This window comes from Malania oleifera, chromosome 12 (genome assembly GCF_029873635.1).
Source record: "Malania oleifera isolate guangnan ecotype guangnan chromosome 12, ASM2987363v1, whole genome shotgun sequence".
In the NCBI taxonomy this organism is placed as follows: Eukaryota; Viridiplantae; Streptophyta; class Magnoliopsida; order Santalales; family Ximeniaceae; genus Malania; species Malania oleifera.
In genome coordinates this window covers 10675455-10747543 of record NC_080428.1, presented here as the reverse complement: position 1 = coordinate 10747543, position 72089 = coordinate 10675455, and the positions used below count along the sequence as shown (strand labels likewise).

Here is a 72089-nt window from a genome sequence, read left to right as displayed (position 1 = left end):
TAAACACAAAATAACTCCTAAGTCTTCATGTCGTATAGGCTTCAATAATTATCCGAGCTTTAATCAACTTTTCAATAGGCTTCATATTTCTCATGACTTGTAGCTTTAAGTTTAAGCTCAATTCAAACTTCTTAAAGTTGGATCACTTGACTTCATAAATCACTTGAGTCCTGAAACTTAACTTGAAGCATACTTAGTAACCTTGATTTGTTATCATCAAAAAGAGATTTAAGCCTTATTAAGCCAACATCTCTATGCACTGTTGGGTAACACAATTGTAGGTGGAGCTGCATCTGAAAGTTTTGAGTCAGATAATACCGTTTTGTATAAAACAACCACACACAAAATGGAGGGTATTTTTAACTACATTATTTTGGATGTTTGGGAACCGGTGAGGGCAACATCATGAGTTGGACATAGATACTTCGTGAGTTTATCACGAAAGGTCTGGAGGTACTTCATGTGGCATAAGTTGGAGATGTTTACTAGGTTTAACTTGATATTGACGTGGAATACCAGACCGGGAGAAAGTTCCTCAAGTAAGACATTAGAGTTGAGTATGTTGGTGTTTAAGGAGTTTTGTAAGCATGGCAAGTTGTTTGCAGGGCTTGAAGGGAACTACATGGTAAAGTACATGAGTACGACATGTTTCTCAATTAATCGATCGCCAAAGGTATCACTAGATGGGAGAGTTGCAAGAGAGGTTTAAACAGGTTATGCAGTAGGCTTCTCTTGTAAGCTCTCAAAACTTGAAGTAACTTCTCTTCTTCATGACCTGTCAAAGATGAAGAAATTATTACAAGTAAAGAAAAGTCATGAAAATATGCATATTTAGGATGAGAAGGAAGAGGTTTTATTTCTAAATATGGGGCCACAATAATGGATGGCTTTTGTGGAATAGTGCTTTGGCCCAATGTTATGTTTTACGACTTCCCTTTAGGCAAGTAAGGCAAAGAAGCTTCCAAGCCGTGTGCATAATTTCTTATCTTGGAATTCTCATAATCAGTAGTATCGGATTGAACAACACATGCCTCTTGTGGTTCCTTAGAATAACTCTCTTCAAAAGTGTATACCACAAGTTCATCAATCACATCTATGTTGGAGCATATACTTGATTGTTGACGTACATTTTATTGCCTCAAACACATTAAATGTAACTTGTTCATCTTGCACCCATAGTATTAGTTTCCCTTGTTGCTCATTTATGAGAGTTCTTCCCATAGCTAAGAACGATCGACCAAGAATAAGTGGGATTTCTTGATCTTCATCCATATCTAAAACAATAAAATTTGCAGGGAAAATAAACTTGTCAACTTTAACAAGAACATCCTCTACTATACCTTTTGGTTGTTTAATGGATCAGTCTACCAATTAAAGTGAAACGGTAAAGGCATTGAGCTCTTCTACCCCCAATTGCCTGAAAATATAAAAGAGCATCATATTTATGCTAGCACCTAAATTACACAAAGCTTTTTCAAAATAAAAGTTTCCAGTGGCGCAAGGAATAGTAAAGCTCCCTAAATTTTTAAGCTTTGGTGGCAGCTTATTTTGAAAAATAGTGGAGCACTCTTTGGTCAACATCACGGTCTCATAATCTCCTAATTTCCTATTGTTTGATAGAATCTCCTTCATGAACTTCACATAGCTAGGCATTTGTTCCAAGGCAACTGCAAAATGAATGTTAATATGTAAATTTTAAAAAACATCAAGGAACTTAGAAAATTGTTTATCTAGCTTATTTTTCTTAAGTCCTTGAGGAAAAGGTAAAGGAGGAACATAAGGAGAAGTATGAGAAGAATAAATGGGAGGATTTCCCGAGTTTTCCACTGTTTAGCTTGGGACAAGGGTGGGTGTCGCAGCCTTGGATGTGGGTATTACGAGTCTCACGGTATGCTCCTCTTTTTCAGAATTTTTCTCTTTCTCTTGTAAATTAAGCTCTATTCCACTTCTTAAAGTAATAGCCTTCACTTGCTCTTTCAGGTTGCTTTTCGTGGTGCTTGGAAGTGATCCTTAAGGTCTTTCAAACATTAATTTTTCCAATTGACCAATTGTCCTTTCAATGCTCCGCATAGTGTTCTCGTTGTTCTTTAAATCAAAGTCATGACCTTTAAATCTAGCATCCACTTTGGCCATAAATTGTGTCATTGCCTCCTCCATATTCGACTTCTTCTCTTGTTGTTGATTTTGGAAACCTGGGGGAGGCTTGGAAACATTTTGGGAGTTGCTCCATAAAAAATTTTGGTGGTTTCGCCACCTTGGATTATAAGTATTGGAATAAGGATTGTTTTGTTGTTGGTAATTCCACACAAAGTTTTCTTGCTCCGAACTATTGTTGGCGATTGGATTGTTGGCCTAATAAGGCTTAATCTTGATTTTGATAATGACAAGCAAATAACTCTAATTGTGCGTTCAAGTAAAGTTTCGGGTATTATATTTTTATAAGCACAATGGTTTTCATTTAAGTTCAAAATCCATGAAAAAAATAAGTTAAATGAAGATTGGTCAAAACTTGGAAGAAGTTAAAGCTTCAAGACATGAGGACTAAGAATTTATTTCTTGTTAAATGTATTAGAAGTCTCATGTAAGTACTTTTCAATTTTAAGTTTGTTTATGAAGATCATAGGATTAATTGGGTTTAAAGACCTATTTTAATAAATTGAAAAATGTTCTTTCAAAGTCCAAACATCTTTTCAAATGAAGACAAATGAATTTTGAAATCAAAAATAAAAGGAAAACTGAATTTCATAAAGTTCGGGCGACCGAGGCTCTACCTCAGTCAACCGAATGCAGTTAACTGAATTAATTGTTCTAGCAACAGTGAGTTTGGGCAATCGAACACTTGGTTCAATTGATCGAAAGTGTACTGCCAATGTTAAAAGCCAAGACAGTGTTGGTTTGAGCGACCGAACTAAAAGTTCAATTAACCGAACATGTTCAGGCAACCGAAGTTAAAGTTTGGGTGACCAAAGTTCGCGATTTAAGTTGTGGACAACGCAATTTCTTTTCATTTTCAGAATATATTATTTCCAAACCTTGGGCAAATGGTAGATTTCAAAACTCATTTATTTAAGGGTAACCCTAAACATGTTAGGGCAACCAATCGCAAAAAGCACTCTTTGATTTCAACCTTCATACACTGTTGTGCACGTTCTTCACTACTGAAATTCTTTTTCTAGTTTTTACTCTTGTTTTCATGTCTTTCAAACTAGAAAACCCTAGAAAAATTGTTGAGCTTCATAGAATCTTATTGTTGAGAGTATACTAGTGATTTTACTTGCACAAATCTGCTTTTCTAAGAGAGTTTTATCTTGTATAAAACTCTATTGCTATAAATCTTTTACAAACGATCGATTCGGGGACAGAATCGATTTAGTAAAAGGGGTGTTCTTACTAGAGAGGGATCTCCACCTATTGAATGTAGAGAGGTGCTGCACCTATTTAAAGGAGAGAAGAAACTCCACCTATTGAACGTAGAGAGTAAAGGAAATTCTCACAGCAGATTGCTTGAGGCAAGGACGTAGGCAAGCTGCCGAACCTTGTAAAAAATCTTGGTGTTCTTCTTTCTCATAATCTCATTACTTTCTTGCATTTACATATATTGATAAATATTTACTTGAATGATTTATTGATTTAGGAATGGTATGAATGCTTAAGTTGATTTGTGGATATCTTTAATGATTTAAATGCATATTGAGATCAAACGTTGTTGCAAGTTGAATATATAGACTTGGCTTAATCTGCTGAAATTGATTGATCTTGATTAGTAAATTATTCAAATAAAAAGATAATATTTGTATAGTTAAATATCTTGTTGCCAATATAAATTTTCTGGAAAAATAACATACCTTGTGGTGATTGAAATAGTGAGGGCACATGGTAATTAAGTTTTAAAATTAATCAAGCTTCAACTCATTAAAATAAACTACCCAATTCACCCCCTCTTAGGATTACACCATTACTTTTAATTGGTATCAGAGCATAGGTCATAAAATATCCTAATAGGTAGTTGCAAAAGGATCACATAGGTCAACCTAGGTGTGTCCCCATTCGATGAAGGACAATCCTCCACTAGACCCCCAACCTTTTGCGGTGTAAATTACACCTTTTGGAAACAAAGAATGAGAATATTCTTACAAACGATGGATTGGAGAGTTTGGAGAGTCATAGTCCAAGGAAACTATGTTCTTTCTAAAGTCATTGAAAACAAGGAAATTCCTAACATACCTTGTGGTTTGATTATATATTTAGGATTGCTTATTGGTATAGTTGTTCGCTATTTAGTCTTTCTTGGTGATTGAAATAGTGAGGGCATGTTGTAATTAAGTTTTAAAATTAATCAAGCTTCTGCTCATTAAAATTTTAAACTAGCCAATTCACCTCCTCTTAGGACTACACCATTACTTTCAATTGGTATCAAAGCATAAGTTGTAAGATATCCTAATAGGTAGTTGCACAAAGATCACAGAGGCCAACCTAGGTGTGTCCCCATTTGGTGAAGGACAATCCTCCACTAGACCCCCAATCTTTTGTGGTGTAAATTACACCTTTTGGAAACAAAGAATGAGAATATTCTTATAGATGATGGATTGGAGTTTGGAGAGTCATAGTCCAGGGAAACTATGTTCTTTCTAAAGTCATTGAAGACAAGGAAATTCCTAAGGAAGAAAACTAAATGAATGAGGCTGACATGAAACAAATGCAGATAAACTCTAGTGCAATAAATGTCCTGTATTGTGCGCTAGATGCAGACGCAAATGAGTTTAATAGGATAATAGGCTACAAGATTGCCAAACAAATTTGGAAAAAGCTAAAAATAACCTATAAGGGAACCGTAGATGTTAGGGATAGCAGAATAGACATGCACACTAGTGAGTATGAAGCCTTCAGGATAATCCCAGAAGAATCTATATCAAGGATGTATACTAGGTTCACCCATATTATAAACTCCCTAAATGCACTTGGGAAAAACTACTCAACATACGAAATGATTAGGAAAATCCATAGAAAACTTCTGTCTGTTTAAAAACTCAAGGCCATAGCTATAAAGGAAGGTAGGAACCTAAAAGGCATACCTTATGGGTCACTTCTCACGTACGAGATGGCCATTAAGGATAGAGCAACTGAAGTTGGCAAAACCAAGAAATCCATTGCACTCAAAGCTTCCAAAGAAAGCTTGAGTGACGAGGAAGATGAAGAGATGGATGATAAAGATCTAGCTTTAATCACCAAACGACTAGGTAGATTCTTCAGAAAGAATAATAAATTTACTACGAAATTTATAGGATCTAAAATGGAAAAAGGAGAAACTAGCAGGAAAAAAATTAAAGCATAACCCCCAACATGCTATAACTGCAAAAAGGTAGGTCATATTAAATCTGACTGTCCACAGCTTAAGAAGGAATCTAATAAGAAGAAGAAGAAAGCAATGAAGGTCACAACTTGGGATGACTCCAGCTTAAGTAGCTCAGAAAGCGACACAAGTGATCAGGAGGTGGCGAACTTCTATCTCATGGCATTAAATAATGAGTTAAATTCTTGTTCAAACTCCTTCATTAACTCTAGTAATGAATCTTGTGAAAGCATGCCATCTTACACTGAATTACAATTAGAGTTATTTAAATGGCAAAAAAGCTTTGTTAGGGTGTCTAAAAGAAACACACACTAAAAAGTGAGAACGATATGTTGATAAACAAATTAGAGTCAACTCACTCTTTTGAAAAAGAAAAGGACTCATATATTGCTGAACTAGAGAGTAAGATCGACAAGATGTCAAAAGAACTAGAGAACGTAAATTTACAAACCACTAATGAAAATGAGAAAGACTCAAAAATAACTAGTCTAGAAAGAAAGATAGAAGATAAATCTAAAATCATCTACAACTTCACAAGAGGAAAGGAAAATTTTGAGAAACTAGTTGGGTCCTAAAAGATGTCCTTAGATAAAGAAGGCATTGGATTTAATGAAATAGCAAATAGGAGGAAAAAGAATCTCTACATAGGATATTTTGTGAAAGAATCTAAAAACTACGCAAGCACCTCCTCAACCAATGCATATGCACACACCACATGTTTCTTGTGCAAGAAAAAAGGATATAAAATTTGAGTGTCCATTTAAAAGAAAATATGTTAAAAACAAAAATGTGTGGAGAGTCATGAAACCTCCAAAACTAACCTAAAAGGACCTAAGTAGGTTTGTAACCTAAAGTAACAACTTGAATCCTTTTGTAGGTGTGTTTTAGGTGAAAAGTAAGGTGTACTCCTGAGAGGGGGGTGAGTTGGGATTTTAAAAATTCTTTTTACCCTCTTTTTGGTTTTAGCAAACACACATACAAAGTTGGTTTACAATCACAAGTTCAGCGAAAAATTAATTTAGTTATAAACCTTTATGAATTAGGATTCCAATTTGAACACTTCTTTCAACAATTTAATTCAACCAATCAAGATAATCAAGACATGATTCACAATAAAGAACAATTCCAGCAATGCTTCCAAGATTCGGCAATTTAGTAAGTCAAAGTATAGTTTAAGTATGTAGCTGATAAAGGCCCTATATTAATAGACTTGATTTCTTAATATGAAGCACAATAGAAATTTCCAATTACTCTTCCAAAACTCAAAATTTAAACAAACTTTCAATTAATTAATAAGTCTTGGGTATTAATCAATAAACGTACTCCCTTATGGTTTTCGCAATTAGTATTGATCAATAAACGTACTCCCTTTCGATTTCCGCAATTCCAAAGTCAAATTAATTTTCAGTTTATTTAATATCCAATCCACGTAGTTTATATGAGCAGCAAATTAAATATCCAACCACGCAGTTTATATAAGCAAGAAATTAAATAGGAGTAGGGAAGAGAGTGACACCGTGAGTTTTACGAGGTTCGGCTATCCCCGCCTACGTCCTTGCCTTAAGCAACACACCTAAGGATTCCACCATACCACTCCTTTACGGGTAGGAGCAACCTTTTACAATCTCTCCTTCAATAGGCAAGATTTCACCTCTCCAAACGATACCCCATGCTTGGTCCAACAATGATTCAAAACCTAAACTATCTACAAAAACAAGAACAAATTTGGTGTACAAAGACACTCTCTACAAGAGCTTATTAGTACAACAATAATGCACATATCTATTTACTTCAATTCAAAATAACAATAGAAAGAATTTGAAGCTTTAGAAGTATATCACCATGAGCTTCTTTCTTGATGGAAAGAATTCAAAATATGCTCAGAACTTTGAAAGAGTTTCACAGCAAAACTCAGTGCAAGAGAGCTTTTGAGAGTATTGTAAGCAAGGAAGCTTTGATTGTTGTGTATTACTTTTTTGTGTTGAATCCTTTGTCTTGGGGGGTATTTTATAGATATTTAGAAAAGAGTATTTTGTGTTCCCAAAGTGACTTGAAGTGTTTCCCAAGTTTACATAATGTTTAGAATTCAAAAACTCAATTTTGGAAACTTCCCGTTATTTTTAAAATTTGAATTCTCAAAGAGTTAGTCGACTGAGTATGAAGAGTCAAAAGCCTGGATCATTAAAAACACTGATAACTTTAAAGGCAATAGGGTGCCAGTCGACTAGGTCGTTACATGTCAGTCACCTGGGTCCTCTCGGGTTCTCTCAAATTCCTTCTGTTTATTTGTCAATCACCTAGGCCATCTCAGTCAGGCACCTGGACAGACCAAAAAAAATGATTTTCCATTTTGTTTCCAAAAACTTTTTGCTCTTTTGTTTTCCCCAAAGTAATTTAGAACTTTTGAAAAATATTTTCTCGAGTTTTGCAAAATGTGGTCTCTAAGTCAATGAGTTTCTTAATAAGCTTCAAATCCAATCATATCATCATTTGAATGAAGTACTTACATAGAGACTCTCTTAAGGCTTTAAACATATTCTAAACTTGGAGTTTTCATGCTTTTCATTGGTTGAGTCCATCTTGTCTTTAAGCTTCAATTCTCTAAGCTTTCATCAAGTTATCTTTGGAATTTATGCTTTCATGTCCTTTAAGCTTTCATATCCTTTTCACATAGTCTTGCAATGAGTTTCATGATTACTTGAACTTGAGTTTTAAAAAAAATAAAATTGATTCCTAAAGTATCATCACTTTCAACAAAACACGTTAAATTACCTTAGATTTGTTATCATCAAAATAAGATTAGTAAGTCATGTTAGGCCAACAATCTCCCCCTTTTTGATGATGATAAATAAGGAGCAAAAGTGAGTGAACTTTGATAAAGCTCCCCCTTACAATAAGCATATTTTTAACAATGCTTTGAAAGTACAATAATCATCCATATGATAGTTTTTCAAATAGTATCAACTTCAGTTTTATGAAAGTTCATATTGCAAGATCTTATTTCAATAATATTCATTTCAAGATAGTTTTATGATAGTTTTTCAAATAGTATCAATTTCAGTTTTATGAAAGTTCATATTGCAAGATCTCATTTTAATAATATTCATTTCATATAACAACATATATCAGTATATCAATAGTATTCTCAATTTTGCAACTTTCTCAATTATTTCTTTGCAACTTTACTCTCAATTTTGCTCAATCCTTCTCGCCCTTTTGACATAAATCAAAAAGAGAAAGGAAATAACAAGAAAAGTCCAAAGTAGACTCAAATTCATGCACAACAAGATATTCATATAGAACCATAGTTGTACATAGTGTCATAAGCAAAAAAATAAAAATAAACTAAGATACAATCCGAAACACAGTAAACTGATTACATATATATAGTAATGAGATGTACAACAAAAAAATTGATATAGCACTGAAATACACATCACAGAAACAAAAACATCAAGCATCAACATCACCTCTATCATCATCTTCAGATCCTTCATCATTTCCTTCATCTTTCTCTTCCTCAGATTCCTCATGTAATGCATCATCACTAGGATAAGATGAGGAACTAGCCTGATATTGTTCGAAATGGCTAAATCTTTGATCAATTGAGGAGATACTAGACTGAAGTAAGGTATTACTTTCCTTAAGTGATTGAAGTCCTAAGCATACATCACTACTAAAAGTAGTAAACTGATGATGAAATGGTATGAACCATGAAGAAGCATCAATCTGAGCTTTTGGCTGCTGATCAGGAGGTGGAGCTTGCTTAGAAGCTGGCCTAGGTGGTCTTCTGCCTCTCAGAAAGCAACCCTGCTTATGTTTCTCATATCCCATCTATTTCAGAGTTGTAGAGTTGAAAAGATCATATTGAGTTCTCTTTATAAACAACTCATTTGGACTGATGATACTAAGATGAGAAAACAGAATATTAAGGATGCCTCAATATGCAGGAGTAACTCGTATTGCTTCCAATCTTGTCCACATCCATTTCAGAATCAGACTAAACAAGTCAAGTTTCTTCCCTTTCAAAAGGCACCACATAATAAAGCAGACCACATATGACATGTAATCGTGTGAGCCGGCCTGGGGTACGATATTGTAGGTTATGATTTTTTGAAGTATCTGCGCTTGAAGGTTTAACTGTGTATACTTAGGAGGAGTCCTAATTGTTCTGGTGCTTCAGCCATAATTAACAGTAAAAATTCCTCGGGGGTGAATCCTTGGTCCATGGTCCAAGTACGTGAGAATGCAGGACACTCAAAATCATCGTAGTCAATACAAAGAATGGGGGCCCAGGTTTGTGGTGTTAATACTATTCTTTGTCCTCTGACTTCAATAATGAGTACCGTTTGACTTTGAACCATATTCGCATAAAATATCTTAATGAGATTTGGGTATAGGCCCTTTGCTTGATAAACCACAAGATTTTTCCAAGCTATTGCCCTAAACATTGGTAGTATATTCAGAAAATATGCTGCAAAGAAAGTTATGTCGATGATCTTACCAAGTATTAGATCGGTTGCTCAAAGATGAATCCTATATCATTGTTTTCCGTTAGGAGTAACAAGCCATTGATCAATGTTGTCTTCTTCTTGTCCGGAGGTACAACCTTGATTCGCTGCGCATTCAGTTCGTGGCATTTTGATGAATGAATTGAAAGCCCTAGAGATTCGTATGTGGAAGATGTGGGAAGATGATTTCCACTCTTTCAATGAGAGATTTTGGGTTTAGAAGCAAGGGGAATGAAAGAAAATGAATTCAGGTGAGTTGAGGAACCAAGTCTAGTTGACTGGAATGAAAGAAATTAGGGTGTCGCGTTCAAAATATATAAGGCCCCAATGATCCAGTTGACTGGGTATCACAAGTCAGTTGCCTGACTGACAAAGAAACTAAATTCCTGCAAGTTAGTGACCTGTCATTCAACTAGGATCACTGAACTCAATCGCCTGACTTCCTAAAAAATTTAGTTTTTCTTCTTTTCTCTTCTTCTATTCTTTCTAAACCACTTCCCTATTGTGTAATAGGCCAAGTTCTCTTCTTATTGATATAAACTTTTCTTTTGAAAGAGGTTTGGTAAAAATATCTGCCCATTGATCACTTGTATTTATAAATTCTAGTATGATATCTTCTTTTTGCACATAATCTCTTAGAAAATGATGTCTAATGTCTATATGCTTAGTTCTTAAGCGTGATATTGGATTTTTAGAAATGTTTATAGCACTTGTATTATCACACTTTATTGGTATGGCAGAATATTCTAGATTATAGTCCTTTAATTGTTGCTTCATGTAGAGTGTTTATGCACAACAACTCCCTGCTGCCACATACTTAGCTTCAGCAATAGATAAGGCTACGGAGTTTTGTTTCTTAGAGAACCAAGATACTAGAGATCGTCCTAGAAAATGACACGTACCACTTGTACTTTTTCTATCAATTTTACATCCAACGTAATCAGCATCTGAATAACTAATCATTTCGTATCCAGTGTCCTTTAGATACCAAAGTCCTAAGTCAATAGTACCTATTAAGTATCTTAAAATCCTTTTTACAGCTATTTGATGAGATTCTTTAGGAGATGATTGAAATCGTGCACACATGCATATGCTAAACATTATATCTGGTCTACTAGTTGTCAAGTATAACAAACTTCCTATCATACCTTGATAGTTTTTCGTATCTACTCGTTTTCCTTTTTCATCCTTATCAATACTTATGGAAGTACTCATTGGAGTTCCCATAGGCTCGCGACTTTCCAAGTCAAATTTCTTAAGCATGTCTTTTATATATTTGGATTGATTTATAAAAGTTCTATTCTTGGCTTGCTTAATTTGAAGTCCTAGGAAGTAGTTCAATTCTCCCATCATGCTCATTTCAAATTCCTTTTGCATACACTTAGCAAATTCCTTACATAAATTATTATTTGTTGTACCAAATATGATATCATCCACATAGATTTGGATAATGAGTATGTCTTCCTTCTTAGTTTTGATCAGTAATGTGTTATCTACCTTTCCTCTTGAAAATCCCTTTTCTAGTAAGAATCCACTTAACCTTTCATACCAAGCCCTAGGGGCTTGTTTTAATCCATACAAGACTTTTGTTAACTTAAACACATAATTAGGATTTTGAATATCCTCAAAGCTTGGAGGTTGTGCTATATATGCTTCTTCATTTATAAAACCATTTAGAAATGCACTCTTCACATCTATTTCATAAAGTTTGAATTCTTTGTGAGATGTATAGACTAATAGCATTCTTATGGCTTCTATCCTAGCTACAGGAGCAAAAGTCTCATTATAGTCTATTCCTTCTTCTTGGTTATATCCTTGAGTCACAAGTCTAGCTTTATTTCTTACCACAATTCTATTTTCATCCTTTTTATTCCTAAATACCCACTTTGTTCCAATAATTGAATGGTCATCTGGTCTAAGAACTAATTTCCATACTTTATTTCTTTCAAATTTATTTAATTCTTCTTGCATAGCCACTATCCATGAATCATCACTTAGAGCTTCTTCAACGTTTTTAGGTTCATTTTGAGATAAAAATGCATAATGATTACATAGATTTTTCAACGAAGATCTAGTAGATACACCTCATGATGGTTCTCCTATGATTTGATCTCTATGATGATTTCTTACAAATTTCTATTCTTTGGGTAACTCAAAATTTTCTGTAGTATCATCATTTGAAGTTAATTCATTTTTCTCTTCTTTCACTTGTATATTTTCTAAGTCTTCTGATTTTTGAGTGGTTTGAACTTCTTCAACATTTATTGTTTTATTAAATGGATTTTCTTCATCAAATGTTACATGAATTGATTCCACAATTGTAAGCGTTCTTTTATTATAGATTCTAAATGCTTTACTCTTTAATGCATATCCTAAGAATATTCCTTCATCAGCTTTTGCATCAAATTTGCCTAAATCATCTTTATCATTTAGTACAAAACATTTGCATCCAAATACATAAAAGAAAGATATGTTAGGCCTTTTACCTTTCCATAATTCATAGGGAGACTTGTTTAGGCTTGATCTTATGGATACTCTATTTATTACATAGCACGCGGTATTTACCCCTCATCCCAAAAGTACTTAGGTAGTTTATGCTCATTGAGCATTGTTCTTGTCATTTCTTGAAGAGTTCTATTCTTTCTTTCAACAACACCATTTGGTTGGGGAGTTCTAGGCACTGAAAAATTATGACTTATTTTATGTTCATTACAAAATTGTTCAACTTTTTTGTTGTTAAATTCTCTTCCTCGATCACTCCTAATATTTGAGACACCATATCCTTTTTCATTTTGAAGTCTCTTGCACAAATTTATTAACATATTACAAGCTTCATCCTTGGAGGCTAAAAAGAGTACCCAGGTAAACCTAGAGTAGTCATCAACTATGACAAAAGCATATTACTTTCCTCCTATACTTTGTGTTCTAGCAGAACCAAACAAATCTAAATGAATAAGTTCTAAAGGTTTATTAGTAGAAATATGTTTCTTCTTTTTAAAGTTTGTCTTAATTTGCTTCCCAAGTTGGCAAGCATCACAAATTTTGTCTTTTATGAATTTTGGGCTTGGTAAACCTTTGACTAACTTCTTTCTAGATAAGTTTGACAACAGATTCATGCTTGCATGTCCTAGTCTTCTATGCCAAAGCCAACTAACTTCATTCATGGCAGCCAAGCATGTTACTTCTTGAGAGATTAGATTTTCAAGTTACAATATATATTATTGACTTTATAAGTTGTAAATAGAACTTCATGTTTTATTAGATTTTGAACTATATACTTATCTTGCTTAAAGACTATGTCAAACCCCTTATCACTAAGTTGACTTATGCTTAAAATATTATGTTTTAACCCATCCACTAGTAAAACATCATCTATGGTTAAGCAAGGTTCTTTACCTATTTTTTAAATTCCGATGATTTTACCTTTAGTGTTGTTGTCTTAGGTGACATACCCTCCATCTTTTTGAACTAGGGTGGTGAACTTGATTTTATTTCCAAACATGTGTCTTGAACACCCGCTGTCCAAGTACAATTTTTCCTTTGATGAAGTGGTCCTAAAGCATACCTACAAGGAAGGATTCAAGGTGTTACTTTTGGAACTCAAACCTTCTTAATTCTTTTTAAGTCATATCTATTTTTAGTGTTTACTTTCTATTCATTTTTTATTTTGACATATTTCTTTTTGAGTGGACAATTAAACTTTATGTGTACCTTATTCCTACACAAGAAGCAAGTAGTGTGTTCATAAATATTTGTACAAGATGTTCTAGCATAGTATTTTGCTTCTTTTTACAAAATATCCCATAAATAGGTTCTTCTTCTTTTTGCTTTCAATTCCATTGTATCCAATTCCTTCTTTATCACTAATCATCCTTTGTTGCCCAACCAACTTTTCAAAATTTTCTTTTCCTCTAATAAAATTGTAGATGATCTTGTCTTTATCTTCAATTTTACTTTTGAGGTTACTTATTTCTATCTCTTTCTAGCTTTCACCATTTACTTGTAGTTTTACCAAAACTTGAGACTTGTTGTTTATTTTATTAATGAGATCATTAATATAAGAGTCCTTTTCAATTTCATCCGATTTAGAAGTTTCTAACTGATTTTTAAGATTTTCATTTTATTCTTTCAAAGCTATATTCCTTTTTGTTACTTTTATAAACCTATTGTGTAAGGCAAATAGCTCAGCCTAGATTTCTTTGTATGAAGGCATACTATCACATGAATCATTGCATGACTCTTCACTAGACTCTTCTGATGAACTATAGTAGGAGTTTACCTCAGCATTGTGAGTCATGAAGCATATGTTGACAACTTCTTGTTCACTTGATTCGTTCTCCGATTCTCTTGAGCTTGTACCATCCCATGTAGCCTTCATTGCCTTCTTTTTCTTTTTCTTGTCTTTCTTCAATTGTGGACAATCAGGTCTAATATGTCCAACCTTTTTGTAGTTATAACATGTAGGATGTTCATTTTTAGTTTCCTTTTTGTTTGTTTCTATTTTGTTAGTTTTTATCCTTTAAACTTCCAAGGGAACTTCCTATTCTTTCTAAAAAATTTTCCAAGTCTTCTAGTGATGAAGGCTAGTTCTTCATCATCTAATTCCTTTTCTTCATCTTCATCACTAGAGCTTTCTTTGGCAGTCTTAAAGGATAATGGTTTCTCTTTTTTTTTTTTTTTTATTCTTGGAATTTCTTTCTTTCATTGTCATCTCATAAGTGAGAAGGGATCTGATTAACTCATCAAGAGAAGTATTTTTCAGGTTTATTCCTTCCATGATTGTTGTGGCTTTAGGTTCCCATATCGAAGGAAGACCTCCAAGGATTTTTTGAATCAATTCATATGTTGAGTAATTTTTCCCTAAATCATTTAAGGAGTTTATTATATGGGTAAACCTAGTATACATGCTAGTGATAGTTTCTTCCAGGTTCATCCTAAATGTGTCATACTCACTTGTGAGCATGTCGATTCTACTATCTCTAACATCGACCATTCCTTCATAGGTTACCTCTAAATTATCATGACCCTATTAAACTCATTTACATCCAAGGCACAATATAGTGTATTCATGGCACTAGAATTAACTTGCAACAATTTAAAGTCATTATCAGTCATATCTTTTTCTTCCTTAGGCAATTCTTTACCATCTACAAATTTAGTAAGGATGTGATCACCATGTTTGATAACTTTCATGCCTTCCAATCCATGGTTTGAAGGTAGATTCTCATTCGTTGTTTCCAAAATGTGTAGTTTACACCACAGAAAATAGGAGGTCTAGTTGAGGATTAACCTTCAATAAAAGGGGATACACCTAGGTGTGCCATTTAAATCTTTAAGTAACTTCTAGATTAAGATTTTCTACAACCTCACTCTGATATCAATTGAAATGTAAGGTGTACTCCCAAGAGGGGGGTGAATTGGGATTTTAAAAATTCTTTTTACCCTTTTTTGGTTTCAGCAAACACACATACAAAGTTGGTTTATAATCACAAGTTCAGTGGAAAATTAATTTAGTTATAAACCTTTATGAATTAGGATTCCAATTTGAATACTTCTTTTAGCAATTTAATTCAACCAACCAAGATAATCAAGACAAGATTCACAATAAAGAATAATTCCAGTAATGCTTCCAAGATTCAGCAATTTAGAAAGTCAAAGTATAGTTTAAGTATGTAGCTGATAAATGCCTTGTATTAATAGACTTGATTTCTTAATATGAAGCACAATAGAAATTTCCAATCATTCTTCCAAAGCTCATAATTTAAACAAACTTTCAATTAGTTAATAAGTCTTGGGTATTAATCAATCAACGTACTCCCTTACAGTTTTCACAATTAGTATTAATCAATCAACGTACTCCCTTTTGATTTCCGCAATCCCAAAGTCAAATTAATTTTCAGTTTATTTAATATCGAATCCATGTAGTTTATATGAGCAAAAAATTAAATATCCAACCATGCATTTTATATGAGCAAGAAATTAAATGAGAGTAGGGAAGAGAGAGACACCGCGAGTTTTATGAGGTTTGGCTATCCCCGCTTACATCTTCACCTTAGGTAACACACCTAAGGATTCCACTAATACCACTCCTTTACAGCGAAGAGCAACCATTTACAATCTCTCCTTCAATAGGCTAGAGTTCGCCTCTCCAAACGATACCCCATGCTTGATCCAACAACAATTCAAAACCTGAACCGTCTACAAAAATAAGAATAATTTGGTTTACAAAGACACTCTCTACAAGAGCTGATTAGTACAATAACAAAGAACAATTCTATATACTTCAATTCAAAATAACAATAGAAAGAATTTGAAGCTTTAGAAGTATATCACCATGAGCTTCTTTCTTAATGGAAAGAATTTATAATATGCTCAGAAATTTGAGAGAGTTTCACAGCAAAACTCAATAGAGAATTTCAGAACATATGTGAGCAAGAGAGCTTTTGAGAGTATTGTAAGCAAGGAAACTTTGATTGTTGTGTATTGCTTTTTTGTGTTGAATCCTTTGTCTTGGGGGGGGGGGGGATATTAATAGATGTTTAGAAAAGATTATTTCATGTTCCCCAAGTGACTTGAAGTGTTTCCCAAGTTTTCATAACATTTAAATTCAAAAACTCAATTTTGGAAACTTCTTGTTATTTTTAAAATTTGAATTCTCGAAGAGTTAGTCGACTGGGTGTGAAGAGTCAGTCACCTGGATCATTAAAAACACTAAGAATTTTAAAGGTAGTAGGGTGTCAGTCATCTGGGTCATCACAAGCGAGTCGCCTGAGTCCTCTCGGGTTCTCTCAAATTCCTTCTTTTTATTTTTCAGTCGCCTGGGTCGTCTCAGTCAGGCACCTAGACAAACAAAAAAAAACTGATTTTCCATTTTGTTTCCAAAAACTTTTTGTTCTTTTGTTTTCCCCAAAGTAATTTAAAAATTTTGAAAAATATTTTTCAGGGTTTTGCAAAATGTGGTCTCTAAGTCAATGAGTTTCCTAATAAGCTTCAAATCCAATCATATCATCATTTGAAGGAAATACTTACATAAAAACTCTCTTAAGACTTTAAACATATTCTAAGCTTGGAGTTTTCATGCTTGTCATTGGTTGAGTCCATCTTGTCTTTAAGCTTCAATTCTCTAAGCTTTCATCAAGTCATCTTTGGAATTTATGCTTTTATGTCCTTTAAGTTTTCATTTCCTTTTCACGTAGTCTTGCAATGAGCTTCATGATTACTTGAACTTGAGTTTAAAAAAAAACTGATTCCTGAAGTATCGTCACTTTCAACAAAACATGTTAAATTACCTTAGATTTGTTATTATCAAAATAAGATTAGTAAGTCATGTTAGGCTAACATTAGGTCCACCCCTTCAAAAGACAAGTGGTAGTTGGATAGTGGATGCTCAAGGCACATGACAGGAGATAAGTCCAAGTTCACATCATTAACCCTAAAGCAAGGTGGACACATCACTTTTGGAGACAATGCTAAAACTAAAATTACCGGCATCAGCAAAGTTGGTAAAGAACCATCTTTAATAATTGAGAATGTCTTGTTAGTTGTAGGTTTGAAGCATAACCTGCTTAGCATTAGTCAACTCAGTGATAAAGGATTTGACGTAATATTTAAAAAGGATAAGTGCATAGTTGAAAATATCAAAAAACATGAAATACTCTTCATTGCGAGTCGGGTTGAGAACGTATATTGCATAAACTTTGAAAGCCAAGTATCTCAAGATGTAAAATGCTTTTCAACCTTAAATGAATCAAGTTGGCTATGACATAGGAGATTAGGACATGCTAGCATGGACCTCTTATCCAAGTTAGCAAGGAAGAACTTAATTAAGGGCTTACCAACACAAAGTTCACAAAAGAAAAAGTTTGTGATGCTTGCCAACTCAGGAAGCAAATAAAAACAAGCTTTAAAAAGAAGCAATTGATATCCACTAAAAGGCCATTGGAGTTAATTCATCTAGATTTCTTTGGCCCCACTAAAACACAGAGTCTAGGAGGAAAGCAATATGCATTCATCATAGTTGATGAATACTCTAGGTTCACCTGGGTGTTATTTTTTATCCTCCAAAGACAAAGTGTGTAAAATGCTCACCAACCTATGTAAGAAACTTTAAAATGAAAAAGGGTATGGTGTTTTACACATAAGAAGCGATAAAGGTGGAGAGTTCAAAAATAAAGACAATGAAAATTTCTGTGATGAAAATGGAATATCACACAACTTTTTAGCACCATGAACACCTCAACAAAATGGAGTTGTTGAGAGAAAGAATAGATCCTTACAAGAAATGACTAGGTATGCTAAATGAGCATAACTTGCCTAAATACTTTTGGGTTGAAGTAGTAAATACCACATGTTATGTTATAAACAGAGTATCCATTAGGGCAAACCTAAATAAAACCCCTTACAAGCTTTGGAAAGGAAAAAGGCCAAACATTTCATAATTCCATGTATTTGGACGTAAATGTTTTGTCCTAAATGATAAAGGGGGCCTAGGAAAATTCGATGCAAAATCAAATGAAGGAATTTTTCTAGGATATGCTATGAATAGCATAGCATTTAGAGTATACAATAAAAGAACATTAATTGTAGTAGAATCCATTCACATCGTATTTGATGAAGCTAATCCATTTTCTTCTAAAACTACTAATAATGATGATCTAAATATAAGAAAGAGTTTAGAAAACCTAGAAATTCATGAAATCAAAGAAGAGCACATTGAAACCAAAGAACCATCTAATGATGACTTTCTAGAACAAACTGAATTGCCTAAAGAATGGAAATTCGTGAAAAATGACCCTAAGGACCAAATCATTGGTGAACCGTCACGAGGGTTGTCCACTAGATCTTCATTTAAAAACCTATGTGATCATTGTGTGCTCCTATCTCAAGAGGAACCTAAGAACATTAATGATGCAATCAACGATGATTCAAGCGTATTAGTCATACAAGAAGAATAATATCAATTTGATAGAAATAAAATTTAGAAGTTAGTTCCTAGACCTGATGATCATTTAGTGATAGGCACTAAATGAGTTTATAGGAATAAAAAGGATGAAAATGACATTGTTGTCCATAACAAGGTTAGACTAGTAGCACAAGGTTATTATCAAGAAGAAGGTATTGATTTTAAGGAAACATATGCTCTTGCAGCTAGAATGGAAGCAATTTGTATGCTACTTGCCTACACATCCCATAAAAACTTCAAACCATATCAAATGGATGTGAAAAGTGCATTCCTAAATGGCTACATAAATGAAGAAGTATATGTAGCACAACCCCCTGGTTTTGAAGACATCCATTTTCCAAACCATGTGTTTAGATTGACAAAAGCCTTGTACGGATTAAAACAAGCTCCTAGAGCTTAGTATGACAGATTAAGTGGCTTTCTATTAGAAAATGGTTTCTTGAGAGGAAATATGAATAGTACCCTGTTTATCAAAACTAAGACCAATGATATGCTTGTCATTCAAATCTATGTTGATGATATGATATTTGGTGCTACAAATGAGAATTTATGCAAAGATTTTGCTACATGCATGCAAGACGAGTTTGAAATGAGCATGATGTGCAAACAAATATACTTTCTTGGTCTTCAAATCAAACAAACTAAAAATGGAACTTTTATAAACCAATCTAAGTACATAAAAAAAAAAATGCTTGATAAATTTGATATAGAAGGTGGTAAGGAGTTGGGAAAACCAATGAGCACTTCTATTAGTCTTGATATAGATGAGTAAGGAAAACTAGTAGATGTCAAATACTACCGAGGTATGATTGGTAGTTGCTATACTTAACAGCTAGTAAACCAGACATTATGTTTAGTGTTTGTATGTGTGCTAGATTTCAAGCATCACCTAAGGAATCACATCAAATTGCTGTTAAAAGGATTTTAAGATATTTGATAGGTACTATAGACATAAGTTTATGGTATCTTGAGGATACATCTTTTGAAATGATCAACAACTCTGATGCGAACTATGTTGGGTGCAAAATTGACCACAAGAGCACAAGTGGTACATGTCACTTCTTGGGACGATCTCTGGTATCTTGGTTTTCCAACAAATAAAACTCCATGACATTATCTATAGCTAAAGTTGAGTATGTGGTAACTGGTAGTTGTTGTGCCAAAGTGTTTTATATGAAGCAACAACTTAAAGACTATAATTTGGAATATGAGGTTGTGCCTTTAAAATGTGATAACACTTGCGCCATTAACATATCCAAAAATCAAATATCACACTTAAGGACTAAGCACATCGACATAAGACATCATTTCCTTAGAGAGCATGTGCAAAAGGAAGACATTACACTTGAATTTGTGAGCACAGATGAACAATGGGCTGACATTCTTATGAAACCCCTTCAAGAGGACCGCTTCATATCAATAAGACGTGAGTTAGGCTTATTGCATGCTCTAGAAATAATTTGAGAAGAAAATGTTAATTAATTTGAGTGTTTCTGGACTAAATTTTAAAAAAATCAAAAGTTTGAGGACTTCGAGCGACCGAAGGGTATAATTTGGTCAATCGAACTCCCATTAAAATGGTCATTGCAAGGTTTAGAAGATTTCGGGCAACTGAACATTCTGGTCAGGTGACCGAACGCTTACTATGTTAGAAGTTTTTGAGTTCTAGTGTCAATTTGGGCAACCAAACTTTGTAGATATAAATGTTTATTTTCACGAAAAACCATAACTTTTCAAAACTCTAGCTGTCAAACCCTCTTTCTCTCTCATTGGAAGCTACATCCTACTCCCTTTGAAGCTTCTTTCACTTGTTTTTGCTCCAAAACCTCAAATCTAAGCCTAGATCTTGCTTTTCAAGCTAGGATTTCTCAGTTGTGTGTAACATGAACTAGGAGATAACTAGAAAACTGAAAATATGCTACAAATTGAAAATATGTTCTTACTGAAAATTTGGTTGTACTAAAATATGCTTATATTGAAAATATGCATACTTGTACTTGTATTTTCCTAAGGGGCAGAATACTAAAACTTATTCATTTATATTGTGATTATACTTATTATGAGGGTGAGCCTTATTAAGGCTACCTTATTTTGCTCTTTATTTTTCATCATCAAAAAAGGAGAGATTGTTGGCCTAACAAGGCTTAATTTTGGTTTTGATAATAACAAACAAAGAACTCTAATTGTGCATTCAAGTGAAGTTTCTGGTATTATATTTTTTATAAGCACAATGGTTTTCATTTAAGTTCAAAAGCCATGAAGAAAACAAGTTAAATGAAGATTGGCTAAAGCTTGGATAAAGTTAAAGCTTCAAGATATGAGGACATAGAATTTATTTCTTGTTAAATGTAATAGAAGTCTCATTTAAGTACTTTTCAATTTTAAGTTTGTTTATGAAGCTTATAGGATTAATTGGACTCAGAGACCTATTTTTATAACTTGAAAAATATTCTTTCAAAGTCCAAACACTTTTTCAAAAGAAGACAAATGAATTTTGAAATCAAAAATAAAAGGAAAACTAAATTTTGGAGAGTTCGGGCGGCTGAGGCTCTAGCCCAGTCGACCGAATGCAGTTAACTAAACAACCTACTCTAGCAACAATGAGTTCGAGCGACTGGACACTTGGCTTAGTCAACCAAATGTGTACTACCAATGTTAAAATCCAAGACAGTGTTGGTTCGGGCGACCGAAGTTAAAGTTTGGGTGATTGAAAGGCTAGTGCCTATTTGAAATTTAGATCTTTTAAATGGTTCGGATGATCGAGCTTCCAGTTTGAGCGACCGAAGTTCGCAATTTAAGTTGTGGACAACACAATTTCTTTTCGTTTTCAAAATATGTTATTTCCAAACTTTGGGCAAATGGTCAAATTTTAAAACCCATCTATTTAAGGGTAACCTTAAATATGTTAGGGAAACCAATCGCACAAAATACTCTTTGATTTCAACCTTCATACACTATTGTGCACCTTCTTCACTGCTGAAATTCTTTTCTTTGGTTTTTACTCTTGTTTTCACATCTTTCAAACCAGAAAACCCTAGAAAACTTGCTGAGCTTCATAGCTTCTTATTGCTGAGAGTATATTAGTGATTTAACTTATACAAATCCACTCTTCTAAGAGAGTTTTATCTTGTATGAAAATCTGCTGCTGTAATTATTTTATAAACGATCGATTTGGGGATAGAATAGGCCTAGCAAGAGGGGTGTTCTTGCTAGAGAGGGATCTCCACCTACTGAATGGAGAGAGGTGCTCCACCTATTGAAATGAGAGAGGAAACTCCACCTATTGAACGAAGAGAGTAAAGGGAATCCTCATAGCGAGTTGCTTTAGACAAGGACATAGGCAAGCTGTTGAACCATGTAAAAAATTTTGGTGTTCTTCTTTCCCTTAATCTCTTTACTTTCTTGCATTTACATATATTGATAATTATGTGCTTGAATGATTTATTGATTTGGTAATGATATTAATACTTAAGTTGATTTGTGAACATCTTAAATGATTTAAATACATATTGAGATCAAACGTTGTTGCAAGTTGAATATTTAGACTTGGCTTAATATGCTGAAATTGATCGATATTGATTGGTAAATTGTTCAAATAAAAAGATAATATTTGTATGGTTAAATATCTTGTTGCCAATATAAATTAGCAGGAAAAATAATATACCTTATGGTTTGACTATATGTTTAGGATTTGGTATAGTCATTCACTACTTAGTTTTTTGTGGTGATTGAAATAGTGAGGGCACGTGGTAATTAAGTTTTAAAATTAATCAAGCTTCCGTGCATTAAAATTTTAAACTACCAATTCATCCCCCCCTCTTGGGACTACACCATTACTTTCATGGATTTCTCACTTGACAATCTACCCCCATACGATTCCCTGCACAAAATTCACAAATTATATTAGTGGATTGAATGACACTCACATTGATATTGTCTAATTTATTAGATAAAGTTGCAACTTGAGCAGCTAAAGAAAAAAAAATCAATTTTGTGAACTCCTTGGGTTCTTTTAGATATCACTCGTTTCGCTGGCCATATGTAATTGTTGGTTGCCATATCCTCCACTAACTCATATGCTTCTTACGGTGATTTCTTCATCAAAGTCTTGCTCGCTGTCGCATCAATCATTGTACGTGTTGTAGGTTGCAACCCATTGTAGAAGGTTTTAACTTCAATCCAAATAGTAAGTCCATGATGTGGGCACTTTCTAAGCAATTCTTTATACCTCTCCTAAGCTTCATAAAGAAACTCCATATCAAATTGTACAAAAGTGGTGATATCATTTTGCATCTTCATGGTTTTGGCTAGGGGAAAGAACTTTGCTAGAAACTTTTTAGACAAATCATCCCATGTAGTTATAGTTAACAATGGAAGTGAGTTTAACCATGCCTTTGCCTTGTCTTGAAGGGAGAATGGAAAGAGTCTCAATCTAATAGCATCATCAAAAACTCCCTTATGTTTAAAAGTATCACACAACTCCAAAAAATTAGCTATGTGAGCATTTGGATCATCATGTGGTAGGCCACTGAATTGCACTGTTGAGGCCACCATTTGAAAAATAGTTGGTTTTATCTCAAAATTATTAGCTTGAATGGCAGGCCGTCTAATGCCAGAGGTAGCTTTGGTAACCAAAGGAACAACATAATTTCCTAAAGTCCTGTTTCCAAGATTATCTTCCATTGCTTCGTTCTCAGTTGTGGAATCCTTCTTCTTCTCATTCTTCAGAAGTTGAAAGGTGCGTTCAATTTCAAGGTCAAAAGGTAGAAGGTCCAAACTTCGAGTATGTCTCATGCACAACTCGGGAAGCCTCAAATGAAAAGAAAAATTTTAAAAATTAAAAATTAATACTAAGATAAAGAAAAATCAAATTAACCTAGAACTAGTTGGTAGCAAAAGTAATAGAAAATAAATAGTCCCCGACAATGACACCAAAAACTTCTTGTGAAAATTCACAAGTGCATAAGATCATAACAAGTAATATAGTGATAAAGAAGGATGTCGAACCCACGAGGACTATTTACCTATTAACAATTGAAATTGTTCTAATTTTAAATTATTTGAAAATCAAGAAAAGTGGCGAATTTTGAATCTGAAAAATAAAACAATAAGAAGTAAAATTAAATCAACTAAATACTTAAAAAGAAGAAGATTTCACCAAATAAGAAAACACTAAGGCATCCGACTCACCTCACCAATCCAATCCTAAATTCTAATCATGCAATCAATCAATTATCATCATATTTAACGATGAAATATTCTAACTTATCTAAGATCCTCTCTTGAGTAGAACTAGAACTACCCAAAATACAATAACCTGTGATATGTTTGTGCAAATTTTAAAGCATTTGAGTACATTAAGATTAATAATATTTCACATAAAAGCTACACAAATCACGTTGGCACATTCGTGTCTTTCGTTTAATTCATGGCATGCATCATACGAAGCTAAACTACATGTGTCATCCCTCGAATTAACATGCACAACAAATCATTCAACTATTGGTCAGATAATTGAAAACATTAAACTCAATGATGTATACTCAAAAGGAATGATAAAATTATGATCACATAGAAATAAGATTTAGAATCGTCATGGAGAGATTACATCGTAGCCTTAGTAATAGCAATTAGCTCATAATAGAATCAAAATAAACCATAATGATTCTAGAATTCCTAATTAAAATTGTACAAAGATAAGATGAAAGAAGTAAGAAAAAATTGTATGTAAACCGAGAATATTGATCGTCAAAAACTCCAATTCGGCCTCTCTCTTCCTCTTATTTTTATAAGCTTCAAATTCCTCTCTAATGATGAAACAAATCCTCTCTTTTTCTTCCAACTTTGAATTCCCTCCTTTTCTAAAGCTTTTGTCATCCTCCCTTCTTATCTTCCCAAAACAAGATCATCCAAATCCCCTCCTTTTCTACCACTGCCTTGATGTGCGATTCTATTTATCTAGCTCTTCCCATCTTCAAAAATCTTCAACACAAAAGTTGTGAATATTTACTTAGCTTTCTCTAAATACTAAGATCCCCCTTTTTGGAGTTCTCTAGAAAAAGTTATGCTCCAAATACTGAAGGGTGTTTTAGGAAATTTAAGAGAGGAATTTGAGTTTGAAAATGACTCTTGATGAAGGGAATTTGAATTTGAAAAGGAAAGTGTTCTCCTTATCCCATGATTCCTTTAATTTATTTATTCCTAAACAAAAATAAAAAAAATAAATCAAAACTCTAATAAATAATAAAATCAAACACAAACTAACATAAAAATAAGAGTGAAAATATAACAAAACTTGTATAGAAATTAAACACATCACAGCCATGCACGTTTCTAGTGAGGTGAGATCTAAGCTTGGTGCAATGTCCGAACGGTACATCTTTTTGGGGTATAAAAAAGATGGGTTCAAGCTATGTGATCCAATAGCAAACGGGGTAGTGATCAGTGGAGACATGGTTTTTGATGTTAAAGTCATGATGCAACGTACTCAAGTAGATGAAGAGAAATGGGTGCTAGCAAATTGCAATAATAACAAGCATATTATGCTGGTGTGTTGGAATTGGTGTATTCACAAGAGGGGTGAAATGGGCATTTAAAATTTTTTGCCTAGGTTCAATTCAAATCCACAAACAATATTTCCCAACCTAGAGTCTATTTAAACAAATACCAATTACCCAAAAAGAATTGAACTGAGCAGATATGTAAAATAATTTAAACAATCTCAGTATTTCATAATCATTCACAATAATACAAATACAAGCATATAAGTGCGGAAATTAAATTACGAAAAAATAAAAGCTGCACCAGATATGTTATTGGGGTTCGGCCAATACTACCTACATCTCCGCCTTAAGCTCACAAGTAAGGGGATTCCACTAAGTTGCTCACTTGCGGGTGGAGCGATACCGTTTACAACACCTTACCAGGATCGTGCACCTAGTTCTCCTAACCGGGTTTGAACCAGTCTGGTGCTCTCCTAATCGGGTCTAAGCAAGTCTTGGACTATTCACAGGGCTAGTCTCCCTCTTCTGACCACTAGTCGGGAATACAACAGATAATCAATAATTTTTGCATACAAACAAATGTGCTTCTAACACTAAACAGATGATGTACAACAATATGCTCAATACACTCACATATGATAAGGAATTAATGCTCAAGTGAGATTTGGTCTAAACAATGTATCTACTCACAACAATATATATATATATATATATATATATATATATATATGTATATGTGTGAGTGAGTGAGGTCTTTGATTCCAGAAGATATATTCATAGTGTAAGCAATCAAAGAATCTAAATAACCTTAATCAAATACCTTAGTAATATATTTAAAAAAGAAGCACAAAAGAGGTTATGGATTAAGTTTGCAAAAGATTTATCAAGGATAAAGACAAACTTTCAGTTCTTGCAATTTGTATGCAAGAAACTCACAAGTTAATAATTTTCTCAAACAATGCTAATCAATTAACAACAATATGGGAAAAATTACCAAGCAAACTCTCAATGAAGAATTTTCAAATGAGTATAGAAATTTGAGAGTATATAGAGATTTTTGAAAGAAAATACTCGCAACAATAAAGCTCAAAAACTCCCCTTTAACTTGTAATTAATTTGCAAGTGAGAAGTATAAGTAAATAAATCTCTCCACTCTTAAAAAGATTTTAGCAAGTAATGTAAGAGATAGTATGAAAAAATTAGCTTGAAAATATGTTGAATGGGCAAATGGGAGTATAAGAATTTGAGAGGATTTTTCCTTCATCAATTTGCTAATCTCATGCCTAATTAGAGAAAATGGAGTGGTATGTATAGTTTCTCCTCAAAAAATAACTGTTGGGACTCAAAGGGAATTTTTTGAAAAGTTTAAGTGAACCCAAGAAGTTCGATCGCTCGACACCAAGGGTCGGTCGCCGGAACACTCACATCAGCCCATAACCATTTTTCTCATTCGGTTGACTGTGGCCAAAGGCCAGTCGGCTGAGCTAGGCGATTTCCCAAACAAGGGAAAATCGGGAGTTCCATACTAAACTGCATAAACATGCACAACGAATTACATACATCTTCTAATAAAACTTACTAGAGTTTCTAACTATTTCTCATATACGTCCATACATAACTGAAAACATAATCTACTATATATACAATCCTCAAAAGATAGACACTGCATAAAATCTCACTAGCTCTAACAAGGACTGTCTACTATCTAACTCTGCTTGGAAACACGCTAGGCTCAATCCCTGGGAAGACCCGAAACAACATTTGTATGCTAAGGTGAGAAAGATATATATATATTTGAATTAGAGGATAAAATCAGAAAATTATCTCCAGAATTAGAGAAATCACAAAAGAAGGTTGATGACAAGAAAAATAAAGAGATAAATGATCTCAAGAATCAAATTGAAGATAAAGAAAGAATTTTTTATAACTTTACAAAAGGGAAGGAAAATCTTGATGAGATGATTGGCTCACAAAAAATGTCTCTAAACAAAGAAGGCATTGGTTTCAATGGAATTGAAAATAAAAAGAAAATGAATCTTTACATAGGTTATTTCTTAAAAGCCTCCAAAGATAATATAAGAACATCCTTTAATGCCTACACTAATACAATACGCTATCAATGTAAGAAAAAGGGGCATATAAAGTTTGAATGTCCATTTAAGAGAAAATGTGTGAAAACTAAACAAATATAGAAAGTTAAAGAAACATCCTTTATCAAACCAACCGGACCCAAGAAAGTATGGGTACCGAGATGATAGACTAGTTCATAAATGAAAAACTCCATGGATTAAGTCATTCCCTTTAAAAATTGAGAAAGTAACTTAATTCATGATCAACAAACAAACTAGTTAAAATAGAAAAACTTAAAGATAAGTTTAAGATAAGTTTGAGAATGAATGACTATATGAGATGCTATATGCTTACATGCCTATATGATATGCTACATGATATACTTGACTTATATTGAAAATTTATGGCTCATTATGTTGAAAATTTGAGCATGACATTATTGAGTATAAGCATGAAGTTTGACATGAGATTAATTCTTGATCATGCATGCTATTGATGAATTACATGGATAGACTTACTGCTTTTTATATTGATATCCATGAGCTATGAGAGATATAATGGTTATATTGGTATCTATGAGCTGTGTATAATGTGCTAATGACTTTGGTATCTATAAAGTCATTGGTATCCATGAATATTTTTGGTATCACATTTTAAAAATTTTAATTGGTCCCACAATTTTTTTTTGAAAAAAAAAAAACTCATTTGGTATCACAATCTAAAAGATCAATTTGTCTTTTAAGCTTGACAAGTATGATTATATCTATGAGCATAGTATGACATTGATGATATTAGCATGATATTGATATTTGATATATGATGTGAATTAATGTTTTGAAACATGGGATGATAAAAGTAAAATTGATAACAAAACTGAATGTATTGAATTCAGGGGGAGTGTTATGTCATATTGCTTATATTATGATTGTTTCCCTATTAATCAATTCAGAGAATTTTTAATTGGTATCATGAATTAAATTTTCAATTGGTATCATAAATTTTAAATGCATATCGTGAATTCAATTTTAAATCAGTATCATAATATCAACAATTGAAATCTTGAGAAATGTCAAAGAAGGAAAAAGATGTTAGTAAAGACATGATTGTTAAAACACACTACACATGTTATATTGAAAAACTATAAATTGAGTGTGTTCATATGTTTGATACGCATGTTTGATAATATGCTCAATATGAGATTTTACTTGTACTTAATTATTTTTTTTTCTCTTTTTGATTGATGTCAAAAGGGGGAGAAGTTTTAAGCAAAAATTGAGCATGAACATAATATATCAAAAGGAGGAGAAGTACTTGATGTTGATTGATAAACTTGAATTTGAATGAAGTGATGAACATGATTATAAAAGAGTTTTTGAAATTGATATTGATCTTGCAAATATTGTTAAGATGATACTTATTGAAAGGGAGAGTCTTTTTAAGGCTCACTCCAATTTTTACTTCTAGTTTGTCATCATAAAAAAAGTGAGAGATTGTTGACCTTACAAGGCTTAATATCCTATTTTGATGCTAACAAACAAGTAGAACTTAATATGTTTTGTTTAAGTGATATATTTTCAGCACGCAAGGATAGAACGTTAAAGAATTGATGAAAGCTTGTGCTTCAAATAAGGATGATTACATCAAGCTGGAAGCATGAATTAAAGCCTAAAGAAGATCATGAGAGAATTAATATTAAAAAGCTTCAAGCATTGAAAGCTCAAAGATCAATGAAGCTCAAAGAAGTTTTGAAAGATCAGAGATCAGCAATAAAGAGAACTTAAAGCAAAAGAGAAGTCAAATGAGTCTCTAGGAAAATTCATGTAAGTACTTCAAATAATTTCAATATGGATGCATGAAACTCTTAGGTTAATGTCTTGGATCTAGATATCTTTGAACATACTTGGAAAATATTTTTATAAGGTCAAAAATTGTTTCAAAAAGGTTAGAATCATTTTTGGAACGAAAAGCACCAAAAAAGAGGATTTCTCAAATGCTGTCAATTTTTCTATATCTGCATTGATGTACATTTTTATCCATTAAAAATTCTTTATTTTATAATTTTTTCAACATGAAAGTTTTATGATTTTTTATTAGCTTTCATTTGACACCAATATCATTAAATTTGGAGTTATACAAAGAAAGTTATGACTAAAATATTGGAGGGTACTCGAAGTTGACAACTTGACAACAGTTTGTTATAGAAGCTGGTTTTGCACTATCAGACGTCTGTGTGGGTTTGGACAAATGACTAACACCCTACTGCCCCTTTAATTTAAGTGGACAAACAATTGCCACAAATGGACAGTCATCTGTCACCACGGCAGATTTGAAAATTTCATAACGAGCAAATTTTTAAAAGAGGTTGCTTGGGGCTCAAAATTTATGGAAACTTGGGGAATATTTTAAACCACTTGGGGACCAAGTTACATACCTTTTAAAGTCTATAAATAAGCCTCAAAGATCATTGAATCAATACAACCAAGAATTCAAATTCAGCAAAAATTCAGCATCTCTCTCAAATTGCTCTCAAATTCTCAAGGCTATCTCTTACTCTCAAGCTCACATATTGTGCACGAATTCAATTGAGTTTTTTATCTTCTTCCATCGGAATTGTACTACAAATTCTGAATCTTTCAAAGAATTAATCGGTGATATACTTCCTTGAGCTTCAAGTTAATTTCCATATTGTTATTTACTTTGAAGTATATAGTGCTGTAATTGTTGTACTAATCAGCTCTTTGAGGAGCAAAATTTTTGTACAAATATTGTGGTTGTATTTCTTGTAGATTGACGATTCCAAGGGTTGTTTAGATCATTGGTTAAGCAAGAGGATATTGCTTAGAGAGACGGGCTCTAGCCTATATAAGGAGTGACCAAACGAGGGGATATCGTTTGGAGAAGGCGGGCTCTAACCTTAACCAAGGAGTGTTGTAATTGGTATTGTTCCACTCGTCAACGGAACTGAACTAGTGAATCCTTTGGTGGTTTGCCAAAGGCGAGGACATAGGCTGCGTATAAGTCGAATCTCGTAAAAATCCCCGTCTCACTCTCTCTTTCCCTACTATTTATTTTTAGCATATCGAAATTGCGTGGATGGTTTATTTGATAATTATATATACTACATAATATATAAATCAAGTAAACTTAAAGTTTAATTTTGATTTGGGTTATAGAAACCGAAAGGGAGTACGTTGGTTATACCATATCTTGCGGAAACCATACGGGACTACGTTACTTGGTTAACAGCCCAAGGATAAATTAATTGAGAGTTTAGTTGAGTTCTAAATATTGAGAAGAGTGTGAATGTGTTGTTGAAAAACATATTGAAGAAGCAAATCTATATTAACAAAGTATAAATTATAATTTAACTACAGGGCTTACAATTTCATATCCAAGGCTGACAACAAAAGATATATTGTGATTGACTGGTATAAACCTTGAAATTGATTGGATAGTATTTGTATTCCAAAAGTGGTAAATCTTGAATTTTACATCAATCTTATTGTGCTGAAGTGAATTTATATTTGACAATCAAATTGGGTGTATTGGTTTGGAAATTGTGATTAATTGTTTGATTGTTTCTACTTTTAAAGTGTGGTTGAAGATTGAATGTTTGATTGTATTTAATTGATTGATTGTTTAATTGTGTTATTGATTGGATAGAAGAACTAAGTTCTTGATTGATTAAAGAATTTAACAAACAAGTCAAGAATTGGTTAAAAGAAATAAAAGAAGTTTAAGGCAACCCAAAAGGAATTAAAATAAATTTTTAGAATCCAATTCACCCCCCCCTCTTGGGAAGCCATTCCTAATTTCAACTAACTTGAGTTGGTTGACCATTAACTTCTTCAATTTTGACTGCAACAAAAATTTCTTCTTTCTCTCTTGAAGTGAGATAATTATCCCACCAAGCTTTAAGCGACCCATTAAATCCTTTAACAAGTAAATGTGCTATAGTTGGTTCTTCAGCTCTAGTATTATTTAGTTTAAAGGCAGTGACTGTTAAAGTCATTTGTTGAACTAAAGTGACAGTTTGATATTTCGTGAAACCATTAAGTTTCCATTCATATAAAAGCATTACCGCTAAAACTTCTTTTTGTTTTTAAAGGTTCATCTTCAAATAACGGGCTTGGAGGTGTTGGTCTTTTATAATAAGTTGTATTGCTTTTATTTTTCCACGAATTATTTATCTTATTAATCTCAAAATCACTCTCTCCCTTAAAATTTTTCTCTAAATTGTGAATAATTTCTTCTTTTGTTAAGGTATTAATGTTTTTATCTTTATGTTTGTTAAGTATTTCTAAAACTTTCTTCATATATTGTTCACTTTGAGATTTGAAACTAAAATTAATGTCTTTAATTGAGAAAGGTTTGAATATTGGCTCTTGCTTTTTAATTATACTTGATTCTCCTTTTTCAAAGGTGCTATTAAATTTAATATTTACTGACTCTTCTAACAGATTTTTAATTCTTGTAGATTGATTTGCAATAGTTTGTAGCATTTGATTTGTATAATTATTTTGACTTATTATTTGATCAAATTCATTATTTGTTTCCTTAACTTCTTTGTATGGTGAGGCTATAACTTTTGTTCTTTTGTGATCTATTTTGATTGAGTTTGTGGGCAAATGTACTGAGGATAGATCATTATTATCTAAAAGCTTCCAATTCTTTTTATTATTATGAATGACATTGACCGTTTGTTTGTGCTTTAAATATTTGAAAATAAAATATTCTTTTGAGTTTTTTGCTTTTCTTTTAACCATTTATTTTTTCTCTTTCTTCTTTATTATAAATTCATCTTTATTCTTTTGAATTAATTTATGCTTATAATCTTCTTTAAGGACTTCCATATTTGGTTCAAACTTCTTAGTTATAGTTAGTAAACTTTTTCTTTGGCTTTCTTCTAAGACTTTTCTTTGATTTTCATCTAATGTTTGAGACATAGTTGGAGAAATTGATTATTCATAATCCTCTTGATAATATCCTTGTGGGATTTTCTCTCAAAGTTAACTCCTTTAAGTTTGTAAAATTTATTTGGTTCTGTGTAAACACTTGAGATACTTTTTCTGCCTAAATCTTCAGATTGTCTTGAACTTGATTGTCCTAGACTTCTGCTTTTGGTTAATAAAGATTGAAAATTAATTTGACATTTCCACTTGGGCCTTGAATAATACTTGTAGCCATTATCTTTTGACTTGTTTGAATTTTTTCATCATTGTTTTCATTTAACTCACTAAATTCTCATTCTCCCCCAGTTTGAATCCCATGCCAAAAAAGATTTTTGGTTGAGATACAAGTGAGGTTCTCTCATTATTAGCTTGTAATAAGAGTTGATCCTTTTGGGCTTTCTTTTATTGCATTTGGAAATACTGTTGAAGTTGTTAATTTGTAATAAAGTCTGTATATCATTTCAAGATTTGAAGACCTACTGTCCATATTATAATTTTTTGTTTGAATGTCTAATGGTAAAAATTTATATATTGATTCATCACGAAGATTCGCCCTAATGTTTGGATAACATTCAAAATGTATTGGACCTTCATCTATATTTGACTCTAACATTCGTAATAAAACAACTCTCCATGTGTCGTTATCACCTTTACTTTATTAAAAGTCTTTTGTTTTTTGGATCGATTCGTTTGTACTGTAAGAATTCAGTGTTGAATTTAGTAATCGATGAGACCCAATGAGTACCCGCACTAATTTACCTCGGATTTCAAACCATTTGAAATCCCAACCATGTGTCTATAAAATAATGATTATCATTTTTCCATATATATTATTATTATTATTGCTCTTGTTGTTATTATTACTTTACAATAATAAATATTATTTATTTATTTTTGTAGTTATTAGTTGTTATTATTTTTATAATAATTATTATCCTTAAAATAGTAATTATCATTATTTTGGTTTTTAATTGTTATTATTTATATTATAATAGTAATAAAAATTAGTATTATTTGTTTTCAAAATATTTTTTGGTATAATATGAATTTAATTTTATAAAATAAGCATCCATTTCTATCCATCAGGATTGCAATTGTAATTTTCTTATTTATAGAAATTGTATTCCAATTAGAACTGTCTGTAAATCAGAAAAGGAGGAATACGATTCTAGGATGGATTTGATGCCGCATCAAACTTTGGAGCTTATAAGCCCAATCCCTTTCTCATAGCCTCAATTGGAGGGAAACCCCAAATATTTCAAACTCAATCCCTCTGCCCATCAAAACTAGCCCACGCACTTCCCTCCGAACAAAGGGAGAGAAGAGGGAGAGTGGGTGTCTCATATCTCCATCATCTGCAGCTAACTGCTCATTTGTGGAATCTTCTGAAGCTCCACCTAGTTGCGGAGATAGAGCGATACAGAAAGAGAGAGAGAGAGAGAGAGAGAGAGAGAGAGGAGGGGAGGTGATTTGGGAATTCTAGGGTTTCACAGCTCAGACTTTGTTTGGAGAGAGAGAGAGAGATAGAGGGGCTGGGAGAGGTTAGGGTCCGAAGATGTCGCAGAGCAGCAACAATTACAGCAGCGGAAGTGTCGGGCCAGACTTCCACCTACCCGATGAGATCTTATCGGTGATCCCGACGGATCCGTACGACCAGCTCGACCTCGCAAGGAAGATCACGTCAATGGCTATTGCGTCGCGCGTGTCGAACCTTGAGTCAGAGATGGGAAGAATGCGGCAGAAGATGGGTCAGAAGGATGGGATGATATATGAGCTCGAAGAGAAGGTCTCACAACTCGAGCGGGCATATCAGGAGAGTGAAAATCGATTAAAAACTGTTCTTGACGAAAATGTAAGGGATGTATGACAATCTCTTGCTCTGTACTTTGGTCCACGGTGAACTGGAATGCCTTGACTTCTTTAATTCAGTGTTCTGCTTGCTTTTGTTTCTCCCCCTCCTTCCCCCCCCCCCCCCACTCGCCCCCCCTTTTCTTTACCAAAAGCAAAAGGTCCGATTGAATTAAATTTAATAGTTTTACTTGGTTAACTTCAGCGGAAAATTTTGGTTCCTTAGGCTCAAGCAATGAAAATTTTGCTCCAAACACATTTATTTTTTTGCAAGTTGTATCATTGGAAGCGGGCAGACAAATTTGAACGTATGGTTGTTTTGTTGTTATTTTGTTGTGGATTGAAGATGAAACTTTCAAAAGAGCGGGAATCATTGGCAGCATCGGTAAAGAAACTCACCCGTGATTTGATGAAGGTCAGCTATCATTCATCCCGTGGTTTCCTTTTTGAAGAAATGCAATGTGCCTTTTTTTCGTTGTATGTTTCTTGGCAGCTAGAGATTTTTATTGTTGTGGTTCTGTGTCCGATAATGATAATTATTTGAATGATAGTTTAGGAATACTTTTACTGAAGTGATGTTTATAGTTCTCTATTGATGGCAAAGTCATAAAAAATTCCCTTTGTCTGTTATTCTATTCATAGTATTTCAAGAAAGAAGTTTGTATTGAATTCATGATTTTCTCAGTTTTCCTTGGCTGATGGTAGTTTTTCATAAACCTACATATTTGTGAATTCATTATCCTCATTTTCTTAAAGTTTTAGGTTCCGTTATGTTCGTTGGTTTTGTTGTTAACCGGGCTCAAATTCAGTATAACTCTTATATGCTTAGTTTTGAAATATCTCATAAAATTTGGATGTGGTTGAACCAAAAGAGAACTTTTTTTGAGAATCTTGCTTCATCTTATAACATTTTCTTATAGAAACTTTATCCTACTAACATTTGGAAAATTTTTTGGAAATTTATATGGTTCAAATGGCTTGAAATTAAGCCACAATTGTAGAAAATTTAGGAACTCTATTGTAACATAAGACCTTGCTTTTCCTTGTATTTAATTTTTTCCCAATTCCATTCTGGTTTTCAATACAATTCCATTCAAAGGTTGGGGTGCACAATGGAAAATGCTCAGTATTTATGCTCAACTACGAGATCAGTTGCCTAGTTAGTGAAGGCTATATTTTTTAGATGGCAATTGTCATTAGTTCAATTAAGAGAACTAACATTTTAGAGAAAATTTGAAGGAACTAGCAATTGTGGTCAAGAGGTAGGGAGAGAGATTTTTAAAAAAAGATAAAATATAAATTTTTTTAACAAGGTAGGGAAAAGTTGCAATGAAAATCTAACAATGGGCTTATTGCAAAACAAGATTTAGGAAGATGATGATCCATCTAAGAGGCCTTGTAGCTCCTTGAGCATGCATTGTGACAAAGGAAGACTGGATCATGCCAATTAGTTTAAGGCTAGATTAAAGTTTGGCCATTTTGATGACCTTCTAGGCTCTGGCAATTGGAATTTAATAAGAAAAATATATAGTTTTTGAACAAATTCATGTTGAATTTAGTTAGGAGCATGAGTATTGACCGATTAGATGTGCAAAATCAAATTTAATGATGAGGTGGTTGGGAGGAGTGTGAATTCTATTTTTATTGCCTTTATCCCTAAAAAAAATTGTTCGTGTATGGTGAGAGACTTTAGAGTTTAGACCAATTAATTTGGATACTAGCGTTTGTAAAATTTTGACTATGGTGTTATCTAAAGGGGTTAGGGAACTTTTGGGTAATATGCTTACAACAATACAAAGTGCTTTCACTAAGGATAGATTGATTATAGATTTAAGGTAATTCAATTGTCAACAGTTGCGGGCCTGACGGGCGGCTAGTGAGTGTGTAGTGAATAATTGGGTTACCAATCCATTTTAAGTTGTATGGAGTCACCGCTAACCTATTATTTAACCTAGGTATGGTTAAGACGCCTAATAAACTATCAATTTATGAAAATTGAGGTCAAACCTAGGTCGTGAAATTAGTAAGGTTTGGTTTGAGAATGAGGTTAAGGTAGGGAGTACGATTAAGTGTGGGGAAGGTACTAGCACCCCCTTTGGGCTATCAAATATTTTCATTCAAATTTCATTTTTATCATATTATAGAAATTTCAATATACTACGTAGAAAGCCTAAACCCTAGCTTCAAAACAAATGAAATCTCCAAAAAAGCCATTATTTTATGTGCAAAAAGAAACTTTTCTTTTTATAAGATCTGGAAGACTGGAACTTTCCCAAGATGATAATTAAAATAAATAATGGAAAGATCCAAACTTTTTAAAAGACAACACTCTTATGGATAAAAGGAAGCATTTTTCTTTTTTCAAAATTTCAAAAATTTTAATTTAATTGTTTCTTTTTTCCTTAAAAATAAGACAAGTAGATTAATTAAGTAAATAATAAGTATGAAAAATGCAAGAAAATCAATCTATTTTAGAAATCTTTTTGGTTTTTTTAAATTATTATTTGCTTATTTTAAGTTTTTGTTTTTGTTTTTGTTTTTTTTGTTTTTACAATTTCACTTATTTTTTACTATGTTTTGTTATTTTAATGAAAAAAAATCTTAAACAAAGTAGATAATACAACAAACAATACATACGAAGCCTTAAGTCCCATTAGGTGGGGTCAGCTACATGCATCCTTTTTCGCCAATTTACACGATCATGGATAATTTCCTCCCATAAATTCAAGCTATTAAATGCTTATTATTTCATCACAAGTTATTTTAAGTCTACTCCTACCCCTTCTACTACCCCCAACAATAACTACCTCACTTTTCCTCAGTGGTGCACTTTTTACTCTACGTTGCACATGCCCAAACCATTTAAACTACTCCTCCCTTTTGTTATCTTCTATAGGAATCACTCCTAACTTGCTGCAAATATTTTCATTCCTTAATTTATCGTTTAACATTATACCACTGATCTACCTTAGTGTCACGGTCCGCCTTTTTCACACCGTTGTGAAGGGCCGTGCGGCGCTAGCTAAAGCACTCTTGCTTAACTAGCCAGCCTATCGTTTACCAACATTCATCCACGAAGCACTTTCATTAACATTCAATCAAATAGCAGCGGAAATAATAATCAATTCATGAAAGCCGTGGCAACCAAGTAGTAAATATTGAAGCAAACGTAATTCATTAACAAATCCTCCGTTGACATGTTGTACTTAGCGAGGGAGCCAAGTAGGCTAAGCACGTTGACAATTGCTAGTGAGTTTTACAATGATTGATGAACACTCACCCTCCCCTAAAGAGCTTTCTGGGCCATTCTCACTCTGGCACTAGGAAACATCAAAGTGACCGAGGAGTCATATTGCCTTATTTGGCTTACAATGAAATAAATACTGGAAAATAACCCTATACTAGTATTTACATGATGGAAACCCATCCCAAACACACGAGGCAAGCGGTCACAGGCAAGCATAATGCCCTGAACAAGCTTAGCTCGTGACATTCTCCCCACTTATGCGGTCGACGTCCCCGTAGACTTTGACGCTAGGTACACTTCAACTTTGTCTACGAACGGTTGCATGTCTTCCACCGAAACCCAGCTAATTTCTTCATCACCAAGGCCTTTCCACTTTACTAAGAATTCCTGCCGCTTCTTCCTTGAGAATTTGAACTCTCTGTCTGCAAGGATTTCTTCAACTTCATGTCTGTCAGGTTGCACTGTACTCACTTCTGCTCTGGCTGACTGATTTCTGCTTAGATCGTCGGTGTCGGCGTTGTACGGCTTGAGGCAGCTGACGTGAAACATAGGATGCACTTTCATCCAAGTCAGAGGGTCGATTTTGTAGGAGACCTTCCCGACTTTGGCCAAGATGGGGACTGGTCCTTCATATTTGCGAAGTAGTCTCCTATCTCGTCCTCGTAGTGACCTGACTTGTTCAGGATTAAGCTTAACAAGCACCAAGTCACCTACGTTGAAGTGCTGCGGTCTTCTCCCCTGATCTGCCCACTTCTTCATCTGCTTAGTAGCTTTCTCGAGGTAGGTTCGGGCAATCTCAGCATTTCGTTTCCATTCTTTGGTAAAGACGTACGCCCTGGGACTCTTTCCTCTGTACGGCTCATCCACTGTGTGAGGTAACAGCGGCTGCTGGCCTGTAACAAGCTCAAAAGGACTCTTGTTGGTTGTGGAACACTTTTGGGCATTGAAACAGAACTGAGCCACATCGAGTAGCTGCACCCAATTTTTCTGGTTGGCGTTGACAAAGTGGCGCAAGTACTCTTCAAGTAGCCCATTGAATCTCTCCGTTTGTCCATCTGTCTGTGGGTGATAACTCAAAGAGATTTCTAGTTGTGAATCGAGGATTTTGAAAAGTTCTGTCCAGAAGTTGCCAGTGAATCTTGAGTCTCGGTCACTAACAATGTCGTGGGGAACACCCCAATATTTCACAATGTTCTTAAAAAATAACTGTGTTGTCTCATCTGCCGAACAGTACTTCGGTGCGGCTATGAATGTACCATACTTCGAAAACCTGTCTATAATAACAAGTATAGACCTTGCGTCTCCCACTCTGGGCAGGTTGGTGATGAAGTCCAATGAGACACTTTCCCACGGTTTGGACGGTACTGGTAAGGGCTCCAATAGCCCAGCCGTTTTACTCCGCTCAACCTTGTCTTGTTGGCAAGTGAGACAAGTTCGGGTATAATCAACCACATCATCAAGCATGTGCGGCCAATAGTACCCCCGCTTTAGTAAGGCCAAAGTGCGCCGCCATCCTGGATGTCCGGCCCACATCGTATCATGACATTCCTTCAGCAATGTCTTCCTCAGATCACCTGCTCGTGGCACAAAAAGCCGGTTACCATGGGTTATCAGCAATCCGTCTTCCATCCAAAACTGTCGTGCCTTCCCTTCTCCGGTAAGTTTCATTAAGTTTTGCGCAACTGGATCTTTGGCTAAGTTCTCTTTGATGCGCTCCCGCATCGTTGTGGTAACAGTACTTGAAGTCAGATGTGTTACCATTTGTAAGGCCGCCAGTTCGGCCTTTCTACTCAGTGCATCCGCGACTTGGTTCAATCGCCCCGCCTTGTGCTCAAATGAGAAATCAAACTCTGCCAAGAATTCTTGCCATCAGCCTTGCTTGGGTGTCAACTTTGGCTGTGTGAAGAAATGGCTAACACCTGAATTATCTGTTTTCACCACAAACCTTGCCCCAAGTAAGTAATGCCTCCACACACGGAGACAATGTATCACCGCTAACATCTCCTTCTCTTGAGCTGTGTACTTCCGCTCCGCTTCACTAAGCTTACGGCTTTCGTACGCAACAGGGTGTCCCTCTTGTACCAAGACTCCTCCAAGGGCGAAGTCTGATGCATCTGTTTGTACTTCGAAGGGTTTCATGACATCCGGAAGAGCCAGAACCGGATCTCTCATCATGGCATCCTTTAAGTCATCAAAGGCTCCCTGGCACTCCTCTGTCCAGTTCCACCCATGACCCTTCTTTAGTAGTTCTGTCATAGGGGCCGTTCTCCGTGAATATCCCTCTACGAACTTCCTGTAGTAGTTGGCAAGGCCAAGAAAGGAACGCAACTCTTTCACTGTTGTTGGGATCTTCCATTCTTGAATTGCCCTTACCTTTTCCATATCCATTCTGATATGACCTTGGTCAATCACATAACCAAGGAATTTTATGCTTTTCTGAGCGAAAGAGCACTTCTCCTTCTTCACATATAGACTGTTTCCCTTCAGCCTATCGAACACCTTCCGCAGATGCTCTTTATGTTCCTCCAGAGTGGAACTGTAGACAACGACATCATCCAGGTACACCACGACAAACTTGTCAAGGTATTCACGGAAAACCTGGTTCATCAAGGTGCAGAATGTTGCAGGTGCATTCGTTAACCCGAACGGCATCACCAAGAATTCATATGCCCCATACCGTGTCACACAAGTAGTCTTCGGCTCATCCCCATCAGCAATTCTCACCTGATAGTAACCTGACCTCAAGTCAAGTTTAGTGAAGTACTTGGCGTGACTCAACTGATCCAATAAATCAGCAATCAACGGAATAGGATACAAGTTGCGCACTGTCACCTTGTTGAGCGCGCGGTAGTCTACACACATCCGCAGGCTCCCATCATGTTTCTTCTGAAACAGCTCCGGTGCTCCAAATGGTGCTTTGGAAGGGCGAACATATCCCGCTTCCAATAATTCATCAAGTTGCTTCCTCAATTCTGCCAACTCTGGAGGCGCCATCCGATATGGCCCTTTTGCAGGTGGTTTCACCCTTGGAAACAACTCGATCTCATGCTCCACACCCCGTAGTGGAGGTAATTCGTGAGGTAACTTATCCGGCATCACCTCCTTGTACTCATCCAACACCGCTTGGATAGTTGTAGGCACCAGCTCTTTGACTACTTCTTTATCTACCACCACCGTGGCTAGATATGTCTGCTCTCCCTTCCTCAGACCTTTCTTGAGTTGCATGGCTGAAAGGAACTTCCCATCATCTCCTTTCGTTGCAACAGCTTGTACCATGCACGGGTGATCTCCCATCAGACATAGGGAACCAGCCGAAGGCATCAGCACTGCCTTCGTTCCCCTTAGGAACTCCATTCCCAAGATGACTGGAAAGTCATCCAATGGCACTGCTGTGAAATTCACATGACCTTCCCACTGCCCAAGCTTCACAGTAACTCGCTTGGCTACTCCCAGAGTAGGCTGGGCTACAGAATTAACTGCTTTCATGCGTCCTGTATCCTTCTCTAAGGATAAGTTGAGTCTCCAAGCTTCTGGTTGCGAAACAAAGTTATGGGTAGCCCCGGTATCCACCATAGCGCGGGTGCTCTTCCCATTGATTCTCAAGTCCATAAACATTAGCCCCCTGGCTCGTGTAACCTTTGGAACTCTCGCCTGCTTTTCCAATGCGCTCACTTGCCACATTGCACCCATCCTCGGGGTCTCATCTTCTTCCCCATCGTCTTCCACTGCTTGTTCGGCAATGGAAGCCTGTAAAGCATTAAGTGATGCCTTATGAGGGCACTCAAAAACTCTATGAGGACCTCGACACAGGAAACACTCAAGTTTACCCTTTCCCTTGGGTGTGTTGAACCCTTGAGACGACGAAGCTTCCTTTGAGGTTGATGCTTTATAGTCAGCTCCCCCATTCTTGGGTTTGCCTCTCTTGAAACACTTTCCATTGTTTCCCTCTCCGCCAGATCCTTTGGACGAAGTGGTTTTCTCCCCAGCATAGTCAGTCAAGCGTTCTGCAGCAGCTTGTGCGGTAGGCAAGTCTTGAACTCTTTGTCTGTGAAGTTCAGTCCTTGCCCACGGTTTCATCCCCTCAAGAAAATAGAACAACTTGTCCTTCTCCGACATATCCCGAATATCCAACATTAAAGCAGAAAATTGTTTCACATATTCGCTGATTGACCCCGTATGCTTGAGATCTCTCAGTTTTCTCCTTGCATTATACTCAACATTTTCAGGAAAGAATTGGGTCTTGAGCTCTCTCTTCAAGTCTGCCCAACTATCAATTACACAGTTCCCATTCTCAATGTCATTGTATTTAGCACGCCACCACAGTTTGGCGTCACCCACCAAGTACATGGTTGCAGTATCCACTTTCACCTGTTCTGAGGGTATCCTCACAGCGCGAAAATATTGTTCCATATCAAACAAGAAGTTCTCTAACTCCTTAGCATCACGGGCACCCCCATATGTCCTGGGTTCAGGTACCTTGGTCTTACTAACTCCTGGAGTGTTGGAGTTCCCCATAGCAAGAACTATCAAATTCACCTTTGCATCCAGATCAGCCATCCGGGCCTACAAAGTTTCCACAGTGTGGTGAAAGTCCTTTGACATTTCACTCGTCAAACTTGCTTGATGTTGTTGTGATCCCATCACCTCATCAACAAGTCCCCTCAGTTGGGCCATCTTGTTGGCCATATTGTTGGTTGTCTATTCAACCTGTGCTACTAGTGCACTAAGTCTTTCAGCATTGTTTGGTGCCATGGTCAATTACCAAAGCTTCCAAAATCCCACAACGAAGGTAACTGAATTATCGTAGCAACTGAGCCTTGGCTCTAATACCAAATGTCACGGTCCGCCTTTTTCACACCGTTGTGAAGGGCCGTGCGGCGCTAGCTAAAGCACTCTTGCTTAACTAGTCAGCCTATCGTTTACCAACATTCATCCACGAAGCACTTTCATTAACATTCAATCAAATAGCAGCGGAAATAATAATCAATTCATGAAAGCCGTGGCAACCAAGTAGTAAATATTGAAGCAAACGTAATTCATTAACAAATCCTCCGTTGACATGTTGTACTTAGCGAGGGAGCCAAGTAGGCTAAGCACGTTGACAATTGCTAGTGAGTTTTACAATGATTGATGAACACTCACCCTCCCCTAAAGAGCTTTCTGGGCCATTCTCACTCTGTCACTAGGAAACATCAAAGTGACCGAGGAGTCATACTGCCTTATTTGGCTTACAATGAAATAAATATTGGAAAATAACCCTACACTAGTATTTACATGATGGAAACCCATCCCAAACACACGAGGCAAGCGGTCACAGGCAAGCATAATGCCCTGAACAAGCTTAGCTCGTGACACTTAGCGTTCCCATCTTGAGAACTTTTACTTTATGGATATGTTGTTTCCTAGTTGCCTAACATTTTGATCCATATAACGTAGCTTGTCTTACAGTCGCCCTATAGAACTTCCTTTTAATTTTAATGGTATTCAATGATCACACAATACACTCAAAGCATTTCTCCATTTTACACAACTTCCTTTAATTAAATTTTATAAATTTTTTTGGTTTAATTTTAACACAAAATTAAAGCAAGTAAACAATAGTTATTAAGAAACTAAAAAACAAACAAACAAATAGATAAATAAAAACCTGGGTTGGGGTCATCCTAGATGACCTAAATAGGTCAAATCGAGCCAACTTGAGAATGGGGTTCCATGCTTGGGAGGAGTTTTGAAGACCCTTCTCTCATTCTTCTTCATGCAAGAGTTTTGGTAGAAACCCTGGCTCCTTTAGTCATTGGTTTTATAATTGCTACCAAAGCCACCATCATTGCTTGTTGTCGCCATGGCCACTGGCAAGTTTCACCAAATGTTCTTTCCTCTCCCTCTCTCTCCCCCTCCCTCTCTCTCTTTGCCCCTCTCTTTCTCTATGTGTGCGTGCGTCTCTCTTTCCCTCCCTTTGTTTCTCTCTTAGAACCACCAAGTGGACCCTTGGGTTTCTCCTCCAACCTAAATTTACCTCTTGGGTTTTCTCTGCTCCACCCTCCTTTCAATGTGTATTCACACTCTTAAGGTGAGTTTGGCCCTTCTTTTTTGCCTCAATATCTCCTTTCCAAAAGTAAAAGCTGTGTCGCATGTGTTTGGTAAACAACTTTTCCAGCTTTTAAAAGCTAGGTTTTAGCTTTTTTGGCGAGCTTTTAAAAGTTACAGATTTGAAGCTTTAAAAGCTAAAAGCTAGCTTTTTCTCCAACAAATTATTCGGTTCCACTATTGCCCTTAATTGTTTCAAATATTTCAAAACTATCAATGCATTAATTATATTTCCTAAAAACATATATCTATTTTAGTCATTTTAAATACTTGTAGGAACCTTAGAAATTTTTTTACCAAACACTCAAAACCAACTTTTTCTTTCTAATAAATCCTTTTCACATGGGGGCCAAACATTTTTAGAACAATATAAAATATCTCCTTTTCATCAGCTCCTTTTTAAAAGGTCCTTTTAAAAAGCCACAAATTTTTTTTTTTTTTTGGGGGGGGGGGGGGGGTGGGGACTAAGCCTTAAACCCCCCTTTGAATGTATATTCCCTTTTTCTAGCCCATGTAGCCCCCTTATATAGAGCTAGTTTTGGAGCAATCTCACCCTAATGCAAGAGATGATCTTTCCTAAATAAAAAGGGGACAATGTTGCCCACAAGTTTAGTAGATGATGCTAAGAAAAGAGAGAGACGAGTGCATTGGCTTTAAATTGGATTTTAAGGAAGCCTATGATAGGGTGCACTAGGCTCGTTCCAAATAGCGTGTTAGAGATTTGAGAAGAAGGGTTTTGAGTTGGTTTGAAGGAAATGGATAAAAGATTACATGCCTTTTAAGAACATGCATATGATTGTGAATAGGCCGTCTTAAGAATTAGTTTATAGACTATTATCGGTATAGTTGGTTCTTATATGGAGGAGGAGCTAGCCCTATCCCTTTCGCAGAATAGGGTATACACAACATCCATATTGTAGAAAAGAGGATCGAGGTCTTCCATAACCCAACATGGGGTGAAGGACTAGGTGAATAGCAGGGACAATGGCAATTTGGTTAGTCTTGGGACGTTTGTTGATGCTCTTGCACATTTGGTAGGACGAGAGCTTCGTTAGGAAACTGTTATCAATGAATTTTTTTTTTTATTTTTTTAGGGGGGGGGGGGGGGGGGGAGGAGGTGCGTTAAGTTATAGTAAGTACGTGTGGATGATATCCAAATGATTGCTGGCGATGAGCGGGGATAAATCTCCTAGCAAGAGAGGGAATTTTGAGAGGTTTTATGAATGTTGGGTGGACGAGAGGTATTTGTGCTAGGACAATAGGAAAAGATGTAAGGAACAATGCTGAATGTATTTTGTGTGTTGTGAAATAGTAGATTATTTAGGAAGGAGGTGCATATGTTAGGAGTACCAGTGTATGGAAAAGGAAAAAGGGGTGATGTGTCGGATAATGATAGTGTTGAAGTTAGTTAGATTGCAGATAAGGGCAGTTTGCTTTTAGATAAGATTTGAGAATGGTGTGGCTATGGTTTGAAATCACTAGATTTACTTGGGGATTATAATTCGTACCATCTTTGGAAGGTTTGGAGGGCCTTTTAATATTTGAGGAGGATGACATGGTTAAAGAGCAGCAAGTTCAAGCCCACTATAGTAGATTAGGTTGATGGGAAGGACTTAGTCGCTTAACAATTGTTGGATGAGCTGGTTTTGTGGCTTTTTGATCTTGGAGGTAACAAAGATCGGGTTAAATGAAATCAAATGAGAGACAATGTGAATTAGAAAATTTGAAGAGAATTGCAATGGCAAAGGTTAGGGGTGACGGAGAACTAATCACATCATTTAGGTCATTCATTTGACATGTTTATTTTAGGTGTACTAGCAAATTATGCTTGTATTAAACTTTTATTTGTGTTGTGTACTTTCTTGTTATGTTTTTTATGCAGTTATGTGTTTTAGTTAGTTGTAGGTTTAAGTGCTTGGGGATATGCTTGACATGTTAACTAGCCCTAGTTGATGCTCAAAGATTGACTTGTGCAGTGGGTAACTAGACTAGAAGATGAGTGGAAACTCTTTTTAAGATCATGATGGTTTATTTGAGTGGTTGGTCATGTCTTTTGGATTTTTTAGTGCTCCTAGGGGGTTATGATTACATGTTTTGCTGGCATTCATTGAAAAATTCCTAGTGGTCTATTTCGATGATATATTGGTCTATAGTAAGACTAGGGAGGAGAACTTGATACAACTTCATCAAGTTTTTTTAAAGGAAGCTAAGTAGTACGCTAACCTCAAGAAGTGCAATTTTTTACATTCTAGTGCATTATTTCTTGGTTTTGTGGTTTGTATGCAAGGAATAGTCACTAATTCAAATTAGATTAGAGCTATTAGGGAGTGGCCTAAGCCTAGGACTATTTTTGAGGTTCATAGCTTTCATGGCGTAGCTACTTTCTATAGGCGGTTCATAAGGGGTTGTGGCACCATTATGACTCCCATAGCGGATTGTTTAAAGAAAAGGGAGTTTCATTGTAGCCTTCAGTTGCTAGAGCTTTTAGAGAGATTAAGTAGAAGATGGCTAAAGCACTTGTATATAGGCAGCTGGACTTTAGTAGATTCTTTGATGGTGCTTGTGATGCCTTTAGGGTAGGTATAGATGGAGTTTTGAGTCGGGATTTAGGAGAGATACCTTATAACATTTTTCCATGAAAAATTCCTAGATGTTAAAGAAAGGTAAAACTCATATGATAGAGTTTTACGTTGTGGGGAGCTCCCCCCCCCCCAAAAAAAAAAAAAACATTGTTATCTAAAATTTCAGAAGTTCATACTCTTTTTTGACCACCTTGCTTTGTGATATATGAGTTCACAAAAGAAGTTGAATGCTAAGAATATAGGTTAGGTAGAGTTTCTTGATGAGTATACCTTTGTTCTTAAATATCATTTTGGTGTTGAGAATAAGGTAGTTGATGTCCTCAATAGAGTAATAGATCTTCTCCATATCATGTGTGCCAAGGTTATTAGGTTTGATGATTTGAAGGATGAGTGTTTTGGGCTCATCTATCACGGGGTGAGTGGGGGCAGTCATAGAGGTATTTTAGATTTTATCATCCATGAGGGTTACTTGTTTAGGCACTAGGTTATGCATTCATAGGACTTCTTTTAGAGATTTTTTAGTTTGAGAGTTGCATGTCGGTAGGTTTTCTAGTCATTTGGGTAGAGATAAAATCATTGTCTTAGTTGAGGACATGTTTTATTATCCTTCTATGAAGGGGGATGTTACTAGGATAGTGTCTCAGTGTTATACTTGTCATTTAGCTAAATCTAGGAGACACAAGGCTTTATACTTTTCCATTGTCACACGTACCTTGAAGAGACCTAAGTATGGATTTTGTTCGTGGACTCCCTATTATGGCCCAAGGACATTGTGGTTGTTGATAGGTTTTCCAAGATGGCACATTTTATCCCATGTAATAAGACTTTCAATGCCTCTCACATGGCTAATTGCTCTTTAAAGAGAGGTAGTCAACTAGAATGTTTTGCCAACTTCCATAGTGTCCAATAGGGACATCAAGTTCTCTAATTATTTTTGGAAGACACTATGGAAATGTGTGGGATTGACTTGATGTTTTCTTTTGTGTCCCACCCTTCGACTGTCAGCATGAGGTTGTGAATTGTAATCTTGGTGACCTACTTAGGTGTATAGTGGGAGAAAAAGCTAGGGAATTTGGACTTGGTATTACCCATATTTTGGGTTTTCTTGTAATAGTTTTGTGTAGAGGTCCATGGTTAGAGTCCTTTTGTGTTTGTACTCCGTTACAAATCCTGTGCACTAATTTATCTTGTTCCTTTGCCACCAGATGTCTGTATTTTAGAGCCTGAGTCCTTTGTTCATCACGTCCATGTGTTGCATGTTGAGGTGAAGCAAAAACTTGTCATGAGTAATATGGATTACAATCTTGCTGCAATGTGCATCATAGGACTAGAGAATTTAATGTTAGTGATAACGTAATGGTTCGCATTAGACCTGAATGCGACCCTATAATTGTGAAAGCAGAGTTTGACCTTGGCTATTCAGAAGGCAAAGCTCCATGCTTGTGCTATTGGCCTCATTTCCATGTTTAAAAAACTTGGACCTAGTGCATATTTTTACTTAATTTTCCTACTCATATGACTATTAGTCTAGTTCTTAATGTGGAGGATTTGGCACCTTATTGAGGCACAATTAAGCGTTTGGCTTTGTCATTTTTACTAAGTTAGTAGTTCCTTAGGCTCCTTCCATTTCTTAGCTTTAGGAAACAATTGCGTTTATTTTGGATGATGAGTTTGTGATGTCTCCTTAGGTGATTTTCATTGGCATTTGGTTGAGTGGAGAGATCATCTTGCTTATGCTACATGGCTTATCGAGGATGCTGTATTTGAGAGTGCTCTTGTGCTGTTAGTGCTCTACTCACAGTTACAGTCTCAGGAAAGCTGAGTTCCTTATAGCCCGGGGTGTATGATGGAGAACCACCTACATCATTTTAGGCTGCCATTCGACGTACTTATTTTAACATAGATCTAGGAACTGTGCTTCTATACTTTTATTTGTCTTGTGTAATTTCCTGTTATGTTGGGGGGTTTTATATAATTATTTGTTTTAGTTAGTTGTAGGAATAAGTACTTGGTTTGTAAGCTGTACGAGGAAAGTTAGCATTTTGAAATCAGAATCCTAGCATTGTTTCTCTCTCTCTCTCTCTCTCTCTCTCTCTCTCTCGTGCAGCCCTCGCTCTCTTCTTCATACTTCTCCATGCTTTCTTCTTCTTTCTTCTCCTTAATTTCTCATGTCGTTCTCTTTATATTCTCTGTTATGTTCTCTTTTTATCCTTACTAGTTTTGTTTCTATTCCCCTTCTCTTCCTTGCAATAGCCAATCTCTTCTTATCCGTCTTCTTTCCATTTTCCTTAACCAATTCTCTCTCCCTCTAATTTTGTTTAGTTATTATCCTACTTGAGTGCATTTCTTATTTAGTTTGTTAACTTTTTATTTATTTTTTTATTTTCTTGTTTTATTTTCTCTTGAGGATTGCTTGTCCTTTTTATGTTGTAGTTCTGTTTCCTCTTTTAATATATCTTCTTCTATTATAAAAAAAAAGAATAGTTTATAAAGTCTCTTGTGGGTTGAGGTAGGGGTACCTTTTTCTCCCTTCTCATTTATGATAGTGGTTGAGGTATTCAGCAGAATGCTCTTCACTTGCTTTCGGTGTGTTTAAAGGCCTTAGGGTTGAGGATGAGGTGGAAGTGTCCCATCTTGGTTTTTCTAGTGAGACTATTTTCTTTTTTAGAGGATGTTGAGAAATTATGGAAAATATTTGCATTGTTAAAATTTTTGAGGAAATTTCATGTTTGAAGATTAAATGATGTATGGGATTAATATGAATCAGTGAGAGATATATGGATTTATTGTTGGGTTTCCCTCCCATGTGGAGGATGGCCCACTTGTATAGATTGGTCTACTTGGATGTCTTGGTCAATGCCCAAGTGGAATCCACACCAAAGTGGAAGAGAAGACCTTTATGTTTGGTGGTATCCCACTTAGTTGTCATGCATAGAGTGGTTCATTAATTAATTATTTGTGGCTAGTTTGGAAGATGAATGGTCATCTTTGGAGATGTCAAAGGCAATGAATTGGGAAGTTATTGCTGGAAATAGAGTGTTTGATGCATCCTTAGGGGCGCCAAAGAAGAGAGTGAGGGAGAGAAGAAAACATGCTGAAAATTTAGGGTTAAAGGTGCCTGTGCAGTCAACTTGATCTTGACAATTACATGGTGATTTCTATTCCGATTGACCTGAAATTTTGACAGCTTGTCCATAACTCATTGTTTTCCATTCTAGATGGTTTGATTGTGATTTGGAGTTTTGTAGAACTTCAGTAGCCTCAGTATTTTGGTGAGATCTCTTCATTTCTCATTCTAGATTGATTCCATTTTGTTGGTTATTGCTTTGTATGCTAAGAATATGTTGTTCTTGATGATTGTAGTTGATTTATGCCTCTACTTTCGACTAAGGAAGACTTAGTGTAACTTACTATTTTCATATAGTGGAAGATTGGAAGCGGACTTCGGTCTTGTGGTTTTTCCCTTCGCACTAAAGGGTTTTCTAGGTAATCTTGTTTTGTTTGTGATTGTCTTGATTGATTTGTGTTGTTGATTGCTTGATTGCTTCTCATTTTTGGTATTTAATTATTCTACTTAGTGTTGATTTGAACGAGGGGGTGGGATTATCTTGTGCAATTGTGTACTTTGTCATCACCTCCATACCTTCCCTTCCCAATACTGGTATCAGAGCTTGGTTAGTGTGTAGCCATGGAGGTGGACACTTGTAGAATGATTAGTTTGAATGGGAGTAATTATCACATTTGGAGAGGAAAAATAAAAGATCTTCTTTATTGTAAAAATTATCATGCTTCTATTCTTGATGAGTGGCCAAATCTAGTGACAAAGGTGATGATGATTGGAACTTGTTAAATATACGAGTATGTGGTTATAATCGACAATGGATTGATGATAATGTCCAATCCATGTGGTTGATGAAATCGATACAAACTCACTTTGGAGAAAATTGGTTTGGGTTTTGTGCTAGAAAAAAGAAGAAGAAGGGGGAAATGAATTGTATATGATAAAGAAGCTTATGAATTTGAAATATGTTGATGATACTCCTATTATTGATCATTTAAATGAAATGCAAGGTATTATAAATCTGTTTGTTTCTATAAAGATTTCTTTTAATGATAAGGTGCAGGCTTTATGGCTTCTTGGTTCTTAACTAGATAGTTAAGAGATTTTAGAGTTTCCATCATAAACTTGGCCCTTGAAGGAGTTGTATTTATGAGTTCTGTAAAAAGCAATATATTGAATGAGGATACAAGGAGTAAAACTTCAAGTTCTTCTTCCTCTTAGTCAAAAGCTCTTGTCATAGAAAATAGGGAGAGAAGCTAAAGCAGAGATCTTGGAAACTGTGATAAATCCAAAAGCAAGCCTCTTGAAAAGTTATTGCTTTGCTTGTGGCAAGGAGGGGTAGATAAAGAAGTATTGCCAAAGTGGAAGAAAGAGCAAAGAAAAGGAAAAGAAAAAGTTGACAAGAAAGATGAAGACAAAGGCAGGGTTGCTACTACTTTTGATGTTTTCTTAGTGTTTGTGATAACGATGAAATTAATCTTGCTTGCCAAGAGACTAGTTGGGTAATAAGTAGTGTTGCCTCCATTCATGCAACCTTTAGAAGGGATTTCTTCTTATCATATACACTAGGTGATTTTGTGTGGTGAATATGGAAAATAATGGTCATCTACAATTGTTGGCATTAGTGATGTATACTTGCAAACTAATAATGGCAATAGGATAATTCTCAAAGATGCGAGACATTCTAGACACTAGATTGAATTTAGTTTTTGCAGGGAAGCTTGATGGCGAGAGGTGCTCTAACACCTTTAGTGATGGGAAGTGGAAGCTCACTAAAGGTTCTATGGATGTTGCTAAAGGGAAAAAGTATTCTACACTTTATCTGATGCAAGCAATGCTCACCAAGAGCATGGTTAATGCAGTGGAGAATGATTTAATTTTGGAGTTGTGGCATAAAAGACTTGGGCACATGAGTCTGAAAGGACTTGAATTATTAGCCAGGAAAAAGCATCTTCCAAAATGGAAGGTATGTTTTCAAAACCTTGTGAGGACTGTTTAGCTGGGGGAAAACAGAAAGTATCCTTTAAAAGTGCTCCTTTATTGAGAACATTTAATGTTTTAGATTTGGTGTGTTCAAATGTGCATGGTTTTATGAAAACTAGAACACTTGGTGGTGCCTTGTACTTAGTTACTTAGACTAATCATCATTCCAGTAAAGTATGGGTGTACCTTTTGAAGACCAAAAACCGAGTGTTGCAAGTACTTAGCAATTCTAGGCTAGTGTTGAAAGACAAACAAGTAGAAAACTGAAGTGCATCCAATCAAATAATGGCGGTGAATATTTAGGGCCATTTGATGAGTATTTCAAAGCTCAGGGCATTTGGCATCCAAAAATTCCTCTAAAAACTCCTCAGTTGAATGGTTTAACAAAAAGGATGACTAGGCCTTTGGTAAGGAGTGAGATGCATGTTCTCATATGCTAAGTTCACAAGATCCTTTTGGGGCGAGGCATTGAGCTTAACAGTACATTTAATGAATCTTTCTTTATGCATTCACTTGTACTGTGACATGCCAGAAAGAGTTTGGAGTGGGTAAGATGTTTCCTACTCACATGTGAAAGTGTTTGATCGTGAAGCTTTTGTGCACATTTCTAAGGATGAGAAGTCAAAGCCTGATGCAAAATGAAGCCCTGTATCTTTCTAGTATATGGAAATGACAATTTTGGGTATAGGTTTCATGACCCATTTGAGAAGAAATTGATCAGAAGCAAGTATGTTGTATTTGTTGAAGATTATACCATTGAAGACATTGAAAAAGTTGTTGAAAAGGCATAGACAAGCAATGATGACTTGGTTGATTTGGATATTGTTCCTCCTATATGAGTACTTGTCAGGTTGGAGATGATGCACATGATGATCAAAGTTATCCAACGACGTGGATCCGCGTGTAGCTAGTGATGAGGTAATTGAGCTAGATGAGTATCTTATTACAAAACCTAGAGTGCCACCAGTTTCATTTGATATACCATTGGGGAGATAATTGATAGACCGTTGACCATCAAGTAGGTATTCCCCACTTGAATATATATTGCTCATTGGCAAGGGAGAACTAGAGTGTTATCATGAGGCCGCAGAATTTGAGCATAAAGAAGAGTGATTGAAGGCTATGCGAGAAGAGTTGAAATCCCTAAATGAAAAATCATACATTTGAGTTGGTAAAGTTGCCTAAGGGCAGGAGAGCTTTGAAGAATAGATGGGTGTACATATTAAAGATTGAAGAAAGTAGTTCACAAGCTAGGTGCAAGGATTGGTTGTGAAAGGCTTTAGCTAGAAACATGGAATTGAATTTGATGATGTTTTTTCTCTAGTTTTGCAGATGCCATCAATTAGGGTGATGCTTGGTTTAGTAGCTAGTATGGATTTGGATAAGATGGATGTGAAGACTACTTTTTTCCTTGGTGACTTGAAAGAAGAGATCTACATGGGGCAACTGGCAGGTTTTTAGGAGAAAAGAAAGAAAAATCTGGTTTGCAGGTTAAAAAAAGAGTTTGTACGACTTGAAGCAAGCACTGAGGCAATGGTATAGGAAGTTCAACATGGTTATAAAAAGACTACTTTTGACCATTGTGTTTTTATTAAAGATTTTCCAACAATGATTTTCTTATTTTATTGCTCTATATTGGTGATATTCTAATTGTTGGCCATGATATGTTTAAGATTGACAAGTTGAAGGAAGGAGTAAGTCTTTTTCCACGAAAGACTTGGGGCTAGCAAAAAAAAAAAAAAAAAATCCTTGGCATGGAAATCACCCATGACAGGAAAGCCAAGAAGCTATGGTTATCATAGGTAAAGTACATTGAGAAATTCTTGAAAGATTCAACATGGACAGGACTAAGGTAGTTAGTTCTCTTGCTAATCACATCAAGTTAAGTTTCAAGCAGTGTCCTTCCATCAAGAAAGAGGAGATGAGAAGAATTCCTATGCTTAAGTAGTTGGAAGTCTAATGTATGCAATGGTTTGCATGAGGCTAGACACAGCTTATGCTGTTGGTGTTGTTAATAAATTTCTCTCCAATCCTAGTAGCAAGCATTGGAATGCTGTGGAAAATGGATTTTCAGGCATCTTAGATGTACCTTCTTGTTATGTGTTTGCTTTGGGAATGGAAAACCTATATTGGTTAGTTATACATATGCAGACTTGGTTGGAGATATTGATACTAGAAAGTCTGTGGTGGGGTACTTGATTACTTTCACAGGGGGGCTGTGTCTTGGTAGTCAAAGTTGCAAAAATGGGTTGCTTTTCAACTATTGAATGGTGTTCATTGCAACTATTGATGCTTCCATGGAATGTAGTGGATGAAAGGATTTTTTACCCGAGCTTGGGTTCAAGAAGGGAGGTATGTATTGCATTGTCATAGTCAAAGTGCAATTCATCTTTGTAAGAACCACACTTTTCATTCTTGATCTAAACACATTGATGTGAAATACTATTGGATTAAAATGCATTGGATTTTGATTTATTAGAAATTGAAAAGATTCGTACTTATGAAAATGGCTCAGACATGATGACAAAGTCCTTGTTGAGGGAGAAACATAGAACCTATTGCATGATTGGTAGTGTGGTAAATTCCTCCACATAATCGGGAGGGGAAGATTTGTTGGGTTTCCCTCCTATATGGAGGATGGCCCACATGTATAGATTGGTCTATTTGGATGTCTTGGTCAATGCCCAAGTGGAATCCATGCCTAAGTGGAAGAGAAGACCTTTTCTTTTGGTGGTAGCCCACTTAGTTGTCATGCATTGAGTGGTACATTACTTAAAAAGTTGTGGCTTGTTTCGAAGATGAATGGTCATCTTTGGAGAAGTTAAAGGCAATAAATTTGGGAGTTATTGCTGGAAGTTACAGTGTTTCATGCATCTTTGGGGGCAACTATGAAGAAAGCGAGGGAGAGAAGAAAATTTACTGAAGATTTAGGGTTAAGGCTAATGCAGTCAGTTTGATCTTGATGATCAGATGATGATTTCTTGTTTGGTTTACCTGAAATTTTTACATTCCTAACTCATTGTTCTTCATTTTGGATGGTCTAATGATGATTTGGAGTTTTGTAGAACTGGTTTTGTGGCTACAACAACAGCCTTTGTTTTTGAGTGAGATCTCTCCATTTCTCACTATAGATTGATTCCACCTTGTTGGCGATAACTCATATTGCTTTTTGTGCAAGAATTTGTTGTTTTTGATGATTGTAGTAGATGTATGACTCTAGTTGCAACTAGGGAAGACCTATTATAACCCACTAGTTTGATATAGTGGAAGATTAGAAGCGGAATTCGGTCCCTGGTCTTCCCTTCTCATTGAAGGGTTTTCCACGTAAATCTTGGTGTTCTCTTTGTGATTGTGTGAATGATTTATGTTGTTGATTGTTGATTACTTCTGATTTTTGGTAATTAATTATTCTACTTAGTGTTGATTTGAACACTGGGAAGGATTATCTTGGGCTATTGTGTATTTTGTCATCACCTCCATAACCCCCCTTCCCTAAGAGGTTCAACTTGGGCTTTTGTCGTATTTGAGTTTGTCTTCCGTTTGTGGGCAATTCTAGATATGCATTTTTTTGGGATCTAGTGCCCTAACAGAGTGGATAAACAATTAAAGGGTCGGAAGAGAGCTTGCATTCCTTTTTTCTTTTTTGGTGGTGGGGTGTGGGTTTCATATCACACTTATTAGTCCTCGGCTTTTATCACTTATCTTATAAAAAGAAGAGTGCTCTATTGAATATTGTTATGATTTCTACTTTCTTAACAAATATTTATACTTTCTATTTTTATGGTGCTCTCCTTTTTCTAAGGATCTCTTTGTTGGAGTTAATATTTTAAATTTTCTAGTTTGTGTCCAACTTAGAGTGTTTTCTTCTCTGCACTTTATCTTGAAAGGTGTTAAAATTTTGTGGATTTGTTTTAGAGAAACTTAATACTATGTGTTCTATATTGTTGAGTATAATTTTAAGAAGCCTTCTTGCATCTATGGAAACATTTATGTCTATAATTTTTATGAGCTGTTCATTGGTGGATTTGTCCTGATCTTCTATTGGTTCAGGATGAAGGTGAGCTTGGGGCTCAAATGGTTCACGGTAAGATGTATTTGAAGTTGAAGTGAATGAGCTTACTAATTAGAGTTTCATTGCTCATCTACTCTGCTGGAATCTGTTGTAATGATGAGGAAATCAAACATTTGGGATTCATCGACTCCATTGCGATGAACAAGAACCAAAACAACAATAAATAAAACAATTGAATCAACATGATGACATAACAAATGCTCGAAGAACAGTGGCCTCAAGATTGCAAACACTCATAAGAAGATTTGTACCCAATTTGAACCTGAGTGAACAACTAAAAAAGATTGAACTTTGGGCTGAAAAACTTGATATCAACAAAGCAGAGCAAATATTGGCTTTAGTGAAGCCTAATGCATAGAAGCTGCTAGCTTGCGATTGGTGTGTGAGGACACATGTTGAAGCCACCAATAATGATCTTTTAGGGACTTAAATTTATTTTTTAATAGAAAAAGAACTTCATTAACAAGAGAGAGAAGAATTTACAAGGGGTGGAGGATTAGAAAACCTCCTAAAAAACCAAAGAAACAAAACAAAAGAAATTAAAATACTGTTCCCCTCCAATTCCTCTAAAGGTTTGATAAAACTAATCCTCAAAAAGACCAAGAGAATGAGCCAAAAAAGCACAAGGAAAACCACTCTATCCCATAGGAGACGAGGTGGGGTTGCTTTGCCATTAAAAATCCTTAGATTCCTTTTGTCTGAAGAGTCCAAAGGATGGCAAAGATCCCGCATCTCCAAAGAACCATCCCTTCCCTCTTTTTCCTAGAGCCTCTGTAATGCACTTTTAAGAAGGCTTCATTTGTCCATGGGAAGACCACAACGTCACCAAAGACTGAAAACATCATAACCCAAGTCTCCTTAGCCATTCGATAGTGAAAGAAATGGTTGGTAGTTTCATTAGAATCATACCACTTAAGACATACATTTGGACTTACAGTTTTGTGAGGCCTCCTCGCAACAAATCATTGGTATTAAGTTGGTAAAGGACCAAAGTCCACATGAAAGCTCATATTTTGAAAGGAACCTTAGCCTTTAGATGAAGTTATTTAAAGGGAAAATGCAAAGACTCGAGAATTTCGTGAGTTGAGAGAAAAAAATATTTGGTGGAAAAAGAACCAGAGGAATCCCTTACCTTAATCCTCGAGTTGTCTCTCACTATGGGAGAAAAAAACTTCCAACACTCAATAAAATGTTTAAATCATCAATCTCTCTCTCATTAAGGTTCCTCAAAAAATGAAAATCCCAAGAAGAGAGCCCCCTTCCAAGGCATAGAAATCAATAATTGGAGAATTATGTAAAAAAAAAAATAATCTAAAAAGATGGGGGACTAAAGGCTCCAACAGAACCTCACCACCTAGGTATCATCCCGAAAATGCATTCTATTTCCATGACCAACCTGGAAACAAGTGAGAGGGTAGAATAAATGGTCTCTTTGAGAACTGAATTTCCAAGGGCTTACTTGAGAAGCATAGCCACTTACTTTAGTATTCCACCCATTCAGATGTAGACCATATTTACTTCTAATTACCATGTGCCAAAAGGAGTCAACCTCCAAAGGAAACCTCCATAGCCATTTTCCAATTAGCGAGATGTTTTTAGATGCCATATTCCCAAGACCCAAACCCCCTTCAGACATTAGGTCTCCTAATTCTATCCCAACTAACTAGATGATCTCTCTTGTCCTCCCCAACTTCTAACCATAAAACTCCTTTATAATTTTTCTCCAAGGTCTCTGCCACTAGCTAGAATTTTGAAAAGGGAAAGAAAATATATAGGTATATTAGAAAGAGCAGCATAATAAGTAATGCAGCCTCCCAATGATAGGTAAGCCCTCTTAGACCCCTGCAATCTACTCCCCGCTTTCTCCACCATAGGGTCTTAAAACGAAGTATAGTTAGGATTACCACCCAGTGGAAGATCCAACAAGTCAGAAGCGACTCCAAAATGGTGCAACACGCTAGGTCAGCCAAGCCATCTAACCTTATCATACCTAAATTGGTAACCCGCTTCCCACATGTTAATTTTGAGACCTTAAATATTCCCAAAGATTTTCAGTAGCGTAGTAGTCTTGTGCACCGGGCTGGCCTTTTTTTTTTTAGTAGTCTAGTGAAAATTAAGAGTACTATCCTCAAGAAAAAGAAGGGTATCATCAGCAAATTGGAGATGGGACACTATGACCTCTTCTCTACCTACCTTTAGACCCTTGATGACATTAAGACCCTGGCATAGTTTATCATCCTACTTTGCACATCCACAGTTAAGGTAAAGAGAGACAGGGAAAAAAGATCCCCTTTCCTCAAACCCTGTGAGGACTAAAACCATTACCTTGGTTGGCTATTCACAATAAATGACATTGTCACTGTGGAAAGGCATTCTTTAATCCACTTTCTCCAAACCTCATTGAAACTCTTCAAAGCCAACACATGATCCAACTGACTGCTAGATTGGCGCCTGTCTATGAACAACTCTTATGTTGGTTTCCCAAAAAGTTAAGGAATCCTGTTGTTCTGATCTGTCCGTGCTGTCCAGCAGGTTGCAGCAACTTCTAACAGTGGTTTGGTTTTGTTGGGATGCAAACCGCTGTCCTTGAGTGATAGTCAAGCATAGGGATGAAGGGTTTGGTTTGGCAGTGATGCTTGCTCTTTATGGTTTTAGGTCTCAGGAGCATGCTCTGATAATGTCAAAAGAATGTAGTAAATGGAGAACCTAAGTCAACCATAGGTCTCCTTGTCTATTTATAATATATCTCATGTATGTGATGATGATTGCAGTACCCTTGATAACCTGTACTTACTTTACATACAGTAAAAGTAATACCTTAAGGTAACTAGGAACGCTTATATGAATTTGAGCTGAATTACGATTCTAGAGTTTGTTTCAATAGCAGGTTGTGCCTCTTTGTTGTAGCTCTTAAATTATTTTGGGGTTCCTCTGGTTTGCATAGAATGATTGGGATGCTAATGCTGGCACTAGAGCTACTAGAGTGTTGCTGGAAATTCATTTTGCAAAGTTCTTCTTTTATTAAATATATATATGGCTATATGCTTCTTGGAGGATGTGTGGGTGGGGATGCTTCTTGTTCTGCCATTTGTCTGGATCTCTTTGTTGCACAATACACCTATTCTGTTTTTCATGGTTGTCTAAGGGTTTTCCTGAAATTTTTATTTTTTCTAGAATCTCAAGGAACTCAAAGCTGTTGAGCTTGTTGCTTAATTTGTTGGATGCTTTTCATTCTTTATCTCTGAGGGATTCTAGGGTTTGCAGCTTGGATGGTTCTGGGGTTTTCTCCTGGGCTCTTTTTTTCACTCATTTTGTTCCAATTCTTTGCCCTACATTAATTGTATCTGGAGAGATGAGCTTCCTTCCAAGGTTATGGTGTTTATTTGATACTGCAGTTAACATTAACAATCTGTTGTACATTAGGAGACCTCATAAAGCTTTCTCTGATTGTACGTGTCATGTCTTTTGATAGAGGTGAGATCCATTTTCATCTTTTTTGAACTGCTCCGCAGCTTGAAGTTTGTGGAGCAGAGCAGGTTGTTACACTGTGTCGCCTTTCCTTTGTTTTGGGGTTGGACAGGAATGCCAGCATCTTTTACGGTCATTCAGTACCTCTGCAGCTGCTTTGAGATATAATTGGTTTTCTTGCATTGCTACTTGCTATGGGCTTTATCCACTGGTTGTTTCAAAGGAATATGCTTTTCATATTTTTAGTGTGTATCTGACCCTCTTGATTTCAAAACTTGCTACTCGCTATGTTTTTCTCACCCCCCCACCCCCACCCCCCCCTCTTTTTCTTGTGCTTTGTTCCTTTGAGAGGATACATTATCCTCTGCTGTGTCTCTCTCTTCTTTCTCTGTACAATATATTTTTTTATCATAAAAATAATGTGAGCCGATAAGTGCTTCATGTGACGGGACTGAATCTTATATTTGATTTTTGTTTTGCAGTTGGAGACATTTAAGAGACAACTGATTCAGTCACTTAGTGATGATTCTGTAAGTTTTCCATATTTATCATTTAGTCATGATGTCTATAATTCAAATTTGTAGCAGAATTTCCACTGTATGACATTCTGATGTTATATGTGGCCTTCTTTACTGACAAATTAGTTACTGTGTTTCTTGTTATTACAGCAATCTGAAACTGTTGATATTGAAACCTGTGACCAATCAGTTTCCAAGGCTTATCCTGTGAAGGGTAGTTCTATCCTGACTTTAAGAAATTTCCTTTGAACATTAATTCTTTCATAAGCTGGTGCTTAGTAGCTATTATCTCTTCTCTGCGTTCTATGAGTAACTTAATTTCTCTTCATTGCTTGTTACCTCAATTTGGATGTCCTTGTACCTCCTAACTTATAGAAGAGGTAACAAATGGCTACATGGTTCAGCATTCATTCAGTGGCTCAGCAGAAGCTGGAAACACAACTGATGAAGGTATTTTGTACTCCATTATTTACTTTATAAGGGAGTAATGGGGGAATGCTAATGTGTCTTAACTGATTTATTGGTCTCCAGCATCAAGGCATGCTGGACACAGATTTTCTATTACTCCATATATTACCCCGAGGCTTACTCCAACTGGAACCCCCAAAATTGTTTCCACTGGTGGGTCACCCAGAGGTTATTCAGCTGCTGAATCACCCCAGGTAGCATCAGGTGCGACATCTCCGACAAAACCTTATTTTGAGGGACGGTCTTCGCTATCTTCATGGTACCCATCAAGCCAGCAGTCATCAGCAGCAAGCTCTCCTCCCCATAGACGGTCGCTACGAGGTTTGTACTTCATTACCCTTTCAGTTCAAATTTTAAGAGCTGAGCAGAGGTTAAAAATTACTGTAGGTCCTTTTTCAAATTCTTTAACAAGTTATTTATTTGTTTTTTTTTTTTGGGTGCTTTAAATTGTCAGCCCACACTCCACGCATTGATGGAAAGGAGTTCTTCCGTCAAGCTAGGTGAATTTTATTTCTCCAATTCTCTAGATTAGTGCAGTGAAATTTTGCTTCTTCTACAAATTGTTTGTGGATCTGTCTATGTTCTAGGAGTCGTCTATCCTATGAGCAATTCAGTGCATTTCTAGCCAACATTAAGGAGTTAAATGCTCAGAAGCAATCTCGAGAGGTGATAAATTGTCCTTAAAACAATTTTCCAAAATTGATCAAGTTGAATAATTGGATCTTATAGTCTGTTGATTTAACTGAAAAATGATTTGTATTTTGCCCCTTTTAGGAAACTTTAAGGAAAGCAGAAATGATATTTGGGACAGAGAACAAAGATCTTTACCTCTCGTTTCAAGGATTGCTTAACCGCAGTGCACACTAGAATTGCCAGAGAAGCTTGATGATGTCAGGTATGTTTATCCTTTGCCTGTAACTTTTCATGTGTGCGCACACACATATAGACATATTACACATGTACATGACCTTGTTAGATCCGTGTCAACTTATGAATGTGTGGTTTTGTCTACTCTTGGCAACTTACTTGATCCAACTTAGCATAAACTTGGTTACATGAACCTCCTTCCTAGCTAATGTTTCCATCCTAGAATCTCTGTTTTGCACTATACAACATTGATAGAACCTTACCGAATGGTACCTCGTCCCCATCTTGGCAATACGTTTCTTCCTCCATTAAAAAATGCCTTTTTAGGCCATATATGTAAGAACTTATTATTTGGGTAAAAGACACTCACCTCCCTTGAGATTTGGTAAAAAGACAGAGACCTCACCTGAGGTTTATGAAAAATGACACAAATCTCCCTTGAGGTTTCAAAAATGTCAGATCTCCCTTAAAAAAACTTGTCCTTTTGCAAAATACAAGGGGAGGTTTGTGTCTTTTTGATAAACCTTAGGGGAGGTCCCTGGGATTTTTGAAATCTCAAGGGAGGTCCCTGGAATTTTTGAAACCTCAAGGGAGGTCATTGTCTTTTTGTCAAATCTCAAGATAGGTCATTGTCTTGTTGTCAAACCTTAGGGGAGGTTAGTGTCTTTTGCCCTAAATTTAAATAGGGAAGAAGACATTAACCTCCCTTAAGGTTTGATAAAAAGACATTGGTCTCTCTTGAAGTTTCAAGAATTCCAAAGACCTTTCCTGAGGTTTGTCAAAAAGATACAAACCTCTGCTTGTATTTTGAAAAAAATACAAGTTTTTTGTGGGGAGGTTGTATCTTTTTGGCAAATCTTAGGGGATGTCTATGTCATTTTTGAAATCTCAGGAAAGGTCAATGGAATTTTTGAAACCTCAGGAGAGGTCTTTGTCTTTTTGCCAAAGCTCAAGAGAGGTGAGTGTCTTTCGCCCTTATTATTTTTAAGTAAATTGACAAAGTTAAAATATAATTTTCCAACTTATGCATTCTTACAAAAAAGTTGTGTTGCTGCGAAAAGTTGTGCAATCTATATTTGGACTAGAAAATATGATAGTTAATGAGAAAATTTACTTGGTTTGCAATAGAACTGAAAATAATTGCAGGGAATTGTATTAATAATTATTATATAGGAGTTTTTTTTTTTAAATAGAAGTGACAAGATAAGGGATTCTTTTCAGAATAAATTCCTTATCAATGAGTTGTATTTGGTGTATACATTGTGAATGTTGAGACATGGCCATCTAGCTGTTGCTATTGCCTATGCTTTAGAGCAGACACCCAACCTTAGTATGATATTAAGATAGGGCTCAAATTGCAAATGGCGTTAACACTGCTGAAATGATCTCTAATTTGCGTGGAAATTTCTAGGTGGAGTTTTGTTGCCGAACCATTTTAATAGGTTAAATAGAACAAATTTCTTAAGAAAAATGAAGTACTTGAAAACCAAATTTAGTGCTTTCATTGGGAAGTGTTATAAATGAGTGTTGGAATTACAAGCAAATGTCAATGAGAACAAAATTTAGTGCTTTCATTGGGAAGTGTTATAAATGAGTGTTGGTATTGCTAGCAAATATCAATGAGAGACAGGAGGGCTTTCTTGGTGGAAACACTCAATCTTTGCTTGTTATTGGGTTATTCTTCTACTGATTTCTCTAAACATGATTCTTAAAATAATCCTCTTAACAATTTTTCGAAACAAGCACGCATGATTGAGGAAGAAGAATCTTCCTGTCTTATTGCCTAGGGATTTTGATGAATTTTTTTGGTGACCCACTCACTAGTTTATAATATGAGAAAGAAGGGTGGGGGTGGTAAAGTGGTAGGGAAAGCAAAGGTAACTACATGGTTTTTCATTCAATCATCAAGGCTAATTGTGAAAAGAAAAATCTGTTAGGGCGGCAAATTTCATGAAATAAAAAGTGAGGTGGAAGCCTTGAGGTATAAGGCATATAGGCTCTTTGAATGTTGATGTTTTTAATATATAAATAATCTTTAAAAATTTATGGCCCCATTTAGTTGTAGAAAATAATTTTTTTTCCCATTTTTAGTTTTCCAAAAAATTATAAAAATTCCAGCTGATTTTTTGGGAGCATGGATTTATATTTTTGTGGATTTTGAAAAAAATCAATACAATTTTGTACTATATTTTATCTAAATCAACACATTCAAATCCAAGATTCAAATTCCATGCTTCCAATGTAGGTAAGAAATTATAAAACTAGAAAACAATAAAAATATGTTTTCCAACTTTCTTATATAATTTCAGATAATTTATAAACTAGGTGGCATCTTTGTAATTGTTTGAAAAATTAGAAATGGGAAAATAAAATTATTTCCACATGCAATCATTGTAGTTTTTTTTTTTTTTCTTTTTTTATACAAATGTTTTAGAGCTGACATATTAACTAACTTTTTTGTAATTCTTTGGAAAATTAAAAGTGTAAAATGAAACTGTTTTCTACAACTACACATACCAAATAATTTTCTAGAAGAAATATTTCTCCCATAGATTTTTCCATTTGTACCATTTTTGACATATTTTTGTTCAAGATCATATTTATGGGATCAGCCATATTTTGAGGCCATAAGCCATCTTTTTAAAAAATTCTTGCAATCAAATCCTCCTGCTATAAAAAAAATAGATAAATTAATGGGAATTGGTACGATACTACATATAATACATTTGGTAACGAAGAAAAAAGAAGCAAAGGTTATAAAGTAGTCACTTGTCAATCATTAACACGCTCAAGACCAGTGAGAAGACCATCATTAAGTGTTGCAGGGCATGTGTTTGACAGAGGCATGAAAAACTTTAAATGTAGATGATAGGGGTAAGCTGTAAACTGTAGGCCCACCTGGAGTCATGCTTGTTTTTATTGCTCGCTGTTTTAGGAATTATTAGCATTAAGATGCTTGCCCCTTATGCATTTTTTCTCACAAGCAAAGACTTCTATTTGGAAGAAATAAGGAATGAAATAAACATGAAAAACAAAGCCTTCTTCAACAACTCAAGGGGAACAACAAAAGAGTAGGAAAAAAGGAAAAATATTGGCAAAACAACACTAGTGATGCAATCATGGTTTTAAAAAGAAATGGTAGATGCACGTGTAAAGATTGTCTGTGTTGGTTGTGGCTATTGTAGACATTGCATAACCAGAAATGGGCACTGCATCAATGAAAATTTTGTTTTGTTTTTGTTTTTTGTTGTTGTTTGTTTGGAATTTTTTTTTTTTTGCCTTAGCAAACTTGTAAGAAACATATAGATTCATGTGTTTTGATCTTTGAATCCTACGTACTAATGCTTTAAATGTTTTATAGTAAATTTCAATCAATTTAAATACTAGTATTGGATGTCATCTTGGTTGTTTTAGATGCTATTGGAGGCAAGAAGCATGTACTTGCTACTTCTCACTAGTTAATCATGTGAAGTTTAAATGTAGAAATCATAAATATAATGATATTTAAATTATAAATATTCAAATATAAAATGGGAACAAAAATGCTAGCAAAAAATAATTTTTGTCTCCAAATAAGGTGTAAGGAAAACATAAAAAAAATGAAATTGAAAGAGCTTACGATATGCCCAAATATGCAAATTTAATTTGAGAAAGAAGTAGGTTTTATTTAAATGCTAATTATTTAAGAAGTACTTAGTAAATGTTGAAAAAATAAACCCAAAAATGAATTTTTAGAACAAAAGTTTATTAATTAAATAAACCAACTTGAAAAGGAATATCATTGTTATGGTTCTAAAAGTTGCATCGTTTCTTTGTTTCTGCAGATGTTACCTTCTTTGAGTCTATTCTTTACTACACCTAATCCTTGAATGCTTTTGATCTCAATGAATCTCTTCTTTTGCCTTATCTTCCAGATTCTAATTTGCTATCCTTGCTCAATCAACCACTTGTGTCTCCATGTAGTTCACATCCTTCTCATCATCTCGATCGCCCCAATTTGCAGATGTACTCATGATGGCGGCTCCAAGGAAGAGAGTTCCCTCTACCTTCTACTACCATGCCTTTAGTTTCCTCATTTGATCATATTTCGCATGATGTTGATCCTTCCATTGTTGTTTGGAAAGTAAAACGGGCATGTACCCAACATTCCATTTCCAACTATGTTTGGTATTACTTCTTTTTTACCCTCCTATTATTGTTTTGTTACCGCTCTATCATTTGTTGCCCTTCCTAAGTCTATTTCGAAAGCCTTAGTACACTGTGAAAGTCAACCTTGATGGTTCTGAGAAGTATGGTGTACTCCCGAGGAGGGGGGGGGGTGGTGAATTGGGATTTAAAAATTTCTTTATAAATCTTTTTATTAAGTCTTTCTCAACTATTTTATATTCAGCAATCACACTAGTATAATTGATTTGCAATCACAAGTACAACTAAGAACCAATTTAAAATTAAATCTTTATGAATGAAAATATCAACTTGAATAAAATTTCAAAGATTTTATTTTACAACACTTTGCAACTTTATCAATATTCCTTTCAAAAATTTAAATTAGAACTTAGTTTAGTTTTTGAATATGTCAATCCAATTAACAAGGTAAGCTTGATTTCACAATATGAAACAAAATAGAAATTTCAGCAAGTTTCCAAAATTCAGACTTTGATATCAATCAACGTGCTCCCTTTAATTAAGGTTTCCGCAATTCCCAATAACAAATTAATTTCCAGCAATTAAGTAAGCATCCACACAATTTATATATGTAGAAAATTAAAGAGAGTTGGGAAGAGAGAGACACCGGATTTACAAGGTTTGGCCTAAGGCCGACATCCTTGCCTCAAGCAACCGCTATAAGGATTCCAACTTTCTTTATTAGGCCAAAGTTACAACCTTTCTCCTTCTCAGGTGGAGTTCCCTCTCTAACGAGAATCACCTCTCGCTAGGCAATGATCCAATAACTTGAATTGTCAATAAAATGAAAACCAAAGAACAACTTCTGTTCGTACAAGTAAACACTCTCAGTTAAAGCAGATTTGTACACAATAAAAACTATATACTTCAGCTATATAATCAATATAAAGATATAAAGCTCAATGTAAATATCACCGTAGGTTAATCTTAGATTGAAATCTCAGCAAAAAACTCAAAGTACGGTGAGAATTGATCAACAAGAACTCAGTAATAAACTTTCAGCAAAGTGTATTCAGTAAGAGAGCTTTGAGAGTATGAGTGTAAGCTTGGATGCTGATTGATATTGATTGTTGGGTGTATAATTCTTGAAATTAGATTGTATTTATAGAGTTAAAAAAAAAAAGTAATTTTCGTATTCCCCAAATAACTTGGTGCGTTTCTCAAGTTTTCTCATTGTTTGGGGTCCAAGCAATTAATTTTGGGAATTTTCCCTCGCTGCTTTTTAAGTTAAAAAACGAAGGTCAATCGATTGAACTTTCAGGGTCAGTCGCCTGGGCCTGTATAAATCAGCGAAATTTCAAACACAGAATAGGGTCACTTGCTTGATCTTGAGAGGTCAGTCACCTGATGTTGTTCTGTCTGTTCAATTTTCTTAGCATATAAATTGTCAGTCGACTAGGCAGACACGGTTATTCATGTGATCTTACCACTTTCAAAAAAAACTTTTGAATTTCTAACAGTTAAAGATGTCAGTCAACTGATCAAACAAGGTCAGTCGCCTGAACTAGCAATTTTTCCAAAAACTTTGCTTTTTCAATCTTAGATATTTGAAAACTTAAATAAGACTTGAAAAAAATATTTTTCGGGGTTTTCAAAATATGGTCTCTAAGTCAATAATTTTTCCTAAGAGCTTCAAACACTTATATTGAAAATATGTGAAGTACTTACATGAGACTTTTAAACACCATGACACTTCTATTCACTAAGTCTTCATGCATTGCTTCCTTGCATGTCTTGACTTCATGCTTCAATAGTCTTTTAGCTTCATAAAATCTTCTATCTTTGAGTTTGAGCTTTCAAAAGACTTTGTCAAGTACTTGTTCTTGATCACTTGATTCACTTGATCTTAATACTTGAGTTATCTGAAATATCATCACTTAACCAAACATGTTAAGTTCTCTTGATTTGTTATTCTCAAAATAAGATTCTTAAGCCTTGTTAGGCCAATAGGTTCTATGGTTCGTTCAAAGGCACATCTTGTGGTTAAGGTGTACGGTTTGGATTATTTTGACACTTTCTCTCCATTTGCGAAATTTACATCAGCACGTTTGTTCTTCTCCTTGGCTACCACTTGTCACTGGCCTCTACATTAGTTAGACGTGGAGAATGCCTTCTTGCATGGTGATCTTGACGAGAAGGTCTATATGGAGCAACCACTTGGGTTTGTTATTCTAGTGGAGTCAGGCTTAGATTGTTGGCTCAATAAAGCACTATTTGGTTTAAAATAGTTCTCCTAGAGCATGTTTTGATCGATTCAATATTGTAGTGCTTGAGTTTGGTCTTCGATTGGATCACTTTGTTTTATTGTCATACTTCATTGTGTAAGATCACACATGTTGTATATGTTGATGATATTGTTATTATAGATGATGATGACGATATCAAAGACTTGTTGGAAAGTTGAATCATCTCACACTTGGCTAGACATATCATTTGCAACAAGTGTTGCAAGGCAATTTCTGGTTTCTTCGAGAACAAGCCATTGGGACACGGTAATTCGCATCTTGAGATACAAAGGTACACCTGTGAGAGGGCTTTTATATTGAGATCAAGGTCACACTTATAGTTAGGTATATTCAAATGTAGATTGTGCTAGGTTGCCTTTTGACCGAAGATCCACAAGTAGGTACTGTGTCTTGATTGGTGGTAATTTGGTTTCTTGGAAGAGTAAGAAACAAACTATGGTGGTCAGGTCAAGTGCTGAATTAGAGTATAGAGCTACGACTCACACTACTTGTGAGCTTGTTTGGTTGCGAATATGTTGGAAGAATTGGGTTTTCCACATTCTCAGCCTATGGAGTTCATAGTTGCCTCCAACTTGAAGTTGATTGCCATTTGTTTAGGAGAAACTTGTGCAGAAGCTCATTACTACCACCTATATGGAGTCTGATATGCAGCTTGCTGATTTGTTTACCGAAGTTTTGGGGAGTGCTCGTGTTAAATTTATTAGTAACAAGTTAACATATGATATTTATGCTCCAGCTTGAGGGGGACTGTTAAATGTCATTTTAGTCTTTTAGTATTATTATTATTAAGCGCGTTAGTATGTTAATTAGAGAGATGTAGTTACTGTATTATGGTCATTAGAATATATTTGATTTATAATATAAATTAAAGAGAGAGACTTATGTTCAAGTTAGGTCATTCATTTAATCAAAATCTCAACAGATTATATAATTGTAACATCTCATTGTACAAGGGTTTGCCCTCTGGAGTTTTGTTTATTTAATCATTGAAAACAAATGTTGTTTATATTTGATTTTCACGGTGTTTTAATTTCTTGTCACTAAACTATTTATGGGTAGGGAGCTCCAATTGTGGTTCATGACCGTTTGCATAATTTATTTATTTATTTTGTTAGAACATCGATGATTTTGACCTTTTAACTTCTAATAAGCTGAAGCATTGACATCTCCTATTCAATAATTGTTTTGGATGTTAGGAAATGGCTCAGGCTAGTGCAGGTTAAACAAGTTGAATTTGGGGTGGTCTTATCAAAGAAAGTTGAAGGGACTTTAAATGGATATAATTTATGAAATTAAGCATTTTTTGAGTTAATTCATGTTTAGAGCCCAACCTTATTCAGCTTAAGCGTTTTGCATTTCCACTTTTGTTTTTGTCACAAGTATCTACATATATGTGAGAACTAACTAGTCTTTTCATGCAGTTTGAATGAAATCAGCTGCAGTGAGTGGATTTGAACTTAGTACATTGCAGACTATCATTTTTCAAAATGCAATCAAGATGGAAAGTGGGCTTTACATAACAGTGAGGAAAGGAATTTTGTGGGCTTCGTTGTTCTCCATTATGTTTAGGTATGCAGCATAAATAGCTGCGTTCTTATGTGCATTACCTACCTGGCTCTGCTGTCATACTTGAATGTACCAGTTTGCGATTTTCATCTTGTAACATATTTGCTTGCAAGTGGGGAAATATCGTTAATGTGCTTCATCTTTTGCGCTCTCTCTCTCTCCCTGGTGGTTGAGTTTGTGAAAGATTTAATTGTTTATTTGGTTTCATTTTTTTATTGTGGTTTTTGTTGGATCCCAATTTGGTCTAAAATGTCAATGATCCAGACTGATCGCGGTACGGCAGGTTTACATGTAGAACGTAGAACGTTCTTCAGTCATATTGTCTATAAAATGATTGATTTTCCTTTTTAAATGTGCAAAAAATGAATAAATTCATGTGATTCTCACTGAAATGCAAATCTTTTTGAAGGTTTACAAAGGCATGGGCCTTAACTATCGTTTAGTTTCATCAATCCAATTATCAAGTTTGCCTTTCAAATCTTGCACAAAATTTTTTTACACAAAAAAGTAAAGAAGGTTTATTGGATGTTCATTGGGATGATGATACATTTCTTATTTTATGTTCTTTTTAACATTTTTCAATATTAGAGCTTAAGAACTTCAAACATGAAAGTATCAAACTCTAGCTATTAGGGTGACTCAAAAGTGACTTTTCTCTTTATGCTCGTTATGTTAAGTTATGTTTGTTAAAAGTGTAATTCAAATGGTTTGGTTGCATAATTTTACTTTCATGAAAGTACAAATTCGATACGTAATTACAAATTGGTAGGATCAAAGTAGGGTTAGAATGAGATTGGTATAATTGATCAAATAATAAGGATCATAATCTTAACATAGTAGGATTATAAGATCCTACACTATTTTAATTTTTTTTAATTAAATTACTTGTACTGTAAGCTTGGTGCTTGTCTTGTATAACTTCTACAATGAATGAATGGACAACTTGGAAAGAAATTTTGTTTTGAGATTGATGTCCATTAAGCAGTTCAAACTTCAAACATTAAAACTCATGTTGAGGACAACATTCTAAGTGCATATTCGATGATGACAAGGATGATGGTGAAATGATTTTAATGATGGGATTGATTATGTCCCCATAGATTATCTTGGTGATAAACCAAATAGTGGGTTGAATGTTGACATGAATGTTAATGTGGTATATTGATAGTATGACTTGTTATATATATATATTTAAAAAAATAGATGTTCATGTAATATATCTATTTGATCTCTTTTTTACACGTAAAAAGAAAATGCTAGTCTATGTAGTACGTGTAAACTAAAAGTATAAGAAATATTAGTCATGTTGTCTGTGTAAAAAATTTATAGAATACATAAAAATACCAAAAATAGTATGTAACATTGTGCTGGGGAGATGGTGAATTGAGATCTTATGCTTGCCTACATTTGAGATGCAAGGTGCCCTACTAAGTAACAAATACCTTACAAGGTAGAGGCAAATGATATATAATCGTAAGTTGAAGGAGAGGGAGAGTGAAAAAGGAAAGAAAGAGAGATTAAAAATAAGGAAGGGAAAAAAAGAAGATAATATGGTGCAATGCCAAAATAAAACAAATAATCACATTGAGTGTGTGTTTGGAAGAGATTTCCTGGGGGCCTTATTCTTGCCCATTACATGCCTATTTATACTTGTTCTTAGCAATCCAGTATCCTAATCTTGGGGATTACATCCCTTTAACTAGTACCCATTGCCTAACTAGAATACCTTCTTTTAAATTACTTTCATGAAATGGTTTGGTTACACAGATTCTGTAGTTATTACATTTGACTTCCTTGAATTATTGCTTATTTAAGCTATCAATTTCTTCAAAGATATATATTACTGCATTCCTAATTGGTTCTAATTATTGAAATTTTGCTTGGTAGAATCTCTTGTTGATTCTATATTTTTAAGATGCAGTAGAAAACCTCGTGCAATTCTTGAGGCCTATATTTGTAGCTGACCTCATGACATTCTTTAGAACTTGCGTGGTGAGCTGACTTGTGAGCAACCTTAATCACATAGTTCTGACCAAGTCCAAAGCCTCATTTTGGTGTTGATTGAGTGGTGTCATCATAGTGACAATCCTTCTTTTCATATTGTCTTATGGTCGACCATTCATCCTCCTCATCACCTCTATTTATGTGGCAACCCTTGCCCATGTCCATTGATTATTTCCTTGATATCGGCCCTTTTTTCTTTACCCTTTACTAGCTTCAAGTGGCTAACTATATGGCTTACATCCTGCCTTTTGAGGCGTCTGAATGGCCGAATCTTGAAGATTTTTGCCATTATTACAATTTTGCTCAGCTAGCACAAGTTGCCTTTTAAACACACAATTTCTTACAAAAAGCATATGACTTCTAGATCCAAATTTTAATTGGATTTAGATACCCAGAAATTTGATGTTCTTAGAATATTATTCAACATTTGTCTTTTATGCAATATCTTGCTTGGGCAAGACCATGCCTCGTTGATGACTTAGTACTTGGGTGATATTTGGCTTACCAAACCTAGGCGATCTCACATGTTTAGGTCATGATCGAGCTTTTAGATGTTAATTGAAACAACATTATTTCTAGATGTGCAACAACCAAGTCCTTAGTGCCAAGTAATCAATTATAAGGCTTCCACCTAACATTCTGGGAGAATGCACAAAGATTGTACAACCAATGCCCCCCACTACCCCCCCCCCCCTCCCCTCCCCTCCCCTCCCTAGATTACTCACTTTGATGGCAGTTATTTCCTACAAAAGGTGTAACCATCACTATGCCTAAACCTAAGGTTGTAGATGAACCAAATCGTTCACGAGCGGCTTGAGAGCTTGACTTGGTAAGAGATCGTTTAGACTCATTCATTATATAAATACATTATTCACATGCTCAATTTACAGTTTGTTTAACAAATTATCCAAATCTAAAGGTGAATGGGCTTGACTCATTTTGACTTGTGAGTGGCTTGATTATAGACTTGATTTGGGCTTGTTTAATAGGCTTGAATTACACTCACTTTTGGGCTCGTTTAATAAGGCCAAATTGGGGTTGAAAGAAATAGTTGGCTTAAAAGTAGGGACTCTTTGGATGTGGACTTATTTAGCTCAAACTCCGTGACTTAAATTTAATGATAGGGTCAATGTCAAAGACCAATAGGTTAGATTGGTGAGGGCAAAACTCTAAGGTTAGTAAAAGTCTTTTTCACCTTGTTGGTTGAGTCATTCTAAAAACGTTAGAGAATAACTCCCTAATATAAGAGTGTCACCAAGTAGTATTAGGGGAGTTCCTAAGTCATTTTTTCAAGGAACGGTTTGCTTAAATCCCAAATTTAACTACTACAAAAAAAATAAAGGAGAATTATGTACTACTACTAATTACAATGTTATTTACAATAAAAAATGAGTTTTTGGGCATAACCAAAAATGGTTTGTTCTTCTTTTGCATGAAATGCATACTAAGTGAGCTAAAAGAAATTTAAATGCAGTGCATTAATGAACTCAATGTAGAATTGGAAAATAGTTATGTAGTAAGTTAGGATTTATGCTCTAA

At 35.2% G+C, this 72089-nt stretch overlaps 1 protein-coding gene and 1 non-coding gene across 3 annotated transcripts; both read left to right on the top strand.

Moving 5' to 3' along the window:
- Positions 1–23011: 23011 nt before the first annotated feature.
- On the top strand, positions 23012–23118 carry LOC131145256 (small nucleolar RNA R71). The gene has a single exon (XR_009134042.1). It is a non-coding gene; the product is annotated as a small nucleolar RNA R71 (small nucleolar RNA).
- A 10307-nt stretch (positions 23119–33425) lies between these two features.
- LOC131145045 (uncharacterized protein At4g15545-like) lies at positions 33426–68782 on the top strand. 2 transcript variants are annotated; one of them, XM_058094085.1, is made up of 10 exons: positions 33426–34200; positions 34543–34611; positions 59179–59226; positions 59365–59428; positions 59590–59664; positions 59746–60003; positions 60137–60182; positions 60270–60348; positions 60457–60577; positions 68402–68782. In XM_058094085.1, the coding sequence occupies exons 1-9, from the start codon at positions 33904–33906 to the stop codon at positions 60547–60549; spliced, it is 1029 nt and encodes a 342-aa protein (XP_057950068.1). In that variant the 5' UTR covers positions 33426–33903; the 3' UTR covers positions 60550–60577; positions 68402–68782. The 2 variants fall into 2 exon arrangements, with proteins under 2 accessions (XP_057950068.1, XP_057950069.1); XM_058094086.1 differs by having other exon boundaries at positions 33494–34200; positions 59593–59664.
- The last annotated feature ends 3307 nt before the right edge of the window (positions 68783–72089 follow it).

Coding starts and splice junctions, on each gene's coding strand:
- LOC131145045 (XM_058094085.1), top strand. CDS start 33,904: ATGTCGCAGAGCAGCAACAATTACAGCAGCGGAAGTGTCGGGCCAGAC. Junction 34,201..34,542: donor AAACTGTTCTTGACGAAAAT/GTAAGGGATGTA, acceptor TGTGGATTGAAG/ATGAAACTTTCAAAAGAGCG. Junction 60,183..60,269: donor GAGTTCTTCCGTCAAGCTAG/GTGAATTTTATT, acceptor TCTATGTTCTAG/GAGTCGTCTATCCTATGAGC.